Below are 58,607 nucleotides of genomic sequence, written 5' to 3' on the forward strand. Positions count from 1 at the left end.
AATGATATTTTACTCTACTTAAATGTAAAAACACCATAATCTGGTAATAAGCTATTTGAAATTCTTGACATTTAATTCACCTCCACTTTAGCTAGACTAGGTCAACCTCCAAAAGCCTGGAGAGTGAGTATGTAAACAGATTAATACTTAAAATGATATATACCTCACTAATACTTCTGAGGATTCTTTATATCCTTTTTTCTCTACAATGCCTCTCACAAACACGTAATATGATCTGTTTGCTCCTCTACTGCTGGATGCCTCTGACTCAGGGAAATCTGCTTCCATGACATTTGCTCAGAACTAACCGCATTTCTTTATCCATAGGCTGTGCAAATAAAAGTCAAGGATAACCCTTTGCCTTGGGGGCTAAAGAATTCATAGTGAAGGGATTTGTGTGAGTCAGGGTAAGATATTGAGGGCCAGAGCAAAGGGTGGGACAGATTTCATATCCTCTTCTGTAGGGTTTTGTGGGTATGAGGGGGTGGGGGGACCATGCCTAGGGATTTGGTGATTTGAATTTGGTTTCTTCAGTTCTGAGTAAAAGAAAGCCACTACAAGGTATCTACCTAACCCTCTTCCTCACCCACCATCACACTTTTTTATATAAAAAAAAATAACATGGTACAGTAGACAAGTATTCCAAACTCTAAGCCAGAAAATAGGGGGTTTAGATCTAATCTCTGAAGCTCATGCTACCCTCTCCACTTCCTCTACTCCTCACAGAATGGCAGAGTGGGCACACATTCCAAATGCAGAGCCGGAAGATCTGGGTTCAAATCCCATTTCTGATATTTCCCAGTTGTTTAACTATAGGTCAATTACTCAAACTATCTAAGTCTAGGCTTCCTGATCAGTGAAATGTCCGAATTTATATTACCTGTTTCCTTGGGAGTAGTTTAAAGAAAAGCACTTGACCACTAGTTATTCCTTTTTCTCCTTGCTCCTCTTCCTTTTCCCAATCAAGGGAAAATGTGCAAAAAAGGCATGATTCTAACTTGAGGAGTATCATTCATCCTCCTTTATTCCCTGTCCCTTCAGCTCTCAGATGCTCCAAATAACCTAATCTCTTAGCACCACAATTTTCCCATTTGTACTTGATTTGCCTGCTTAATTATTATTACATTCTCTAGAAAATGTTAAGGGTTCCTTTGGGATGTCTAGTCCTTTCATTCATTCACTCAACATTTATTAAACACAAATGAATTCTTTTTTCACTATAAAATATAAATGAGACATAGTCTCTTATCATTAGGGAGCTTAAAATACCAATTGTGCATTCCATTTTTCATTAATTAAAGCCTCTTATTTTGCTAGCTCAGTAGGTTACACCATCCCATCTGGTATAGAATACTACTTTGTTGCAATGATCCAGGACAATTCTGAGGGACTTGGGAGAAAGAGCACTATCCACATCCAGAGGAAGAACTGTGGGAGTGGAAACACAGAAGAAAAACATATGATTGGTCACATGGCACAATGGAGCTATGACAGGGGATTGTGACTTTAATTGATCACTCTATTGCAAATATTAAAAATATGGAAATGAGTTTTGAACAATGATGCAGGTATAACCCAGTGGAATTGCTCATCAGCTCAGGGAGGGGGGAGGGAAAGAATACAAATCATGTAACCATGGAAAAATATTCTAAATTAATTAATTTTTTTTAAAAAAAGAATACTACTTTGCTGATGTGGTATCCTGGATGTGGAATAATCATAAATGGAATCTCTGTAGCTCATTGCAGTTATAAAGTACTTTCCTCACAACAGCACTCTGAGGTAGCTTTAGTACACTTCTCTGACAGATAAGGAAATTAAGAGTCAAAAAATGCCAAGATCTCTACAAAGAGGCAAGAACTGGACTCACCCCTTTATCTTCAGACTCCAGGTCATAATCTGCTGAACTATTTACTTCTTTCCTCATTGTTCTGATCAACCAGACACTAATATTTCCTTCTGCCTTCCATCACTGCCCCCAACCCCAATCCTCTCATACATAACATACATTCTAGTGAATCATGGATTCTCGCCACTATTTAGATTCAATATGGGAGCCAAGCCAATAGTTTACTGAGGAGGTCCTTATCCAATGTGTGAGGATCTAACCTCCATCTCCAAGCCTCCCCCTCCCAAGACTGAGCTGACACAAACTAGGTTCAATCCTGGAAGCTAAAAACTCTCCTTCCACACTCACCCCTTCAATGTTAGTTTTCCAGGTCAGCTCATTATCCCTGCCTGGAATTAATCCTGACAAATACCCCAAATAAAACCTCATTCTACCTTCTATCTAGGTTTCCCCATATGTTGGTAACAAGGTCTTCAGCTCCTCAATAGACACTCAAGGTAATGGGTATGATCCAGCCTTTATTTCACCCCACAGTAAATAAGGACTGGAAAGGACTCTATGATTTAATGCAAAAACTGGAAGCATGCAGCCTGCCAGTGGCTGTTAGGACAACCATGGGCCTTCTTCTCACAGTCCAAAACAATCTCCAAGATTGGCTATACCATCTTGGGCAGGGAAAGACTCCCCTGTCTGATTTCCCTCTCCTGCCCCCTGGCAGCACTTTGGAAGAAGGCAAGAAGGGAGTCATTGGCATCTAGAGTGCAGGAGAATGTAAACAATTTGCTTTTCTTAACTATTATTATTTAATAGGTCTCAGAGGTAGCAAGCTAATTCTTTCTAAGCTATTTATTATAGGCTTTCTGTGTCCTAATCCCATTGGGTTAATTTGTTGTTGTTCAGTTTTCAATGCTGTCTGACTCTTTGTTACCCCATTTGCTGTTTCACTGGCAAAGAAACTGAAGTAGTTTGCCATTTCCTTCCCAAGCTCATTTTACAGATGAGGAAACTAAGGCAATCAGGATTATGTGACTTGCTCAGGGTCACATAGCCAGTAAGTGTCCGAGGCTGAATTTGAACTCAGGTTTTCCTGACTCTACTCCACTGTGCCACCTAGCTGCTTTATTAATTTGAGAAATCCTTAAATTTATTAGTGCCTTTCCAGATCCACTACCTTCCCATTCAAGAACTCAGAAACAAACCCTAAAGTATTTAATTGGTAGAGAAGGACAGAATAAATAACAGAATAAAAAATAATGGGAAAATCATGTACTTAAATTATTATTAATTCCTCACATATTATATGCACAAATAGGTACAAGTTTCCATAGATATATATTCCATTGTATTCAACAGTCTTGGCCCAACCACCACCACAAAAATGTACATTGAAAACTATCTCCCTTTTATAGGAAACTCCTTCTACCTTAAACTGAATAGCTCTTACAGCCAAAGCAGCACTTAGCAGAAAATTGATCTCTGAATGCTTACATCAATAAAACGGAGAAAAAACAGATCCATGAATTGGGCATGCAACTAAAAAACTAGAAAAACAACAAATTTTAAATCCCAGTTGAAGACTAAACTAGAAATCCCAAAAATCAAAGGCGAAATTCACAAAATCCAAGTAATACAACTCTTGAACAAATAAATAATGCTGGGAGTTGGCTTTATGAAAGTGCATAGTTCTGCCTCTCACTGATCTTTGCCATGGTTCATGTCCTCCGCTGTGTCTCTGTTCTTATTTAGACTAGAAACTGAAACTGCATTCTGGCCTCTTCTACCCCCACACTGACAGATATGGGGTTTCTTAAGCTTTGTTATTGCTCACTCATATCAATGTTGTCTGAATCTTCATAATTCCACTTGGGTTTCCTTGACAAAGATACTGGAACGGCTCGCCATTTCTTTCTCCAGCTCATTTTACAGAGGATGAAACGGAAGCAAACAGGGTTAAGTGACTTACTCAGGGTAACACAGTAAGTGTCTAAGAATAAACTTGAAATTCGATCTCCCTGATTCCAGGCCCATGATCCAGCCACTGTACCTCCTAAGTGTAGTGTCCCCAACCTATACTCTTTTTTTTTTTAAAGCCTTTATTTTCCATCTTGGAATCAATACTGTGTATTGGTTCCAAGGCAGAAGAGCAGTAAGGACCAGGCAATGGGAGTCAAGTGACTTGCCCAGGGTCACACAGCTGGGAAGTGTCTGATGCCAGATTTGAACCCAGGTTTTCCTATCTCTGGGCCTGATTCTTCATCCACTGAGCCACCCCCAATCCATACTCTTGGTTAAATTAGGGAAACTAAATTCAACTTGCTTATCTCTTCCCTGTTCGAGTATGTAGGTATCTTTTACCCTTTCCCTGACCCTATATATCTCCTTCTGAGTCTCTCTGAAGTTGAGGATAAACAACTGTACTCTTTTCATTTTCTCACTCAAGTATCATCCTGTGTTCTATCATTTAAATGGCTCTGAAGCACCAATCAACCAACAGAAAATACAAAAAATGTGGAAGAAGAGTGGAGCTCATCTCTTGAGAGGCTAGCATTTAAAAAAAAAGAAAAGAGATTATCTAATTAGACCTAATGGGCATGGGCAAGGTAAAAAATCCCCAAACCTGAAAGTAAAGAAGCCTTTAGCTTCCATATAATTTGATACAGAAAAATGCTCAGAAAAGCTGAAAAATGAACAGAGGTCATAGCTTTTAAATTACAGTAAGAGAGATACTAGGTGCCTCAGGGGATAGAGAGCCAGGCTTGGAGATAGCAAGGTCCTTGGTTCAAATCTGTCCTCAGATAGCTCTGTCTCAGGGCAAATCACTTAACCTTCTTTGTCCTAGCCTTACCATTTTTCTGCCTTAGAAATAAGGTTGGTTTTTTTTTTTAGTTATAATGAGATGGTTAGGTTGCCACAACTAATGGTAGATTGTCCAGGAGGGTAGAAGCTGAGAAATACCAAAGAATGGGATGCAAACAAGCAAAGCATTATTGGAAGTGCCGTGTTAAATTTAAAATATATAGTTTTTAAAACCATATTGAATGGATTCACAATTTCATATGAGATATTTATTCTATTCTTTGAATGTGGAAATATTTGTGTTTGTTAATGCTTATCAAGTTCATAGTAATAAAAGAAAAAAATTGTTTAAAAATAATTAAATTTAAATGTTTTTTAAAAGAAAAGTTCCTAAAACTGGAGAGATAAATGTAGAGTTAGATTTTGAGAACAGTTCTGAATTCAAGAAAGAGAATTCAATGTCCAAACTAAATAGATGATCATTTTTAATTGAGAAACAATTTTGATATCCCCTTTTAAAAAATTAAATAAAAAAATCAAGGGAAATGATTATATAAGAATTATTTGTGTTTCTTCTTTACAAATATCTAATATAAAATATCTATATATCTAATATAAAATATATATATCTAATATAAAATAATCTAAAATATCTAATATAAAATATTAAAAAAATTACAAAATATCATTAATCATAATCATGTGATATATTAAAACAAAACCAACCAACCAACTCTTGGTTTTCTTTACGGTCAAAGTATTGCTTTATCCATCTCTTGTTTTAAAAAGGCCATTATTGTTTACTTATCTTTTTGTGGACTTCTTGGGAAGAATAACAGTGAACTTCTGATGTCAGGATATATTCTCTACCCAGCTGCCTAGCTGCTATTTACATTTTCAGCTCTTGGCAAAGCAAAGTGGTTCATATTTCTTCTTCTCCATCCACATAGGGGGATGAGCAATGGAATGGATTCACCTCTGATATTTGCAGTTCAAGCCTGTCAGCTGCACCCACTTTATTCAATCCTTTAAACATATTTTTGTTCCTTAGGATCACTAGAAAGGCCAAGACTGGAGTGTTGCAATAATGATAACTGATGTCAAGTTTAGCCAGGGTCTGTGAACTGCTTTCCAAGCACAACCAGGCACAGTGAATCAACCTGTCTAGGGCACTAATGCAAGCCTAATAAATAACCTTGGATTTCTGTAGCTCCTTAATATTTGATAAGTATTATTATCCCTATTTTTCTAGATCAAGATACTGAAGCTCAAAAAGGTGAAATAGGTGGTCAGTCTCTTTCCTGCCTAGTTAAGTTCAGGTGGGAGAGACACAATGATGTATGGGAAGAGATCTTGCCCTGTCCCCACTCTTACGTCAATGTCGCCTGGAAATATGGGCTTCTGTTCTTTGCCTCCAAATGTATTCTTCCTTGCTTTAAGTGAAGGAGATTGGAAGTGGATATGACTCTGAGCTCAAAAAGACCAAGGAGCAGTCCACCAGAACGTCTGGGAGTAGAATCTGTGCCTCGTTTTACAATATTGGACTCAGCCTAATGGAAGCTGAGACTTAGACTCATTCTATGGTTATGTTGAATTTGTAAGTGAACTTGGTGATACCAATGCAATATGGAAACTGCATTACCTCTGAGTTTACTCACCCCAGAAAAGGGGTACAATACTACACAGGGCCTTGAATATAAAAGGTACTTTACACATTTGTTGAATTTGTTGGATTGAATTAAGTGATGCTCTGATATCTTCTTTTGTCAGATAAAAATGCAGAGAATCATCTGTGAACATTATAGAATTATATAAAAGTACCTTATACTAGATATGACTATATGGGAAAAGAGGGAGATATCTTTTCCAAATCTATTTGTATATCAAAATGATCTAGATAATCAAAGTTCATAGATTTTAGAGCTGGAAGGAAACTTAGGAGCAAGGTATGCTGGAATCAGCTTGTAAGAAACAATTATTACATTTTCATTGTGAGCATTAATACCTCAGAAATCTGAAAACATTCAAATAAGAGTTTAATTTTTTTCCTGAATCATCGTGATGTATGAAAGTGGTGGAGAAAATTTAATCTTCCAGATTAAATTAAATTTATTCTGCTTCAAGTCTCCCTGATATTCAATCAATGCTCCTCTCCAGCTCATTTTTCAGATAACTGAGGCAAATAGGCTTAAATGACTTGTCCAGAGTCACATACCCAACAAATATCTGAGGCCAGATTTGAACTGAGGTCTTCCTGTCTTCATGCCTAACATCCTCTTCACTATACCACCCCAGTACCCTACCTAAAAAACAGCAGATCTGGGCTTCAAAACAGACTTTTCTGATGCAAAATCTAGTGCTCTTTCCATTATACCCTTGCACCTTCCACATGTAAAGTCCATCCTATAGATGACCATTTTGGCTGCTGTTATCACAGGCTGGTGTTCTTTAGGATCAAAATGAGTTTGTAGTCTTTACCTAAATATTCAGTACTACTTTCTGAATCTTCAGAAGTCAGCCTGGGCAATTGTGGTTGCCCAGGTTTCTTTCAGCCATCTGACAGGTTGACAACTTATATCAACTGTCGGGATATTACACTGTCCTTTATATTTGAAAGGACTTTACATTAACTATAATTGTATATATGTTATATATACACAATGATATATATAACTATATATATATTATATGTGTAAGAATTAAATTTTAATGGTTTTACTAAAATATATGAAATTTATAAATAATATGGTGGTTGCCAATTCAAAGTATTATTGCTTCAAAGTCAAAATTACTTTAATAGCTTTTATTTATAAAAGAGGTGGAAAGAGTGAAAGCAGAGAAATACAAAAGGGGTAGAGAAGACATTAGCTTATCTAACTAAATATTGCTCCAGTGCTCAACTCAGCCAGGACTTGTTGATCTTCAATGGGGATTTAATTCTCTCCAGAAGACAGGAAGGGAAAGCCAGGTATCCACTCACACAAGTTCCCTTTAAGAGGCAAGCCAAGATAATGACTGGAGCTGAAGGTGACTCCTAAGGCTGACTTTCTTCCTTGAGCCAACCTTCTTGAAGCCAACTTCCTTCTTGGAGTCAACCTCCCTAGCCCAGAAATTTAGGGCCTTTTATAGTGGCCTCTTGTCCCTTCCCCTTTACACAAGGGCCAATCATAGCTTCTAAATTGCCCAGCATTGCCCACATGGCAGTGTCTGTGGGAACCGCTTCTCACATTCTGGAGAGGTGAATGCTCATCAAAAGAGTTCACAGATTCCTGGCTGACTGAGTTTCTGAGGGTGTGAATTCTCTAAGTGGTTTGCTAGCTTCTTACCTAGTACTAAGTAGGGTATTTAATCTTTAGTTGATTCAATTCAAAAGTAGACAAAGGAGAGCTAATCCTGTCTTCACAATCTAGTGAGGTACTAAGTAGAGGTACTTAAGTTATTGTTATCCAAAGTGTTAACTCAAAATAAACAAAGAGAATAAAGGATTCCCTTTCCAAAGAATTCCCTTTTACATATGTTATGTGTATATGTTAACTATAACGTGACAAGGAAATCACTTTAAAAGACTGATATATATTAATTTAAGGTCGCCAAGGAATTCAGCTATGTAATTCCTAAATGAAAACTCAAGTCAGCAGTCAACCTTTTATAAAGTTTAATTACAAACAGGAGGAAGAAAGGAATTAGAGGTAGAGAGAGGGAGGGAGAGAGAAAGGGGAGAGAAGGGAATAGGGCTTAAATACCCCCTCTGTTTAGGCTGGGCCAAAAGGCCCAAGCCCTTAGATAGCTGAGGCAAAGAAAGAGATCAGTCCCTATCACTCACGTGACCAAAATGGAGAAACAGTCTCAGGGGCCTCTACCTCCAGCTTCCTTCAGAGCCAACTCTCAAAGCACCACCTCTCAGACCAAAAACCTCTCCAACCACTCCCCTCAGTCCTCAGACCCCTCTAACTTTAAGGAAACCATCCAAGTTCCCTCCCCTCAGTTCTCACATCTACCAATCACTGTCCATGTCTTCCCTGTGCCAATGGTGGCTCTAGCTTAACCCAGGACCGCCCAGAGGTCTCTGGCTTTGCACATGTCTGTTGAAGGTCATATTCTCAATAATTAAATCTTGATCCTTTGCTGCAGCCCTTCCTACATCCTGTTAGGACTGAGTGGGGTGGAAATTGTATTTTCCAAGACCTAGTTCTGTCATTCCAAGTATCTCTATTGTATCAATTCTAAAATCAATCATGACTCAAAGAAATTCCTGTTCTATGCTTAAGCATAGGTCAAAGCCCTTTCCATTGTTCAGCAAAAGGTTTCTGCCCTAAAGTAATCTTAAGAAGGGAGGAGGAGGAACCTCCCATGCCAATGGGGTTCACATTCCAATAGAGTTCCCACTATCAATAGGGAATTTTTCAAGTATGAAATTTCCCAATGGTGAAATTTTCAACATTTATAAGTCTAAGAAATTTTAAGGTTTACAAACATTAACTATAATTCTCAAAACATCACACTAGGATAAGTGATATCTTTGATTCCAATCCAACAAACTCTTAATAAGTACCTCTTATGGGCAAAATACTGTACTAAGCCTTTAAAATCATAAAGAAATTTGGTTCCTCTTTAAGAATTAGGACTGTCATAAAGCAAAAGTTCTTTTAAATTTTTTAATTTAATTTGTGTACATGTCAATACAATTTTTAATATTTATTTTCTGATATTTTGTAATCTATGTTTCCCCTCCCTTTTACCTCCTCCCCCTCCTCAAGAAGACAAGCAATATGAGATAGGTTGTATATATATTATTATATAATACTTATTCCTGTTCATCAAGTTGTGAAACAAAACCCATATTACTTTCACTAGAGAAAAATTCATGGAGGAAATAAAGTGAAGAATGGCATGTTTCAATCTGCATTTGGACTGTCTGCTCCTTCTGTGGTGGCAGATATTCTTTTTCATCATGAGTCCCTTGGAGGTTTCCTGAATCCTTGCTTTGTTGTTAGTAGTTAAGATATTCACAGTAGATCATCATACATTATTATTGTCATTATGTACAAAGTTCTCTAGGTTCTATTCATTTCACTTCATATAAGTCTTTCCAGGATTTGGGTTTTTTTTTTTTGGGGGGGGGGGGGGTAACCATCGTAGTTGTCATTTCTTATGGCATTGTGGTATTCCATCATAACCATATACCAGAATTTGTTCAGCCATTCCCCAATTGCTGGATATCCCTTCAGTTTCCAGTTGTTTGACATCATAAAAAGAACTGCTATAAATATTTTTGTACAGATTCTTTTCTCCTATCTTTAATCTCTTTGGGAAACAGACCAAATAGTGGCATTGCTGGGTCAAAGGGTATGTACAATTTTATGGTCTTTTGAGCATGGTTCCAGATTGCTTACCAGAATAGATGTATCAGTTCACAGCTCCACCAATAGTATATTTGTGTACCAATTTCTCCACATCTCCTCCAATACTTACATTTTCCTTTTTTTGCCATGTCAGTCAGTCTAATGGGTGTGAGGGTAGAGCAGAGGTTCTTAACCCAGTGTCTATGAATTGATTTATTTTTTTAAATTATGTAATTTTAATGTAATTGACTCACTTTTTAATCCTATTTTTATGTGTTTTAAATCTTTGTAAATTATTCCTCCCACAGCCTCCTCAAATTAAACAAAAAAAATGTTAATGAAAAAAAGAAAATCTTCATTACAAACATGAAACAAAACAAACCCCCACATTGATCATGTCTGAAAATATGTCTTTCTGTATTTCAAATTCATCATCTTTGCTAGAATTGCTTGGTATTATTTCAATTGAACCAACTATTTCAATTGAATTTTTTTTTAAAAGGGAAAACCGAGGTAGCAACATAACATTTATTAGTAGGGGCATGCTACTTGTCAGGAAATGGGTCAGTGGCTTGCCTCCATTTATGCCAAAGACCTCAAGCAAAAATATAGTTAGTTGCTCACAACACCGAGGAAAGGCAGCTGCTTGACTACAGGGGGAAAAAAAGAAAAAAAATATATATTTATATAGTTGCTCTTTTATAGATCTTGAGAAGTACAAAACAAAGAACAGAACAGAGTAGATGGCATCATGAGATTGAGTACAAAATGGTTGGTTACAAAGCTGAGGTGCAGGGGACAGCATGATTGGTTGGAAATTTGGTAATGGGGGCTAGCAACAACTTCCCTTCTTCTCTCATGAGACTAAGAAGTACCTATGGTTGCAGTACAGGTGCAAGCTAATAGCCCAGATTTTTGGATAGCAAGCAAGACATCTTTGAAGGATATGAAAGCATTGTAAAGATATCAGGCCCAAACTCCCTTTCTTCCTCATGTAGTCCCCAATGTTAGCAAAATTTCTTGAGTCAAGAATAGATTGGGTTTAGCAAGGTTGATTTTCATTTTGTCAGTGGTTTAGAACAGCTTTTTATATAGTTTTCGAAAGCTTGGATAGCTTCCTTTAAAGGAAGTTTTTTAAAACTTCCTGATAATTTCCTTTGACTTTTTATCTGTTGGAAAATAGCTCTTACTCTTATAAATTTGAATGATTTCCTTAGATATTTTGGATATAAGAACTTTATCCAAAAAAGTTGCTGGAAAAATTTTCCCACTTACTTATTTCCTTCTAATTTTAACCACTATGTTTGTTTGCATAAACCCTTTTAAATAGACTATTTTAACTTGTAATTCTTTCTATTGCTTGTGCAGACATGAACTCATCCCCTTTCTACAGTCCTAAAAGGTAATTTCTTTCTTGCTCCTCTAATTCATGTTACCCTTTATAGGTGGGTCACATTTCTATTTGGAACCTATCTTCTTTTGGGGAGGTATTGAAGTGTGATATAACCTTTCATTTCTTATAGACTGCTAACCAGTTTTCTCAGCAGTTTCTGGCAAATACTATGTTTAAAAAGATTATTCAGAAAATGGAACCAAGAACTTCACCAGAAATGTCCAGGATACCAAAAAGGTTAATAACTATTACTGATTTCGGATGGCTTTAGAAAAACCTGATGCAAAATGAAGTGAGCAGAAATAAAACATAACACTCAGGAAGAGTAATATTGTAAAGATCAATTGTGAAAGGTAACTGTTTTGCACAATACATTGATTCAAGACAATTCCAAAAGCCTCTTAATGAAAATGCTATCTGAACAGACAAGAGAAGGAAAAGACAAACCCTTCCAGTTATCTGTAGCAAAAAACTCCAAATGGTGTCATGAAGAGTTGGACGTGACTCAACAACATATATAAATCCATAGCATATTGCTTACTTCTCAAGGGGTCCAGGAGGGCAAGAAGGAATGAACGGATTTGGAACTCAAAGTTTTAAGAAATATTTAAAAATTTTTAATGTAAGTAAGATTTATTTAACAAGATAACAAGGAATGTATATGTGTGTGTGCATGTGAGTGAAATGTGTATAGCATACATATATACCTAGCTATCTACAGTAAAACAAACAAAACCCCTTCTAAAGACCTTATATTTGGCATCAATGCCTGTCATTGTTCAGAGGCAGTCGGAGAACTTTTTATTTCTTTCTTGAGGTATTGAGGAAAAAGGCACCAAGAGGCTGAAAATGAAAGGAGCATAAAAGTCGTGGAGAGATGAAAAGACTACATTTCCCAGGGAGTAGCGGAGCCGCGCCAAAGAGCGGAAGGAAGGGTGGGGCAATTTCCGGAAGAGCGGTCCCTCCCTCCCCGGAAGCGCTCTGTAGTGTCCGGCTCGGCGAATCCCGCAGTGACAGGTTAGCGATGCCGCCGTTGGCCGCGGACGAACTGGGAACATGAGAGGTGCAACGGAGCCTACTCGGGCGCGGCCCCTTTACGTGTCCCCACGGCGGGGCCCGGAGCCGTCTCAGTGATTGGCCGCAAGCGGTGGCGGCGACGACTACGAAGGCAGCCTAGGTAGCCCAAGCTCCCAGACGCTCCCTCTCAGGCCCGGGGCGGGGGAGGCGGCGCCTTGGAGCTGGGGGAGGGGACGCCCCTCCATTCCCCCCCAGCCCCCCCCCGTGCGTGTGCGCGTGAGGGACTCGGGAGGGCACGCGCCCCCACCCTGCTGCCCCGGGCTCGCCCCGCGGCCCAAGTGCAGGGTGTCGGGGTGTCCTCTCCCCTGGAGGCAGCCCCGGCGACATGTGGAGCAGCCGGAGCTCCTTCACCAGTCTCATCATCGGGGTATTCGTGGTGTACGTGGTGCACACCTGTTGGGTGATGTACGGGATCGTTTACACTAAGCCGTGTGGCGGGGACAGCAACTGCATCCAACCGTACCTGGCCCGGAGGCCCAAGCTGCAGGTGAGTGCCCCTCCCCTGACCCTCCGAAATGTGTGCCCGTAATGCTCACCTTGCCCCCTTTGAGTCTGTGTAATCCCTTTACCTATTGGGTTCCTCTGACTTCATGCTTAGCCCTTCAGGGAGTGTTGTGTTATGTATGTGTGTACATATATAGCATAGGTACACAAGCACTTATATGTGTGTATGCACACAACAGAAAACGTATGGATCCGTTGTATATATATGCACATAGAACAGATAGAACGTGTATTTATACCCATAATCGCATGTAACAACAATAACGTGCATATGCACACATGGCATGTGTGCTATAGGTGTCCTGTGCTTGTGCACAATCACATCTAACATTCACATGCACACATAACAGAAATAACATGGGTGTCTTGTGTGAGTATATCAACACATGTTCGTGTTATGTGTATATTTAACAGGCACAACACATTGCACTGTATTACATATGAACACACAACCTGCATGTTTACATGTTTATACCACTACAACTTGTGTGCACGTGTAAAACATGCCATGTGTATCTGTACCTATGCACTCCTGTGAAACTGGCCTCCCAATTAGAGGATGTCTCCTGCACTTCTCCTAGGTTCATGTTTGTTTTGTCCTTTCTCTGTGACCAGGCAAAGTGAGGGCTTCAGTTGTGAGAATGACTACTGTTCCTACCCCTCCTTCTTTGTTTGAGAAGAGAAATTTCTACTCTGGGAGTTTGCTCATTATTCTTCAAATAAACATCTATAGGAGGGCAAAGATCTTTGATAAACTTTCCTCCATTCTCAAGTGCTTTTTATTAGTAGCTTTTGTAAATTTGCAGATACAAATATGTTATCAGATTATCCCCAGGTGTTATGTACATTTTTTTCTTTGTATTTATAACATAGTTTATGATGTCTTATAAACTTCAAACTTTTTGCCAGTTCCTTTAGTTGATAAAAGTATTATAAAAGGTACAAGTACTGTGTTTGAAATGGTGGAACTTTTTTGGATATTTTTACATTTTCTAACAAGGTTCCTTTATGCACTAATTTTCCTTTATCATTGCTTGCCAGCTGAGTGTGTACACCACCACAAGATCAAATCTTGGTGCTGAGAATAATATAGATCTGGTTTTGAATGTGGAAGATTTTGATATTGAAACTAAATTTGAAAGGTAAGGTATTAGTGTTATAAATTTTTAAATGAAACTGATGTTTTTCTTATTGAAGTACATTATTTAAAAGCTAAGATCATAAATGTAGCGTTCTATTCTCTTATAAACAAAACTTTTTGATTTTATGAGGTTTAAAAAACAAAATAATCCTAAATTCTGAAATCAGTATCAGAGCAACATTCCAGAGTACATTAGTTAGAATTAAACGTTAGAATCAGCCACATTCCAACCTAAAAGTTCAGGAATCACAATGGAGTGAAAAAACATATAAAACATTGTTTCCAGATCTGAAAATAACTAATTTATTTGGCAGAAATAAATGACAGTGTTTACAATGAATATATTTATATTGTCATAGTCCATATAGATGGTGATATTTTGTATTTTTTTGGCTTAGTTTTTTGCTTTGCTATGTAAAAGCTGTTCTTGAAATTTAAAAAATAGATTGAATGTGTAGACTAAATAAAAGTCCAAATGTGTGAAGTTAAATTATTTTTTAAATGAATTCTATCTCAAGTCATCAAATTTTAAAGGCAAAAGATACTTTCAGGATTCTCATTTATTCATAGCTCTTAAACTGGAAAGCATCACTGGCAACTAGGGCCAGAAAGTGCCCATTTGTATTATGATAAAATTCTAATCAAATTTTTTTTTTTAGTCTGGAATTCTGATTTCTTGGTGTTAAGAACCCCAAGTGAGAAAACACTCCCCTACCCATTCAAATTAACAACTGACAATCTTCCAGAGTTAGGGGGAGCATTGTAAGTTTATAACTCAACCTATCTTAACACAGTGTCAGTTGCAGGAATGCTTGCTTTTGTAACAAGAATTCAAATTCTGAAGATAGAACCCTATTTTTTTTTCAATGTACTATTACTATGTGCATATTTTTTATTGCTTGTAGAGTGATTCTATCAAGAAAGTTCCTGAGTAGCATTTGAGCAATTTATGAGAAAAACACTTCTAATTCATTGTTTCTTTGAAGCTTGTAGCAAAGTTCTACACACGGGGGATTTAATTTTTTATAGTAATAATGAGGTATTTTTCATTGTATCTCTTACTATAATAGAAATTATTTGGAGATAAAAAAATGCTTAGTGTTGAAAGTCATTAAAATGTTTGGATTTTTTAAAGTCATAAAAATGTATGCATGTAGAAATTTAACAGTTCGCAGCATTGAGATAAAACAAAATTATGTAGTTCTTTTAAAAAGACTTTTAGAGAACAATGATTTAATCAGCCTCCAATTTAAACCTATAATAGTTACATAGACATAACTTGACTGATTCAAAGATAAAATGACCTGCCACATATATACATATTTTTCTTTTGTTTCTAATAAACTGTTGTCACTGATAAACAAAGGTGAAATTACATTGGTTATATTGGTACATAAAAGTTTTCCACTTCGATTGAAGAGAAAGTAGATCTAGAAAATGGTTTTAAAACTAAAATTTGTGTTTCCTTAGATTTTGGTTGCTTTAAAATTTTGACCTCTGTGAAACATCACTTATTGCTTGAATTACTTAAATTACTTGATTTTAGAGTTCGGAGATCTAATTAAGCTCTGTGATCATGTACACATTACTTCCTCCCATATAGTGGAAAGAACTATGAACTTGGAGGTAGTGTTTAAATTTGAATCCAGCCTCTGTCATCACTTTTATGACCTTAGATCGCTTTAACCTATTTAGATCTGTTTTCTCATTTCTACAGTGAGATGGTTGGACTAGATGGCCCTCCAATGTCCCAGTTATTTATTTGTGGTTCTGTTCTCAATGCTTTTATAACTTCATTTTATTAAATGTTGGTAGTAATAGTTGCAGTAAGTACAGCACAGAATTATAATTGAAATTTTAAGTAAAATTTTAAGTAAAAAAAGTAAAGTAAGTAAAAAAATTTTAAGTAAAAAATATGGTATTGTTATGAAAATAGTTACAAAACTATTGCTTTTAGTGAAGTTATATGCAGGTGCCTTTTTGGGTAATTCTAAACTATAATTAGTTGATTTGAAACTGCTGTTATTATCCATAGACATAGTTAAGTATTCTCCATGATTGAAAACTATCCTACTATGCTAGTGATTTTTATCTATATTTTATTTTTATTTTAGGACAGTCAATGTATCTGTGCCAAAGAAAACAAGAAATAATGGCACATTGTATGCTTACATATTTCTTCATCATGCTGGGATCTTGCCTTGGCATGATGGTAAGCAAGTTCATATGGTCAGTCCTCTCACTACATACATGGTTCCCAAACCAGAAGAAATCAATCTTCTCACAGGAGAATCCGCTACCCAGGTAAGCTTAGTAGTTAGTTTACTAATCAGAATGAAATCTATTCTGTTATATTAATCCTGGTGTTTAGTTGTGGCAAATCTTTTAAGGATCACATAGATTTTTATTGTAAAATCATGCTGTAATTTTGCAAATAAGGTTAATGTTTTTAATTTAGTCACATATAATGAAATTGTAGCAAAATATAGCATATAAGTCGCCAGTCTTGGAGTTTGAAATTTCTAGAATTCAATCCTGTGTCAGTCACTTACTCTAGCTATGTGATCTGCACAAGTCCCTTAGCCTCTCTGAGTCTTGATTTTCTCAGCTGCAAAAAGAGGATGTGTAAAAATGGAGATTTGAACCCCGGACTTCAATCCCCAGAAGTCCTTGGCCACTTCCAGAATGCTTTGTAACCTCACCTGAATTCCCACCTGGGCCAAGAACAGAAATTGTATTTAAGCTGACTCTCCACCTATTTCGGCCTCTCAGCTTCCGCTTCTAGGGACACACGTCTCCCAAGATGTAGTTAGTGAAATTGCATTTTACACACCCTGAACTGCTACATAAGCAAAAAAACTTTTTTTTTTTTAAATTCAGTAAGGTTCATGACATATTTGATGAAGAAAATACCAAAAAATTTTGAGAAATAACTTTTTAAATAGTTTGCCCAAACTACTTCCCAAATCCATGGCACCTCCAGATTTCATGAAATTATTTTTAAAGAAACCTCTGTAGTCTGCTTTTTATGTTAGAAATGATTTTGAAATATTATTTGTATACTTCCCAAAAGAGATTCATTCTTACCCCCACAGCTAGTAATTTTACAATTTAATAGGACAGTAGAGCTAAAAGGATATGGTTCTTTGTTTACTATTAAGGTCATATGCAATTGTTTATTGATTAAGATTTTCTACAGACTTAAGGAATGAAAGTAAAGAAAAAATAAGATAAGCTTTAGAACAAAATCACTTGCTTTGCGGGGGGGGAGGGGGGGACATTTTAGATGAGTGACCTGTACAAAATGTTCTATTGAATGAAATCAGTAAGATGATGAGCTGATTAGAGAAAAAATTTAAACTGACCAGTTAACCTCTATTTCACTTGATCTGTGATCTCATCAGTGTAGTTTTCTCTACCAATGTAGAAAACAAACCATGAACTATTTTATCATAAAGAATTCTTGTCCTTTTTCTCCCATAATCCTCCATAAAGGATATATCTAATGACCAGGAAGCCTTCTCTTAGTGTCTTAATTTTTCATGGATGCCAGTGTAAAATTTGAACTCTTGCTCGCCTTGCTCAGCTCAACTCTTGCTGTCTTGATTAGCCCACTTCCCTTTCTGGCCATATATGTGTTCAGTGATATAATAGGATCCTAAATTTGGAGCTGGAGAAAATCTTGGAAGACATGATCCAGTCCCCTCATTTTACGATTTAGGAGACTGAGCTCCAAGGTCACACAGGTAGGAAGTAGAAAAGAACAAAATTTGGTCCTCTGATTCCAAAGATTCTCACATGAAAATCATTGAGGGTCCCTTCTTTTAGAAAGTAAATAAAATAATACAGAAAACTAATATATCTAAGTCTTACATTTACATTACATTTTATATTTTTTTTAATCTTTCTTTTTTAGTCTTTAAACTATTTTGCAGCATTTCTTTTCCGGTTTATATTTGATCAAGATTTATTGTCAGTAACTACCCTCTTCTTGCTAAATAATGTCCACATTTGGTTTTGGAAGGATCTTTTTTGTTTAGTTGCTGGTTGCTTTCACTGTCTTTTATGCATCTCAGAGGACTTAAGAAGAATGACTGGGAGACCTTTCTGAAAGCAGTCAAGACTAAACTTCAGTAACTCAAAACCAGAAAGATTGTGCACAAAGCATGACATTCTTGCAACTTCCTTTTCAGCTGGGAAGCAGGAAGTGAGAGGAAATATATTAGGATCCAAGGCAAGTTAGGTGGTGATGGGCTAGAATGGAATGTTCAGACTGAGCCATTGGCAGGTAGTATGAACTTGTTATCAAAATGAAAGGTCTCATATACAACTATTTCTTCTTGCCAATGTATAAGAATATAGACATTGATGTACTAATTTTCCTTTAATTCAGCAAATAAATTTATTAAGTATCTGCCAATCACTTATTCAGGGAGAGATTCTTACATTCAGAGAACAAGGAGGCTGCCAAGTGGAGTAGCAGAGCAGAGTCCTGTACTAGGAGCCAGTTTGTGTCCTGCCTTATCACTTAGTAAGCCCCAACAAGTAACCTTTCTCAATTCCATCTGCAAAATGGGGACAAGTGATAGCATCTATTTTATAGAGTTGTTAAGATCAAATTAATATATGTAAAGCATTTTATGAATGTCAGTAATAATAGGGATGAAAGCACAAATTCATTAGTTCCTACAATACAAATTAGAGTAAGAACATATAAAAAAGGAACAATGTTCTGTGAACTCCAATAAGACATTACAAGTTTCAAACTGGAACCAGAATAGGTGAGATTTTAACAGGCAAGAATAGCAAAGGGGACAACAAGAGTGAAGGCAGAGAGGCTGAAAAGTCTTGATTGTGAATTGTTGATTTTAATTAATACGTGGTTCTTTTTATTTACAAGCAAATTGAAGCAGAAAAGAAACCAACAAATGCCCTAGATGAACCAGTTTCTCACTGGAGATCAAGATTAACACTCAATGTGATGGTGGATGACTTTGTCTTTGATGGGTCCTCTCTCCCTGCTGATGTTCATAGATACATGAAGATGTAAGTGATGATTCGGTTAGTAATGAATATTAATAGTGCAGTTAGCTCTGGATTCTCCATTTAATAGAGACTCCACTGACACGGGAATAATTCAGAATGCTGGGGATCATAAACTTACTTGGAATTCATAGCTTCAAGTAATTGAAGTGAATTTGAATTCTTTGAACTGGTACAAACTGGCAATGGAGGGAATGAGTTAGACAAAAGTGTTTTGGATGACTAGCTAGGATTAAAAATGGTTAACAATTCTTGAGTGGTTGAGCTTATTGTTAAACATTCTAAAGGCTGCCATCTAGATCTTTATCAGCCTTCTTCCTACTGTATTCCTTTTGATTATTTCCATTATTAGCATAGTTACTGGGATAGGGAAAGGGAAACAAACTCCATTTGCTTAGATTTGCTATATGACAAGTTATTGTGAAGGAAAATGTTTACATTATTTGTTAGAGTATGAGTTTCATTTTTCTGTGCTTTCTCAAATCATTACTGTAGTGAGACTACTATTTCTACTTTTAATACTTAGAAATTGTCTTCTCTTTTCCTGTCTTAAGATTACCCACTTTTGTCCTTTTAATACGTGAGTAATTATAAAAGCTGGCACTAGCTGGACTTGCCCTTTATATTAGCTGTAACAGAATCAAGAAGTTTAAAAAGATGCATTTATCTTGAGAAGTTGTATGATAGTATGTCTGAATTTAAATTTAGACATAAATTTCAAGTTAGACCAATAAGAGTTCTCCAAACTCATTTTCTAAAGGCAAGAATAATCATGCCCTAGAATATGACTTAATAGTTTATTATATAGATTCAGATTGTCAAGCTATATTTTTTCTTAGATAAATTAATATTCCAAATAGAATCTTTTTTTTTAATGTTTTTTTAATCTCACAGGGTTCAATTAGGAAAAACAGTACATTATTTGCCCATACTATTTATTGATCAACTTAGCAACCGAGTGAAAGATCTAATGGTAAGTTCATTCACTATTTTATTAAAGTACCATGAAGTTAAATATTTTAATAACGATTCATTCTTTTGCTATTCAAGACATAATTAGTAATTTCAAAAGTTTTCTTTCTAAGAAAAGGAACATGCAAGCTAACCCTTTCAGAATATATAGATATTTAGAATACTAGAAGAGGCAGCTTATCAACTGATGCTGAGTGAGAAGAAAGCATGTGTTATTCATACATCGATGTATAGATGTGCATCTGTACACATGTCTGTGTTAACATAATTTCTTGTAGCTATAACAGAATTAGATAATCCAAAGAGATGTCTTAGGGTATTTTTCCTTTGTGTGGGCCCAGCAAACTAATGTAGTAATGCATACACAGGCTTACTATGAATAGAAACCATAACCTATAATTATTGTGATTTCTGTCTAGGCCTTATAATAATTAATAATAGCAATAATATTGACTATAACAGAATAACATCAAAATGGCAGCTTGACCAATGACAACTTCTATCTGAACCCCATTAAAAAATGAGAATGGGATAATTTTTTAAAAAACTCTGGGACCCTAAAACACTGGCCAGTTAGGCTTTAGTAGTGCTACTGATTAGCATTGCACCCCAGCCAGTATGAATATATGAAATAAACTGGGCAGCATAGGGTTGCAGTTGGGCTCTATTGGAACCATTGAAATAATCATTTTGACTAAGAGGATGGTAGAGAGAATGGTGCTCCTTTCTGTTCTGGTACAAGAAGAATGTCAAATGTATCAGGAACAAATTAAAAGTGTCAATATTCTACATGTTGAAAAGGCTTTGATACAAGTAGTCCTGACCACTAAAACAAATACATCAAAATTAGAAAGTGATCTTATCAGTTCTAGACAGGAGCTTCATATTTCTTTTTGTCAGTGACATTTTCAGTTCCAGCTTGCACAACACCTTATTGCCATCAGAAATTACAGAATGGGGGCAGCTGGGTAGCTCAGTGGATTGAGAGTCAGGCCTAGAGATGGGAAGTCCTAGGTTCAAATGTGGCCTCAGACACGTCCCAGCTGTGTGACCCTGGGCAAGTCACTTAACCCCCATTGTCTAGCCCTTACCACTCTTCTGCCTTGGAACCAATTGGTTCCAAGAAAGAAGGTAAGGGTTTAAAAAATTAAAAAAGGAAATTACAGAAGAATTAATATTAAGGAGCCTAGATTAATGTATATTACATTGAAATAGTCAGGTCTACAACATATCATTACAACTCGCAAAAATTTAATATCTTCCAAATACCTAGAAAAATAAGCCCTTTAAAAACAGATTTCAAATCTTCATTCTATAAATGCAAACCCCAAAATGTCCTTGAGAATTAAATAAACCATAAGGAACTGGAACATTATTATAAACAAATTTATGGCCCACATCCACCTAGATATAATGATAATCCACAAAAATTTAAGGACATTTTTAATAGAAATTGCCATATTAAATACTTATAATATCCAAACTACCTGGAATGAAAAGTTTTCAAATTGAAGATAGTTGTTCATTATCATGTTATTCCATAGGAAGGTATTCATGTAATGATTTCTAATAACCAGTTTCTACATTTAATCAAAATACTTATTAAGTGACTAATTTGTGCAAAGCACTATATTAAGTCATTTGAAGGATATAAAGGCATTGGTCAGACTCTCAAGGAGATTTTACTATATTCAAGAAGATCAAGCATACATATATAATTTAACAAGACAGAAAATATATATTATGAACAATGGGTATTTTGAAAATTCAGAGGTAGGACACGAGGACCAATTCATAGTATAGTGATTGTAGAGCTTCATGGAAGAGTTGGGATTTAATCTGGACCTTGAAAAGTGAGTAAAATTTGGATAAGGTAAGAAAAGAAAGCATTCCAGTCTGGTAGGGGGTTCAAGGAAAGTAGTCCAGACATGGAGTAAAGACCAGAACTGCCATGCTGACAAAATGATCAATAAATATTGTTTTGATTACTTTAAAAAAAACTTCAGCACTTTATACAACTTTTCAATCTTGAATTTTTCTTTATTTGGGGGGGGGGGGCACATGCAGGTAATAAATCGTTCAACAACTGAACTACCTCTGACTGTGTCATATGACAAGATATCATTAGGAAAGCTCCGTTTTTGGATTCACATGCAAGATGCAGTATATTCCCTACAGCAGTTTGGTATGTTGTGACATGTGTGATCATGATTTTATGTTGTGAGACTTGCATATGTTTTTTTAAATTCCACTGACCATGGTACTACAGTTAAAACCCTAATTGTATTGGTCTTTGGCAAGCAATTCCTAATATTTTAAATTATTTTTCAAAAAATATTTGGCTAATAATTGAACATTGTAATTTATTTGTTGACTCTACTAGGCATATAGGTTTTCTGTATATCTAAAAGCTTTTTTTCAGCAGAAATTAATCACCTATTTTTCTTCTTTCAAGTACTTATTAGAGATTATTTAATTCCCATTTTAATCATTGTAATCAATTATTTGTTTCCTCTATAATTCTTTGAAAGTGTATTGTTTGTAATCTTATTATTTTCTTAAACCAAAAATGTAAAATAACCAAAATGCTTATAATTATTGTTTATAACTATTATCACAAACGTTTATAACAATTCCCAATTGAACTTCCATTTTTGGTAGATTAATAAAATCTATGGAGTATCATAAACTACATACTTATAATGCTGGTTTTGTTTTGTTTTTCTACAGGATTCTCAGAAAAGGATGCAGATGAAGTAAAAGGAATTTTTGTAGATACCAACTTGTATTTCTTAGCTTTGACTTTCTTTGTAGCAGCATTTCATGTAAGTGATTTCTTGGTACTTTGCTATAAAGAATGAGAAATTTTTCAGTAATAGAGCTTAAATATGAGTGTTAAACTAAGAATTTTTCCTTTATAACATTTCCTACTGTAGCTCAGTATGGCAGTGTTCACAAAACTACAGAGCTTTAATAACCTTTTCTGTAGCAATTCTTGACTTAGAACTGCTCAAATGAAATCATTCGCTTGTGTCCTATTTTACTCAACTGCAGCCAATTATACTACTTCTATTATTTTTGTGGTAGTTAACAATAGATAGTAGCAAACCAGTGAATGTTAATGAGTTCTGTGCCCTAATGTTCTCTGTATGAGGATTCCTTTGACTACTATTCACAGTTCAGTCCCTGTTAATTTCAGCCAGCACAGACAGATCTCCTTTTTGTGTCTAGAAAATAACAAGACTGATTTTATTGTACAAACAAACTGATTCTGAAGGCATTCCCCCCCCCCAAAAAAAAAATTCATAAATGTTTTGAGCAATAACAGCAACATTGGATAATAAGTCAGTCACCAAGAATTTATTAAATGCCTATGTGCCAAACATTATGTTATGGCCTTGGGGATACAAAAAAAAATTGAATTTATTTCTCTCCTCAAGTGGCTTATATCCTATTGTGTATGGCTTCCTAAAGTGACACTGTCTCATTTCACCTTATTATTCCAGGTACCTAACCATGCACTTAAACCAATATTAAATGCAACGTGAAAGGAACTATACTGTGTCCTTGCATGTTGTAGCAAAGTAATGAATGGTGATATGAATATAGTCACCATATCCATGTATTTCATTCCTCTTAACTTAGTATTAACAGACAGAAGACTGATGTATGCATCATAATTGACATTTCTTTGTGAGGTTGATCAAGCTATTTGGACTCTCTGAACCTCAATTCCTCATTTAGAAAATATGATGGTTGGAGTAGATAATATCTAAGATCCCACCCAATTCCCAAATCCTCTGAGTGCTTGAAAAGGGGGCCATAAATAGAGATGGTGTAGCTAATAGAGATTACTTCCAACCCTCTGATTTTGGCTTCAACCTATTCATTCTGTCAACAAGTATTTATTAAGCACCTACTATTTACTAGGCACTACTCTAGGCATTGGGGTGTGGATAAAAAGAACAAAGCAGTTTCTTCTGTGAGGGAACTTATTTTCTGATGAAGAAGACATCTACTAGCCCACTCCCCTCTTCCACGTGCACACACAAACTTTATGTTGTATATACATAAACAGTATGAATATAAAGTTAATAAAAATATATGGACAAAAAGTTAAGTACCAGTAGTTTGAGAAGGAGGACACCAGCAGGTGTAGGAATCAGGAAAGACTTAATGCAAAAGTGATGCTTGAGCTGTGTCTTAAAGAGAGAGGGACTCTTCACAGTGGAGATAAAGGAGTACATGTCAGGCTTATGGGATGACCTGTACAATGAGTCCATAATAACCAATCAAAGTTGTTTTTAATAGAAAAGTCATACCATCAGCCTGGTGTTTAAGGAAAATTACTTTGTGGTATAAAACTAAAGCATAGGAAAAACAAAGTAAACCAATTCGCATATTAAATTAAAAACTGTATTGCTGATGCCATTATTCATTCCTCAAGGTTTCATCAAATGACTTTACTGCCATCCTTTTGGGATCATAGATCTAGAGCTGGAAATGGCCTTAAAAGCCATCTAGTTCAGTCTCTAATAAAGATGAGGAAAATTAGGCCTCAGAAAAGTCAAATGAATTTTCCCAAAGTCACACAGGTAGTAGTAGCCATTAGAGAGGAGATTCCAGCCCAGGTCCTTTGATTCTAGATAGTAGTATATATTCTACTCCATCACACTGTTTTCATTTGTAATCATTTTACCTTATCAACATCCCTGCTTGAATTCTCCAGATCTCTCTTCTCTCCTCTTTTTAAACTGTCCTTTCTTTTGCCAACAAAAGAATATTTATGAAACCCTTCTTTTATCATGCTCATCCCCATCTCTACCTTTATAGTTAAAATTCAGCCCTTGTATTCTAACACTGAAAGACTTCTACCATTTGACTGCATTCTGGCTATTGTTTACCATTTCTGTTTTGTTACTCTCCACCACAGATATATCTCCTCTGTGTCACTTAGACATGCTATGCTCTTCAATTGTTTTCTCTCATGATTTTATTGTTACATTTCTGATATTTTCTGACACCCTAATCTTTTTTCCCATCCCTCAAGGCCTGGCTGAAATCCTATCTCCAAAAAAAAATCTTTTCTAATTAATGCAGCCTATATTGAATTCTCCTAGCTATAAATATCCAAGCATTTACTGTCCACTGCTATATTTTGCACTTAATCTTAAAATGGCTGTTGATTTTTTTTTCCATGTGACTTAGTTAATAGATTTTATTTTCCATCTGTAACTGTGATAGAGATTTGAATCCAGGTATGTCTTAAAATAGGAAGTTCAACTTGTACATGTATTTTTAAATTTAAGTTTTATATCATGTCTTGCTATTTTCAGCTTCTTTTTGATTTTCTGGCTTTTAAAAATGATATCAGCTTCTGGAAGAAAAAGAAGAATATGATTGGAATGTCTACTAAAGCAGGTAATTATACATTATATTGAAGGTGGATGGTAGTAGGATGTGTTTTTTAACAGCCTTTTCCTACTATATCATTTAGAACAATGATAAATGAGTTGTGATTTGATTTCAAGGAAAGAATAAGCAATCCAAGGTCCTGGAAATATAAATGCAAAATGTGAGATTTAGCAATGAAATTACTCTGTAATTTTCACCATTCTTATAGAAAATTAATGTGCGGTTGTTTCTACAGTGCTCTGGCGATGCTTCAGTACTGTGGTGATATTTCTTTTCCTTTTGGATGAGCAGACAAGTTTATTGGTGCTGATCCCAGCAGGCATTGGAGCAGTTATAGAAGTGAGTTTCTCTCGGCAGTTGCTAGAGGATAGTTTCTGGATCATTTTAATTGTGAGATTAAATTGTACCAATTTATTTTTATTGTGTGCATGAAGGCATTTAGTAAATGTTTTTCTGAACTCTGTAAAATTTTTAATACATGTGTTTGGGTAATACTGTTTTTTAACCATGAATGATAATGTAGAAATTGGGTATATAGTAACAGTTTTTCCAACACCTTGAAGAAAAAGAGAAAGTAGTCTTCAAATTTTTACTGTTGAATTAATCTGGAGGTTTCTGAAGGACCTCTGTTTTGTCAACATAAACAATAGTTGACTCCTGTTAACCAAGCATTGTATTTAGACTTCATACAAAAGAAGTATAATATTGATCTGAATATAAAACCCCATACAAAATGAAATCTCTGAAGAAATACATATATTGCTGGAAAATTAAAGAATCATATAAAGAACCAACTCTTGTGTATATAATCATATTCATAAACAGGAAACAGAACTCAAGTTGCTATGTCTGGACAATGAACTGGGCGGCCCAACTTGTGGTGTAAAAATTCTGTTGAAATACAATGGGGAAACACAGTTGAATTAGAAGTAAAGAAGAGAAATTAGTGTAAGACTTTGAAAGTCTGGCCAAAGAGTTTAGAATTTTAATGCCATAGGCACACAAGGAATCATCATAAATTCTTTAGCAAGAACCAGTATTATAAAAGGAGTGTTTTGGCAAAGTTAGTCCAGTAATAGTATAAGTAGAGTTATAAGGAACAGATTAGAGTTAGGCTATTTTGAAGACAGTTGTAATAAGTGGAGGTGAGGAAAGTCTTCCTAGGGTAGAGGCAGTGGGGATAGAGAGTAAGGGGGTGAATCTAATTGACAGTTGCATAAAACAAATAACAGAACCTCTTGTCTAATTCAATAAGAAGGGTGACAGAGAGGAGTGAAAGACAACTCCAAGGGTCACTAACTTATATAACAGTCTAGGATGAATGATGCTTCCACTGAAAATCAAGATTTAGGATGTCCATGCTTCATAAACATTAAAGTACTACAAATCTGAGTTGTTATTTTTAAATACATAAATAAATTTTAGTGAGAACTTTGGAGAATATATGGATTTAGGAAGGCTATGCTCAGAATAAGTGGCAAATCCAGAACTCATTTGAAATGGTAATAGAAATAAAGATGTTGAACTTGAATTATTAGTAGCATGGCCAATCATAAATAGGGAATTGGCATATAAGAGAGGTTACATCTAAAGACAGATATTTAGGAATCATCATCAAAGAAGGGGGACTATTGAAGTAATAAGAAAGAATGAGCTGTTAAGGAGAGTGTCTACAGAAAGAAAGAAAAAAGAGGCCTGAGAAGAGATAGCTATAGTTAGGAGGTGAGAAGATAAAAAGAAACAGTTGAGGAAATGAATCAGAAAAGTATAATCACATGGAGACCAAGGGAAGATAGTCTCAAGGTGAGGTGGGGTGGGGTGAGGTATTGCCTTTCAGCAGTGTCAAATGCCACAAAGACTATATGTTGATATCTGTTTGTTTAAATGTTGCTTAGTCTTGGTATTATTTTTGTTATTTATGTATTTATTTGTGTATATTATGTATATTATTTATGTATTTAAATGTTGACGTTTTCCCTCAGCTCTGGAAAGTGAAAAAGGCATTGAAAATGACCATTCAGTGGAAAGGCCTAAGACCCATATTCCAGGTAAAGTTGAACATTTTGACAAAATAAATGCGGCAGAACATGTTTATAGGCTATGTGTATATTTTTGATTATACGTATATATATATACAGCCTTAAAATGAACCATTTACTTCTGTAGAGCAAGTGCTAATTTATTCAGTTCCTACTAGGTAATGAGTATTGATTTATTTTACTTTTCCATGACCTTTAATGAAGATGGGGAAATAAGAGGGAATTTTTTTGTTTCTTTTTTTTTTAAACCCTTACCTTCTGTCTTGGTTATAATAATTTACCAAGCATTTTGCTATTTTTATTGGTCACTATATATAATTAGCAAAAATAATTCTTAAATTTGAACTATTGCACCTATGGATTAAATTTAACACATAGAAAAATATAATTTATATGTTATCTTTACCTTTCAACTTAGAAAAGCCACATCTAGTTTAATATATATATGTGTATGTTATAATGCTTAAATTTTAGAGCAGTGACTGGGGTAATATTCCATAAACTCTGAAATAATGATTCACAATTATTCTCTAGTTGTCTTTTGATAATCTCTCAGTGAGTGATATAACTATATACAATATGAAATTTCATATGTTACAGTTTTGTAAAAATTGTGGGTTTTCCTACCATTAAATATCACTGAGTCTAAAGATATGTAACTAAATAGACTAATTATATATTTTTTCATTTAAAATAGTTTGGAGCTTATAATGAATCTGAAAGGAAAACTGAGGAATATGATACTCAGGTAAGATAGTATCTTGAATGAGAGTATTAGTGTACATTTAATCAAGGCATTGTATCAACATGATACAGATTTGAGAGGCTTTTTTAGGGAGAAGGTTAGGGAAGAAGAATAATTTAGCAAATAATGCTATAATTTAAAAATATAATTTTAACATTCATGTTAAAAATGTTAACCAGTATACTCTGGAAAATTTTTCTATTTAAATGGCTACACATATCACAGATGAGGACCATTTTTTTTATAACCATTACCTTCTGTATTGTGTATTGGCTCCAAGGCAGAAGAGTGGTAAAGGCTAGGCAATGGGGGTCAAGTGACTTGCCCAGGGTCACACAGCTAGGAAGTGGCTGAGGCCAGATTTGAACCTAGGACCTCCCATCTTTAGACCTGGTTCTCAGTCCACTGAGCTACCCAGCTGCCCCCTTGATGAGGACCATTTTAAAAAGTGGCACCACACTATTATTCCTATAACAAATTACTTACATTTTGGATTGGAACTTTAGCAGATCACCTAGATCTTCCCAGTGCTTTAAACTCTGAGGGAGATTCCAAAACCTCTCTTACCCATTCCAGTCTTTTTTGTTAAAATTATAACCACAAGTCAATCTAGACCTATGTTGGTGAACCTATGGCACACATGCCATGTTGGGGGCGGGGGGACTGCTCCCCTTCCCCTCTCTATGTGTGGCTGAGAACAACTCCCCTCTGTCCAGCAGCCCAATGGGAGTGCTTTTTCCCCCTTTCTAGGGTAAGGGGGCAGCTCACATGCAGTGTGAGGGTTGTGGTTTGGGCACTCAGTCTCTAAGGTCTCCAAAAGGTTTGTCATCACTGGTGTAGGCCATAGGTTTATATTTTTTCTAATTCAACACTGAAATGAAAATAATGATTACTATAGTGTGTTGGCAGAGTAATCTGTAGAAAACTGGTCCCATATTTGTGGGACTATTGTATCTTTTAACAGCTGCTTTTAAGTAGCTCTGATTATGAATTTTGAGCTATAAATAGCACTTTTTGCCAAATAGAAATATTTTAGTTGTTTTTTTCCTTCGTGTATAGCAAATCTCACTTTTCATTTCAGTTTTACCTGGAATTACAATAATTTAACCTGGAATATAAATAGTTATAGCTAGTGATAAAACTAAATTATGTATCCTCTTTTTTCTTCGGTAAATATGATTCTAGACATTTCCTCATTCTATTTTTCTATATTTCTAATTTGCCATAGATTTGGTTCTTTCCTCCTTAGCCATAATTGTTTAAAATAGTTTCATATTTTGAACATTTCACTGATAGTTAATCCAATGTTTTTTATTCCTTTCCAGGCTATGAAATATTTGTCTTACTTACTTTACCCTCTATGTATTGGAGGTGCAGCTTATTCACTCCTAAATGTCAAATATAAAAGGTAAGATTCCTTAAAATATCATGTTTAATACTGGTGACAGATTCAGTGGAAAATTCATTTTGAGTCACTGACAAGGTGGTGTGATGACTGTTGACCTTGTTTAGCAGTAGCAATAGTAATGGCCTGTAGAAATAGCTAATGAATTTAAAATACATTCATCAGTAATAATATTTTTCCTTCCCAGTTGACTTGGGAATATCCACAGATTAAATGGACATAGTTAACAAGGAAATGTTATTCAAATATTTATCCATATGATTTTACCCTGTATAGGTCATGGTAAAACCGTGTTCTTGCTCTTAAGTAGTCTTCTCTACCAATAATTCATTGATGCATATAACTAAATTTAGGTTACTTTATCTAAACTATTGGATTGAATCATAGAATTTTAGAACTGGAAGAGCTCTTAAAGATAATCTGATCATTTTTGTTGTTCAATCATGTCTGACTCTGTGGCTACTTGAACTGAATGGCTCATGGGGTTTTCTTGGCAAAGATACTAGAATTACTTGTCATTTCCTTCTCTAGTGTATTAAATCAAACAGGTTAGTTGACTTGCCCAGGATCACACAGCTTTTTAAGAATATGGATTTGAACTTGGGTTTTCCTGATTCCATGCCTAACTGCTCCCATATGGTCATATCTCTTCATTTTACACATGAGAAAAATCTTAAATCTTAACAGAACTAGTTTTTCTTCATAGTAAGTAAAGAGGTCTAAGAGATTGTCTTATCTGTCCCTATGCAAGAGCTTAAATGAAGGATGGTATATATATCACTGTCTCACACACACAGAGAATTGCCATATGATTTTTGTGGGGTTTAATTTTAAGAATTTCAAATTGATTTGAAGTGTTGTCCTTTGAAGTCTACACTGTAGGTAAATTGGTAGAGAGTGTCAGTGACTAAGTATAAAGTGTGACTATCTTAAAACCATATTCTCAGATATGTTATAACATCACTGTGGTAAATAGAATTGCTCCTAACCAAATATGTGATGTAATTGGGAGCAATCAAGCATGAACACAATTGGCAGAACTACTTGTGGTGTGAAAATAATTCAAACATTTCATTTTAGCTAATTTAATATCTTTCTCCCATCAGACTTTTTAGCCAGTCCTATTTCACAGGTGGTGAAATTACTTGATTTTAGACATTTTTTATTAGTTCCTTGCACATTTTCTGATGGGGATGTTCATGATAAGAGCAAGAACAGAGGGTGCCAGGATAATTCTAGGTGACTAATCTGGATAATAAAACCAACAGATAGTGTCTTGAGGAGTAATTATTAAGTAATCTTGAAAACTAGTAGTTAAGGTTTAGGGCAGTGATGGCAAACCTTTTAGAAACCCCATGCCCCTCCCCCTGCCTTTGAGGAGTGGGGCTGGAGATAGAGACAGGCATGGGTGCCCACAGAGAAGTCTCTGTGTACTGTCTTTGGCACACATGCCATAGGTTCACCATCACAAATCTAGGGTTTGTGTTCTAAAGATCTTGGTTTACAGCACACCTAAGCCAAGATTAGAGAACCTTTAAGCCTTTATACAAGACCTAACTAGTCTTTAAGAAAATTAATTTAGAGAGCAATGAAGTAATGCTTAAAGAAACTATCATTTCTTTAATGATGGAGAGCACTCTAAGATCCAAGCCAGTTCCAAGAATTAATAAGAGGAGTTCAGGGACAAAAAATAGAAATTTAGGTGATTATATTACGTAGAAAGGAAACAGTCAATCCAGTTTCTGACTCCTGTCCCCTCAAATGTAAGTGGACATAAGTAATAACAGCTAACATTTACATAGCACTCTAAAGTTTACAAACCACTTTGGAAATATCTTATTTTGTCCTTACAACAATTCTGAGAAGTAGATGCTATTATTTAACTCCATTTTACAGAGGAGAAAACTAAGGCACAATGAAATTATTTGTCCCAGGTCACACATCTTAAAAGTATCTGAGGCTAGATTTGAACACAGGTCTTCTTGACTCCATGTCCAACACTATCCACTACACCACCTTGCTGCTTAATTAGTGTTAAGTGGGTGACCAGTGGGTGAAGGGGAACCAGATGGATTCAATGAAATCAGAAATTTGAAAAAATATTGAGAAGAAAAGCCATTTTCATTCTTTGCCCAATTAGTATTCACAACACAAACCACTAGAAAATGTAAAGGAAGGAAGTTGGTTATGTTTTCATCAGTAAACTAGGTAGGTTATAGCACCACATTGACACTTCAGTAAGAGAAGTTAGCCCTTGATACGTGAGGTTTTTACAGAATAGATTTTTTCCCCCATGAAGTTCATTGTATTATCTATGCAATGTTTGTCCTGCTTCCTAGAGTTTTTATTGCATATTGAATTTATTCCAAGTCATCTTCATATACCATGACCTCTACTAACAAGGATAACCTCTGCTACATTATTTATGGTTCCATTCCCTGAATTTGAAAAGAATATTAAAATGTTAAATACAAAAATAAATAATAACTAATTTTTCCTTTTTTTTTTTAGCTGGTATTCTTGGTTAATCAACAGCTTTGTCAATGGTGAGTCTTTCAACATTTTTATTTTATGTTCTTTATTGAGTGACCTTATTTTATTTGGCTAGATTTTTGATGATCAGATATGCAAGATCTGTCACTTCATTTTAATTTTATAAATTCAATTTCCAAAAGGACCCAACTCTTTTAGTTACCCCTAACAGCCACTAGATGGAGGTACAACCAGATGTGAGTATACGGTTAGCAGGAGACAGTGTTTCATGGGTAGTCAGTCCAGTTCCAAGGACATGAGCCTTTCCTATAACTGGTCATAATGGACCATACTTGAAGGCCTCTCAAAATTGTTGTACAGTTCTGTTTCCTATGTATATCAAACATATATAGTTTATAAAAGCAGACATTGAACATCATATTTAAAGAAAATATTTTATGACAGACTTGGAAAAGAAGAAATCTTGGGGCCACTAGACAGCACAGTAGGCCTAGAGGCAGGAGGGCCTAGGTACTCCTTTCCAAGCTTTTAAAAGAATTTTCCAGTGTGGGAGGATGTAATCTCCCTATATTTTATCTACGACTGTCTATTCTGAGATAGTTTCTCAGTAACTAAGAGTTATAGAAAGTTACAGAAAATCCTGGTACTACTGTACTCTCTAAAGGAGAAGTAGAATAGCTCTTTATTATCTGATTTCTTTTGCTAGAGCTTATTTCATTATATCAAATTACTCTTTACATAAATAAGATACTTGAGATGTATCATATAGTATTACTAGAATAGTAACTTTGCAAAATAATTAGATGTATAGGTAAAGGTTTAAATATTTGGTCTTAGATTTTTTTTTTCCTCCTGGCTACTTTAGAAGAGAAATCCATTAAAATGTATAATTACATAAAATTGTAGCTCATGTTGCATAATCACAGTTACCTTATACGAGTTTTTTATTGTAAAAAAATTCTTTTCCAGAAAGTTATTTTTACCTTGCTGAAATCTACTAGTCAATATACTTTTTTAAAACCAGAAGTATAAGTTGTAAACCTTCTGTAGTATTACACTGGTAATAAATAAATATCCAGTAGATACTACATACAAGTATATTACCTTTCATTTAAAGAAGTACATTTTTTCTATAATTTCTTTTCATAAGACCTTTGATTTCATTAGTGCAAGAATCTTTGCAGTTCTGCCTTAGAAAGCTGACTAGAATACTAAAAGGCTAAGGATCCAAATTTGGCTTGTCACACATTCATGCCTAAAGCCAAGCTCAGCTTTCTCTGCCCTGTGCCACCATACCCCCACATGGAATGTTGACTACTTCATAGACTTCATCAAGTGTCTGTATTTTCTCCTTAGGAGTATATGCTTTTGGCTTTCTCTTTATGTTGCCCCAGCTGTTTGTGAATTACAAGGTAAGACACGAGCATGTTTTTATTTAAGTCATCTCTAGGTTGTTTTCTGGTTTTATCTCCCCTCCTCCCCCCATTTCACAATTCTCCTTTTTCCATATGCCATCCAGTAGTAATCTCTGACTTTTTATTCTAGATGAAATCTGTTGCACATTTACCTTGGAAGGCATTTACATACAAAGTAAGTAAAGGCATTTCTTTTTTAATGTATTAATAGTTTTTGTTTCTACATCCCCTTTATTTCCAAACTTATTCTTTCCTCTTCCCTAAATAGAAGGTCTTACTGTTGGAAGCAAATTTCTCTCTCTCTAATGTCACGTTTATTTTTTTAATGTCATCTTCCAGTGGAGGTCAAATACCACTGAGTAAATTCAAGTATAGACAAGCCTCAGAAGAGGAAGTTAAAGAACCAAGGAATCAATAAGACAGGAAACTGATTCCACGGGCACTGCCATCTGGGTGGCCCAGGCAAATTAAAAAACTATGATTGGCACCTGATATGTGATGTGTGAGAGTTAGTGGGTGGAGAAAAAAACTTATAAGTTCAGAACAGAAGCTTGTCTTAGTCTTTTGGCATGCACGTGGAGGAACAGAGTGGACCCTTATTGGATTGTAGCTATAGGCCCATTATGGCATCTGCAGATTAGAAAAGTTAAGTACCTCTCTACCTCTCTCTTACTTTTTCCTCTCTTTACTAGTACTAAAGTTGTTGAGCTAAAAGCAGCCTCATAGCTTTAAATATTGCACTTCTAGAATAAAAATTGCTTTCTGTAGCTCATTAAAATTAAATGAAGACATAATAGATTCTAAGGCAGTGTTGTGTATCCAAAGTCACCCATATTTGCAAAAAAAGGGACAGAGGGTTGTGACAAGGAAATCACTTTAAAAGACTGATATATATTAATTTAAGGTCGCCAAGGAATTCAGCTATGTAATTCCTAAATGAAAACTCAAGTCAGCAGTCAACCTTTTATGGAGTTTAATTACAAACAGGAGGAAGAAAGGTATTAGAGAGAGAGAGAGTGAGAGAGAGAGAGAGAGAGAGAGAGAGAGAGAGAGAGAGAGAGAGAGAGAGAGAGAGAGAGAGAGAGAGAGAGAGAAAGGGGAGAGAAGGGAATAGGGCTTAAATACCCCCTCTGTTTAGGCTGGGCCAAAAGGCCCAAGCCCTTAGATAGCTGAGGCAAAGAAAGAGATCAGTCCCTATCACTCACGTGACCAAAATGGAGAAACCGTCTCAGGGACCTCCACCTCCAGCTTCCTTCAGGGCAACCTTCTCAGAGCACCACCTCTCAGAGCAAAACCTCTCCAACCAACCACCTCCCTCAGTCCTCAGACCCCTCTATCTTTAAGGAAACCATCCAAGTTCCCTCCCCTCAGTTCTCACATCTACCAATCACTGTCCATGTCTTCCCTGTGCCAATGGTGGCTCTAACTTAACCCAGGACCGCCCAGAGGTCTGTGGCTTTGCACATGTCTGTTGAAGGTCATATTCTCAAATAATTAAATCTTGATCCTTTGCTACAGCCCTTCCTAAATCCTGTTAGGACTGAATAGGGTGTAGATTGTAATTTCCAAGACCTGGTTCTGTCATTCCAAGTCTCTCTATTGTATCAATTCTAAAATCAATCATGACTCAAAGAACTTCCTGTTCTATGCTTAAGCATAGGTCCAAGCCCTTTCCATTGTTCAGCAAAAGGTTTCTGTCCTAAAGTAATCTCAGGTAGGGAGGAGAAGGACCCTCCCTACCTAATGTTGGAAATGGGGAAATTTCCAACATTCATAAGTCTTAAGAAATTTTGAGGTTTACAGGGTGAAAGCTATTTATTTCTAAAAGTTGGTATATCATGCTGGTATATCAGCCATGACTGTCTTTTGATGTTAAGCAAGATTAAGTATAATATACGTGTGTGTAATGCTCAAGGATGTTCCAAAGCCAGTGGATCACCTTGATCTATAACTTCAGATTTTTAAATACAATTTTTAAAAGAAATCCCCTATGATAACTTAGAAATCACCCTACAATGCTGATGGTTTGTAGAGCATTAACCTTTAATACCAAATACACATGAAAAGTTTTTAAACCAAAAATAATTTTACAATATTGACATTTTATAAATTCTTCTAAATGTTAGGTATATTCCCAATTTTTTAGGAAAATATTTTTAAAGTCTTTTTTTCCCCATTAAAACACACAAATCAGAAATCTAAGTAAACAAGTCATATGCCCAGTTTAAACTTATAAGTGCCAAGCATAATTCTGAAAATTGACTACCCTTATGTGAAATCAAGAAAGATTTTACTATCAAAAAGAGATAGTTAAGGGGGCAGCTGGGTGGCTCAGTGGATTGAGAGCCAGGCCTAGAGATGGGAGGTCCTGGGTTCAAATCTGGCCTCAGACACTTCCCAGCTATGTGACCCTGGGCAAATCACTTGACCCCCATTGCCTAGCCCTCACCACTCTTCTGCCTTGGAGCCAATACACTATATTGACTCCAAGACGGAAGGTAAGGGTTTAATAAAAAAAAGATAGTTAAGACTGAGTTTTTATTTAAAGTACAACCTTGCCCAGATTTAGAATTAGAAGTACTTTTAAGTTATTTTTGTGTGTGGTGGGAGGGAGGGGAGCTCATTTATTTGAGTACTATAGCATCAATCTTTGGGATTTAAGTCCTGTTAATGACCTGTTTTTATAAGAATACACAGTATTACCCAGATCTGTTTTCATTCATTCTGTTCAGTGGTGAGCACAGTAGTTCCTTGTGTTCTGGAGAGTGATTTCTTCTCTTAGAAAAGCTAGCAAAGTAACTATATTGTACACTGATATGTTAACTTATTTCTTTGAAGTGGGACAGTGTTTTCTGTACTTTGACAGTAATTTGTCAAGATGCAGAAGTTTGAACCTTGAGGCCTAGAAAGCTGTCTGAGAGGAACAATGAAACAACTTCGTTGTTATCTATGACAAAAACCTTTAAAATGATCACCTCTAACCTTTTGTTTTCGTTAAACTAGCTTTTGCACACACCCCTGCAAGCTGATTCAGATTGCTTCAGTCTTCTTGTGGGATAAGTAGGATTGGTTGTAGAAAACAAGAGCATATCATACCAGTTTGCTGGTTGGTCACTTTGGAATGTAGTCTAACAGAATGAGGGAAACATCCAGTATTGTTAAGCTTAATCTTTTTGTATGATGTAAGAACTAAATTAACTAGAAAATTACTGCTGATATGCCAAAGGTAGAGATACCATTTAGAATTTAGTTGAATAAAACTTGAGCTGGGCTTTATTAATATTTTAGACTGGCGCACATTTTTCTTTCTTAACTTTTAGTGACAAAAAGATTTTGTGTTCTTGCCTTCAATTAATTTTTACTCTCAAACTAAAACAAGTGAGAATATCATACACTAAAAGATGACAGGTGATCATATAAAGGGAAGAAGATACAGTTGTCAATGCTCATATTCTGCTATATGAAGTATTTCTATTTCTACTCCAGCCTCTTAATATTCACCTTAGTTATTATTCAGTCTTATTCACTCAAATTACCATAATGGATGTGATATCAAATATTTAACATATATTTCCTCTTGTTTTTGCAGGCTTTTAATACATTCATTGATGATATCTTTGCTTTTATCATCACTATGCCAACATCACATAGGCTGGCATGTTTTAGGGATGATGTGGTATTTCTTGTTTACCTTTACCAAAGATGGTGAGTTTTTCCCCATTTACTTCCATGTTTTCCCTCCTGTGCTTTTAATGTACTGTTGTATGTTTCTATGTGGGACCTTGAGCATATGTTCACTTTACCCTTGAAAAATGAGCATTTACATGCAATGGTTCCATACATAGTTACATTAGTTTGTTTCCTAAGCACTGGTGATTTGACTCAAAAATAATTCTTCCTAATTTAGAAATGTTGCTCCCTCCTATCTTTATTTATATAGCAGAAAGTTTCCATTAAAACTGTGGTAAAACTCTTTGTGCACATTAGGACTCATGAGATATTTGTACCTTTGTGAAAGGTACCACTGGCTCAGGTGCTACTTTCAGTACTGCAAGTTTAGAAATTTTATTTCATTGGTTCACTTAGGATCCCACTCTAGGTAAACCATCTATATACTAAGCAAGCTAATAATTAAAAAAAAAAACCACAAAACTAGTAGAAATTAGAATCTTAAATTATCACCTTATAGTGGGAGTTGTCAGGGTAAGTATTTGCCATTTGTATAGGGCACTACCTCCTGGAGGTCCACTCAAGAGACCAAACCACAAATTAGATAGTTGTCTCAGTAGCATAAAATTAGAAAAAAGGTTTTTGAATATTTTTAAATAAAACTGTGGTAATAAAAGTGACTCACATATTTGTAGCATGATAGAATGCCCTTCATTCTAGGGTTATTTCTGTCTACACAATAGGACTGATTATAAAAACCAAAATGCTCTGTTATACTACAAGCAGGATATCTTCATATGTTCTACAAGGAAAGATTTGTCACCAATTTACACCATCTACTCCTTGCTTCCTTTAGTATAACTTCAATGACACAGTCCAAGAGAATCTTTTCCAGCTAACTAGAAGGCTATATATTCCTAATAATAATAATCAATTAGCAAGCACTTATTGAGTATCTATCATTTGCCAGTTTTTGAGAATACAAAAATATATGTCTGCCTTCCAGGAGCTTACATTCATTTGGGGGTAGGGGAGATTGTACATATATAAATATTTACAAAATAAATACAAGGCAATTTAGAGCAGAGTACTAACACATTGGAAAGATCAGAAAAGGCTTTTTGTCAAAGATGATTCTTGAGCTAAGGTTTCCAAGAAGCAGCATTGAAGAAAGAGCACAGTGCAGATATGGGAGACAAAGGCACAGAAATAAGGGTGACAGAATCCAGAATTTGATAGTTGTGATGGACCTAACTGACCATGCAGGTTGTAAGCCAGCGTGACTAGAAGAAAAGACTTGGGTTTGTGAGAAAGAGAATGAGTTCCATGTTGGACATGTTGGCTTTGAGTTGTTTATGGAATATCCAGCTTGAAATATACAGTCCATAGTTGGAGATCTTCAGTTCAAGAGCGAGAATAAGACTGGATGTGGGATACTCAGGTCTTGGAATTATGAACATAGAAACAATCATTAAACCTGTTGGAAATAACAAGGTTACCTAGTAAGTTTAACGGTACAGAAAGAGAAGTGAGTTCAGAATAGAACCTTGTAGGTCTGAGATGGATGATAAATTTTTTTAAAGGATCCTGAGGTGGTTCATATAGGAAGGAAAATCAAGAGAAAGCATTCACTCAAACATCCAGAGAAGAAAGAGTATATATCCTGGAGAGGAAGGTGGGTAGCAGAATCAAATATGACAGAGGTCAAACAATGAAGACAAAGAAAAGACCATCAGCTTTGGCAATTAATAGATCACTGGCCCCTTTGAAGAGATCAGTTTCAGTAGTGATGAGGTCAGAAGCCAGCCTGTAGGGTAGAGAAGAGAGTGAGAGGACTTGAAATGGAGGCAAAAAAACCCAACCATCATCTCTTCCTTACAGATTGGATTAAAAGAGAAATGAGAGTGAGTAGGGTGGGGATGTCTTAAGAATTTTGAGATGGAGAGAAGGGGAAAAGAGGTAGCTCCCAGAAAAAATAGTCTCTTTTCTCAGTACAGGATGGATTGAGGTTAGGGGGAGAGGTTGATATAGGAGACATCAGAAGAGAGAAGAGAGGTTTTATAAGGAGCCTGAACTTTTTCTGCTCTGCATTGTTAATGGGTAGTAGGGACTGGATTTGATTCTCCTACTGATCGTCATGTTTGAATCTGCTGTTTGCATTCAGTTTCTTTTTGTTTTATAGTTTCCTGCTGCCTTGTGCCTTTCTTCTAATTGTTGTATTCTAGTTTCTAAAGACTGAATTTCATCCCTGGCTTTTTGGTCATCCTTCTTCTTGTCTGATTTCCTTCGGAGGTCATCTTTCATTTTGTTTACCTCATTTTCAGGCTGGTCAATTCTGGCTTTCAAGACACCATTTTCTCGTTTTAGTTCAAGTGCCTCTGTTTCCAAATGACTTATCTTGCTTTTTAAGCTCTTTTCCCAGTTGTCTTCAGCCTCTCTTAATTATGTTTTGAATTGTATTTTCAGAGCCTGTGTCCAACTTGTTGGAGTTTCTGTGTTTTTGCTGTGTTCCTTGATCCTCCTCTGTTACATTTGCTCTTTGTTCATTGCCTGGATAGAAGCTGTCAATTGTAATTTCTTTTTTCTTTTTCTGTTTGCTCATATTTGCCCTTTCTTTTTCCCCTGTAGTTGCCTGTAGTCTTGTTCCTCTCATTATGTGCTGGATCTGTGGGTTTGGGCTTTTCTATCAGCCTTCACTCTTGGAGCTTGATCAGCAAGGATCTCAGAGCAGTCTGTGGGGGGAGAGGTATTGGAGCTTGAGCTTCCCTGCCCTCTGAAGGCTTGATAAAATTAAGCCCCGCCTAAACCTCAGGAATGGGTGGAGGGAAATATGGAGTGTCTCAGCTGCAATTGGGCTGTCTTCTCTGAAGTTCTCTTCCAGCTGCCTCCCCGCGACCTGTGTTCAAAGCTCACAGTTTTGCCCGCAAGGTACTCCCTCCAGACTAGTGAGTGCCCTTGCCCACCCAGAGATCCCAGCCACTGATGGGGGCTCAGTACTGTAGGTGTGGGAGGGGCCTTGGGACCTTCCTTATTCCTTCCCCTTAAACCTGAGTGTTCTCAAATAAAGGCTTTTGGTGGGTACCTTTTAAGTTGAGTCTAGCAGGAGGGTTCCTTAGCTCTGTCCTGTTGTTAGATTTGGCTTTCAGTCTCCTTGAAGCATGAGAAAGGGTTTTCAAAGGTCTGAACTTTCGCTGCCTCTATGTCACCATCTTGACTCCGCCCCTCTTGCATTCAATTTTCTAACGACTGATGAGTCTGAGTTAACAAAAGTTAGGGAATTTTTTGTTTTTTCCCAACTACTGAAAAGTGAATGCAAAATTTAGACTGAAAACAGTTTTCTCTCTCCTGACCATATTTGGCTTCCTTTCTTTTCCAACCTTTTCCTATTTTCACCCCTCAGCTTCCTTTTTTAGAGTGGTTTTTTGGTTTGTTTATGGGTTTGTTGGTACAAGATTAATAACTTTAACTTTGCTCATTAAAAAGAAAATAGACTTAAACAAAAGCAATCATGTCTCTTCAGGTTCCTGAGAAATTTCACATTTTTAATGTGTTTGAAACTGGTTAGCTTAGACCATTTCACAATAGATGAATTACATAGTTTCTTAGAAGATACAGGGAAATGAATCAAGTAAAACTTTCTGCTGTCCCTCCAAGACAATGATAATTATAATTTAAATGTCATATGGAAAAGAATAATTCTGTTTAAATTATCTCATTGCAGGCTTTATCCTGTGGATAAGAGCAGAGTTAATGAGTATGGAGAGTCTTATGAAGAAAAACCCAAAAGAAAACCCCACAAAGATTAATCATTGAAATAACTCTATAAAAGGCCACTTTTGGGATTGCCACTGGCTATGTGTGTTGAATTTTGATCTTTCTTCTTTAAGCAAAAGAGTAAAGTTTGGATTGTCAAGTAACTGAGTATTTTTGGAAGCGTCTCATGGATTTTCATGGACATTTACATCTTCTGCATTGCCAAAATATTTGAATATTTCTCATAGATCTCTTGATTTACTTATTTATCTTTGGAAAGAAGGCTGCCAATATTTATACCAGCTATCAGTCACTGCTAAGCATTTACAACTTTATTTTCCAGAAAAGTTTAAATATCAGTCTCGGTCACAGAGTTTTTTTTTTGTGTTTCTCTTGTCACACTTGATGGTGCATGACAGATTCTGGCTATGGAATACCAACTGGTGAAACAGCACCCTGTGCCAGTGACTTAACAAATAACAACATCAAATAGGCCAGATACTGTGAAACTCTAGCAGGGATAAGTAGCATTTCTGTAGGTTAAATTATGTCAGAACTTCCATTATAATCAGGGATATTTTTTATTATTTTTATTTTAGGATTTAAATCTGCACCTTACATAAATTCCAAATATCTATATGAAATCATTCCATATTGACACTTAAGGATCAAATAGCTTGTTTCCCCCATTTGGATTATATCTTTGTTGTGTTAAAGCTGAATGTATGTGTGCATTTTAAAATTAATTTTATTGGCTATTTTACTTTTCTTGACCTGTTGTAAGAAAAGAATCATTCCAATACTTAAAGTTTTCCCCCAAAAAATTAAATTAATAAATAATACTGATTTACTATCCTTTTCTTGATATTTTTTAAGAGACTAATGTTTAAAAAAAACCAAAACTAATAATTCATATATATGTAACACAAAATTCCCATTCAGCTTTTTGATAATCTGTGTCCTCAGGCTATTTATATAAAGTTTTCTGTCCCAAATATATGTTTATTTAAAGTCAAAGTGTCATATGCATGCATTATTTATCACTTGCCTAAGATTTGTCAGGAGATCTGGGTTCTAGCCCTGCTTTTGCCACAAACTAGTTATGTGACTTAGGACAAGTCACTTAACTTCTCTGAGCCTCAGTTTCCACATCTGTAAAGTGGAAGTATTGAACAAGATGAATCTCTAAGGTCCCTCCCAGCTCTAATACACAGTTACTGACTGGTATTTTCATCGTTTTTCTAAAACATGAAAAATCCTCAATGTTTAAAAAATACCCTTCAACACAATGTTTTTTTAAAGAGAGCAAAAATCAATGAAATAAGTTCACTCTGATCTCAGTAAAATTATGTCCTTGGGAAGTTCTCTTTAAAATGTGCCTTTATCAATATCTGTGTGTGTGTGAATAAATGAGGTTCCTGGCACATGCTTTCAGTAATCTCAATGCAGAGCGTGGAAGGGTCAGCCTTAAATTCTCTTTTCATTGTTCTTCAATCTGGTCCTTTAATGCTGGGTTAAAGTGGACAATTTTAAACTCTTGACTTGTACAGATGTGCATCATGAAGAATCACTGACTAGTCTCCTATTTCCATTAATTTTGATGGGAAAAGAGCACCGTTTAAAAGTCATTCCTTCGAAGCAAATCACAGAATTTTGTCACTATGCAAAATCCACTCTCCAAATGGGAACTTGCAACATTCTTAATTTCCCCACACCCATGCTTTATAGATTGGGAATGCTGTATGAATATTTCATTTAAAACTTGATAGCAAATTCAATTAATAGTCCAAAGTATCAGCAGATTTCCAGTAAGAAGATGTGAATTTCACCTAGATGATTTAAAAGGGGAAAAAATTGATTATAAGTTGATATTTTCAAATTCCATGTTTAAGAATAAATGCTCAGACAGGTTGTTGGTTTGTAAGTGATTATTTCAAATAATCAACTTACATTTATATAGTGCCTTTCTATTTTATGTGCTCAAGGTGATTTACATGCTTCAGATTACCCAGTGGGTATTTACCTTTCCCACAGTCCACAATTTCCACAGTTTGCTTTTTGTTTTACTGTAATTAATGGATTCTGTCCTATAGACAGAATCCTTCACTGCACTTTGATATGCCAGTAATTGAGATTTTTCAGTCAGGAGAAATACCATTTTAATGTTTACAAAAAGTTTTTAAGTAGATGCATTATCTGAACATATTTGACTTATTAAGGAATTTTTTTTTTAAATCGTGCCAACACTGGAAGTTTGCACTCTTATCTTTTAATTTACCATTATGTCTTTGAAGAGATGGGTGTTTTGTTATTGTCTGGTAAGAGACATTCTCAAGGAATTTTAACTTTATGCACTTGTTCTGACAAATAAAATAGGAAAGAAAATCACATTACTTTGTGGCAATGTCATTTAGGGTTAGAAACCAGTAGAGTGATATTTTTAGAAAGTCTACATAAGAAATTGAGATTTCATGTTGCTGATGTACCTATTTTTACATATTTATAATTCCACGCTAGACAAGACTCACTGGATTTTTGTTTTTTTTCATTTGAGAGATTGATGTAATTGCTATTAACAGGTGCTGTGTGTCTGCCATCAAACCTACTGCCCTTTTTTTTTTCAAAACTGACATGCTCTAGACAAATAATCACAAAGGTATTACTATAGTTAGACAGTGACCTAACTTTACTGCAGAATATGAAATAATTCTGTTTTTTGAAGTCCTGGAAATTGTATCTAAGCTACAAAAATTAATCCCCCAATGAATTCAAATTGGCTGTTTGAGGACAGAATTCTCTGGTTGTTTTATTTCTGAATTTAGAAGGTTTTGCAGCATTGTTGTTTGATGTTCAGTCAACTAGTCTCCAGTACCCCCCATTTTTTTTATCAGGTTGTAAATGAAATGTGACGATTCAGCATGTGGAACTTTTTTCTGTGATTAAGATTACATTATATTTTAAAGAAATGTGGAATCAGTAAGTTACAGGCTGTTTGTTAAAGTAATTAGCCATTGTAAGGCTTTGAATAAAATATGCTTTCTGTGTTCCATGTGCTAATAAATTATTTATGTAAGGTAGCTTGTGCATCTCTCTTCGGCGAAGAACAGAAGTTAAACTTAAATGAGGGGTTCAGTACAGAAGATCTGTAAAATCCCTGCTACCTCTAAGACTACTAGCTTTCCATATACTTTCATCAGTCAATACTGATTCCTCACTCCCTTTGGTTTTTTTAATGTTAATAAGCATTATTGTATTAACAGTAAGATATAATGGCGTTCTTGATAGCTCACATTTCTGTACCCTAATTCACTATGCTATTAAGCATTCATTTCTAGTTCAGTTTAAGATTTTTGGTATCTGCGTCCTAATGAAAGTTACTTATCAGCAGAGACTACATTCTTTCTAAACCTCCTATTTTACCTAGTATCTCACACTGTACTTTGCACACTGAGAAAACTTTATAAGTGTTATTGAAACTAAAATAATTCTTAAGTAAATTATCCCTGTCCATTTCTTTTCAAAGAATCTTATTGTGCATGTGCAGGAACGGTAATAGATCTAATTTCCTCCAGCTTTTAACATTTCTTGCTAATGTCAGAAGTTTTCATCTTCTAGTACGTTTATAATCAGCTAACTAAATTCCTCTGGTGCTTCATCACATGGAAGTGACTCTGAGGCCTTGAGGAATATACCAGTCAAACTTTGACAGATTTCACCACAGTGAAAATCAAAGCTATGGACCCCGCAGCAGTCCTTGGGCCAACCACCAGAAATCAGAGAGGCTCCAGGATGAGAAACGTTTTGGCTTGTGTTGGCTTATAAAGACAGTGTTCTAAGATGTGGAGAAGAAACCTGTCTCAGTAGAGGGAATTATACAAAATTGTGGCTCTTTGAAATATTAAAGGTTATGAAACAGAATTTTGAGGATAATTATTCTAAGTGTAGCTGTTGCTAGAGAACTTAAAAACGTGTCAATGTTAAATTACTCAACCCTGGGAAATAGGTTTGCAAAGGGGAAAACTTTAAACTTTAAAAAATCTTCATTCCAATTAGGAAAAATTATGTGATAATTGTAATATTTGAATAACAGATGGAAGATTAAATGTTGAAAGGCTAATTTTTTATTTTTGAGACTGAATTTTTAAAAAGAACAGTAGGTTGGCAATCATTCAAATTTTTAAAAATTGAATATTATATATATGTATATATATACACAAGGTATTAGGAACAACAAACCCTTGACAAGATCTTTCATTCAGTTGGGTGGGAGGAAAGGATTCCAATTCATACACTAAGGAAGGAAAGAGTAATACAAATGGAGACGACCCCTGAGTTGAAGTAAGTTAAGGATCTAGGATGGCAGTAAGGAGGGAATGCAGCTGTAGCATGCTCAGCAGGCATATGCTGGTATAACTACATTGGCAGATGTGTTAAGTCATCAGACTTCAAAACTATTGGTGGGCTAGAGGGATGTCTCCCCCAAGTATGTGAAGATTTCCCTTCCCCTGGCAGAATGGGCAAAGGGAACAGTTTGTTCCAGTGGCCAGGAAGGCAGCTTCATCAGAGGCATGGAACATTTAGAGCTTGGTCAGACACTGAAGATACCAAGGTCTTCCACATCATCCTGAGCCATCGCCAGTTGCAACTTTTGTCTTGCCCCAGAAGTTGTTGACAACTATGCAACTCTGCCTTGCTTAAATCGAATTTTCTTGCAAATCAATACATCTCTCCATGATATCATTAGTCTGAAAATGAAGACCAAACAACAAAAAGGGAATGCTTTCCTGATGTTGGGAGGAGGGGGCAGTGGCTTGTGGCAAATCCACAAAGGCTGAAAATGTCATTAGAGTGGACTTATTATTTTAGAGCACCTTGAAATTCAATGACAGTGGACAGGAAAGGACAATATTGGTTTTGCTTGTCTACACTTAACAAAAGGGAGAAAGAAAAAAATTGTCTTATGTAAGTAACAAATGGGTTGGCGTTTGGTGAGATGGTGAGATGATTGGAACTAGCATCCAGATAATTCTAGACATTTGCCTCACCCTTTATTGGAAAAAAGTAAACTAGCATAATGGAATTTGCCACCCATGTGTTTCTTTTTTCACAAACTGCTGGAATCAGAAGAAAGGTACATCCTCACCCTAATCAGAGTAAGTTTTCCAGGTACTTGAGAAAAACTGGGATAAAAACATGGCATTGACAATCGGTAAAATAAACTAAAAAGCTATGCAAAGGGAATGGGTTAGAGAAGAAATATGCAAGTGATAAATTTAAATGAATGTGAGATCAAGAGACTACAGAAGGGGAAGCTAAGTAGCACAAGGAATAGAATACCAGACTTGCAATCTGGAGACTTAGGTTCAAATCTGACCTCAGACACGCCTAAGTTGTGTGACCCTGGGCAAGTCACTTAACCCCAATTGCCTAGTTCTCACCTTTCTTCTGCCTTAGAATCAATACTTAGTATCAATTCTAAGACAGGTGAGGGGTTAAAAAAACAACAATAGAACTTGATGCTAATGGGACTCCTCTTGGATGTCCTTTTACATATTGTTGGAATGGTGAAACTGGCTCCTTTAACCTGGGCAAAAGTGTGGCTGCAGACTGTAACCAACAACTCATTCACAGTTCTCCCTTTGAATAAAGGAGTATAGATTAATAAAAAGTTTATGTAGTGTTTCAGGGTTTGCAAAGCACTCTACAAACATCTCATTTAATCATCACAACAACCCTATGAAATAGTTACTAAGGAGCCACACAGCCAGTTGGTGCCTGAGGCTGGACTTGAACTTGGGTCTTTCTGATTGGGAGCCCAGCACTCTATCCATTTCCCCACATAATTGCAAAGGTGCTCTGAAAGTATTAAGCAAATATTGCCCAGAATCATTGTTCATCAGAATTATAGCCGAGTCAAAGAACTTTTACATTAGGAATTTTAACTAACGAATTAGATCACACAATTCAGTTAAGACTAGAAGATAGATGCATGGAAGGGAAGTGAGCAGAATCTCAAGAGAACATAGAAAGTCATCTTTCCCAAATCAAACAGCAAGAAGAAATGTACATCTAGGTATATATTCTTATCAATACTTACACATATGTGGTAGATCTGCAGACTCCAATGGACTGTGATTCATCAGTTCAAAGGAGCCCTCCAGGGATGCAGCTCATAACTTGTTTTGAGCAAGCAGTCAGTCCCAGGATTCAGCCAATATGGTGGACACCTTCCTCAATTTCTCTTACATCATGGATAGCCATGGATCCCCAGCTGTCCACCCATCATCCCTCCTTCCTACCATGTGACAGCCCATCTTCTCTGCCCATCACATACTTTTTTGATGTCACTTTTAATCCTTTCCTTCTGAGTTCCTCATTGGGTCTATGTTGCAGGGTTCTCATGCCCATCATGTACCTCTCTATTGCACTCTATGTAATATTAATTTAAAAAATTCTTTTAGATAATGATTGTATTCCAGCACAATATGAGTAACTGTATGGCATAACCAGGCTTGGTGTCAGAAGTCTCTGGACAAGTCACTCACCTCTCTTTGCCTCAATTTCTTCATCTGTAAAATGAGTGTAATAAATAACTGCCTACAATCCAGGGTTGTTACGAGGATCAAATGAGATAGCTATAAAGTGCTTAGCACAGTGCCTAGCACATAGTGGATACTATATAAATGTTAGTTATTATTATTAATTATTCTATGTCTCACTGCCATAGATCAACATAGATGAAATGTTGGCATTACAAAAGATAGGTCTTTACTTTCACGGGAATTTGGGGGTTGGAAATAGAGCTTTGCAATTTCCCTAAAGCAATCCATCCTCCTTTTCCCATCCCACCTAACTTGTCCAAATGTGCCCTCTGCCCCTGCCATAAGTACTAATGAAGGGTGCATCCTTCCAAATGCATGTTGTATAATTGAAAATCTGTTACCCTAAAAAAGAACTACATATCTGGAGATCCCACTGACTTCCTGTCATTATATACTCCCTGTAGACAGGAGATAAAGGGAGCGGGTGTTGAGGCTCTTCCTTTCTCTTTGGGCATGATATAGCAATCAGCAATGATGATGGTGAGTAGGGATTTTGAAAATGGCTAACCAGCCATGGGCACGTGGTTTTTATTTTGTATCTTCTTTATTCCTTGATTTCTAATGATCATTTAATAAACCTCCTAAACTATAATATTTTTATCATTGAGATTTAATTTTAACTTTTACATTGATGGCAACCACTAGTAGGAGAAGAACCTATCAATTTTTTAAGATAGCCTAGATAAAATTTTTTTAAGCCACGTTTCTCCTACCAAGGCTTTTCACCCACCCACCCTCTCTTTGGAGCTTCTGCCTCTTTCTTTCCCTGCTTTTTTCCCAGTCGCCCTCCCTAGGGTCCTGGCTGTTTTCAGTTTGAAAACTCTTGCCCAACTGGTTGAGTCCATGTTTCTCAATTCCTTGCTGCTGACTCTAGCATTGCTGATACTGCTTCCTCCAGCCCCCAACCCCAATTGCTCACTCCACCCCAACCCAACCCTGACTGCTGATTCTGTCCCTGCTGGGCTGATTGCTGCCTCAGAGAAGCCAGGAGTCCTTGGAGCCACTCCTCAGGGTAGATGGTAAAAACAAAACAAAACAAACAAACAAAAACAAACCAGGGTGTCTTTTTCCTTAGTTTTCCCTCTGGGGAAACTAGCGTTTTACCTCAGGGGGGATGGGGAGAAGAAAGTGACTCTTCAAAACAGGAAGTTGATTACAAGCATGACATATTCTATGAAAGAACAGTACATTGCCTATTTCAAACAGCTCCTATCATTCATGAGTGCACTGATCCTTTTACTTATCTTACCTGAGATTCAGAGGAAAAATGCATCTCCCTGCAACTCTTTGCCATTTGGGCCTGCCTAGTTTGAGATTGCTAAAACCCATGTTCTCCCTCCCTATGGGAGATTCCACAGTACTGACAAAAGGAATCTCAGTGGATTAAAAAAAAAAGGAACTTTAAAGACACTGGAGGTGAAATTTTTTAGCCTTTTCAGACTCCGATGTTTTATAAAAGCCTCTGTATCTTATTGTATTTTTCTGATTGTTTTGTTTAAGATTTAATTTTGTTGTTTTAAGTTCATATAGTAATGTATTCAATACTGTTCTGTTACACTGAATTATTTTAATCTACTGTGTTTTAACTATTAGATATATTCTGTTACCTTTCCCCTATGACTACTGAACAAAATATTGTAAAATATTGTAAAAACCTTTAAATAGTTTTCCCCCCATTTTTCGTTTAATTGTCACATAGATGATGGATGGACTCAACCTGGCTAAAAACCTTTAGAGAATTTAATAAGTTAAGAATTTAATGGTGATTCTAAGAGATCTTTAGAAATAATTTTAATTAACTAGTGGTTTCTGAATGGATCAGTTTTTTCATATTTGTATTTTAAAGAATGCTGTATTAAAGGTAGAGAACAAAGAAATGTTCCTAACAAGGTGTTTCTATAAATCAGGAAGTTGAAAAAAAGAGCTCCTGAAAAACCTCTTCAGGTTAATTTACTTCCACCAGAACAATCTAGATTTCTTGGTCCTGTTCTAGACCCAAATAAGTTTTACTTTGTTTAAAAAATATATTTGCCAGGGTCGAAAAATTTGCTATGTCTGTAATAATTGTGACAAATATCCATCAGTTCATAGGGGGGTTTTTTTGGTCATACAACAACATATGAAATATGATAGTGGGCTTGTTTGCTATTGTAATTAACTGGGATATTGTGAATTTTGGGGACTTTGGTACTTCTTTGAATGTGCATTATCTACTGTATTACTGTTTTATTCTGAAAATCGTTTATACTCACACAGTGGTTAAGTTAAAAAGGAAATGGACCTCATTTTTGGTGAGAAACCTTTGTATTCTACCTTTCCTTAGATGAAGTGTGTCAATGATTATAAGCTACATTTTCATCTTTAAAACTCTTTTATTGTTGTTTTTGCTTGCATGTGCAATATACTATTTCATTTTTTAATTTATTCTCTTCTTTTTGTATTTGAAACACATGTCATCAGTATTGAGAAGATTTTAGTTAACTTTTTTGAATTTGCAATAATATAAGTTTAAAACATATTTGCTATAATATTAATGCATACCCAAAAGCTTTAGACTATGGAAACCTGCCATTTATTGATAAATGTTATGAGACTTTGCTTAATGATTCTGTCTGATTCCAGGAACAGGGAATATAAAAAAAACCATTGAACAGTGCCAAAAAAGCACAAAGCTACTTACATAGTTCCAAAGAACACAAGGTCAAAGATACCAAACCTATCCTACGTAGATTGATGATGACATTCTGCCCAAAGAGCGCAAGGACTTGAACCTAGTGTGAGACGAGGTTGAGGCACTTTGTATGTTAAGACACAGGAATCCTTGAACCACTCCCCTTGTGAAAAATATGAAAGTACCTAACAATTGACCATTCTGGCTCCCCTATCCCTGAGAGTGAAGGTAAAATCAGACCAGGGAATGACACTTCCCTATCAGTCCCTTTTTCTCTCTTATAGTATGGCAACTTCTTGTAGTCTTAGCTGAAAATGGGTAAGTAAAATATTACTACATTTTGTCTAGGCTTGTGGGATAGACATTACTTTAATTGGGCCCTGATTCAAGGACCTGTTATAAATTTGTTTCTCTTTTACTTAGAATTTTTACACATAAGACTTTGATATTCTATATTTCACCCAGAAATTATCCTTTTTATTTGGATTTTTTTGATGTTTTGATTTCTCTGCCAATTGATTCATATAACTAATAACTCAGCCATGCATCCCTAAGTGATCCCTGTGTTTTTCAATCACCCTCTTCAGAGGGATATGTATAATTATTATTATTTTAAATTGCAAAGTTTAAATTCTTTTTGACAGTAATTTTAGGTTAAGAAACATGCTACCTCTCCGAATCCAGAAAATGAACTCTTTGGAGAAGGCACCATGAAGATGTCTCCACAGACCATAAGCTGCACCAGAAGATCCAGAGTGAACTTTGGGATATGGTGATTTGAACTGTGTAGGGTTGAATGCATTTGTTTTGTATGTATACTCTTGTGCCAAAAGGGACTGCCCCCTAACTGGCTTTTTGTTAATGTGCCTATCAATTATTGGTTTTGCTCTCTTTTCCTCTTATCCTCAAATTATTGTAATTTCAAAGTTGGTATGTTTACAAGACCCACTGGAGAGACTAGTCTTCCTTGGCTATCAGGGGGAAATGTATAATAGAAAATCTGTTACCCTAAAAAAAGAACTACATATCCCAAGAGCCCACTGACTTCTTGTCATTACATACTTCCTGTAGACAGAGGATAAAGGGAGTGGGCATTGAGGCTCTTCCTCTCTTTTTGGACATGATATAGTAATCAGCAGTGATGGTGGTGAGTGGGGATTTTGAAAATGGCTAACCAGCCATGGGCACATGGTTTTATTTTGTATCCTCTTTATTCCTTGATTTCTAATTATTATTTAATAAACCTCCTAAACTATAATATTTTTATTATTGAGATTTAATTTTAACTTTTACAATGTAATCTAGAATTAGATACTGTCCATGTCCAGGATTATTCCCATGTGGCTGGTCCCATGAGTTCCTTTGAGTTATTATAGATCTCTGTTCCAGGGGAGTATCTATAGTATTTTAGGACTTGACTCAATCATCACAATGTCATTCACAAATAGAAAGAACTTCAGGATCCCACCATCCACAAGGAATCTCTATTTAATTTGGCTTTCCTATATCCCTATGACAAAATATTTTGGTAAGCATAATCCTCGGGTTTCATGGCTTGCCTGTTTATAATAAGGCCATTGAACAGGATTATTTCCTTGTTATTCTTCCAATAAACCTTGGATAAATGTTTTTGAACAGGTGACACATTGCGGTAAGAGGTTCTACTGAATCAAATACTTTTTCATAATCAAGAAACCACAGGTTCAGGGAGGTCTTATGTTGTCTATGTCATTCATTTCATTGTGAAATGTTAAAAATATGGTCGATTCTTGACTACTCTGTGAATACTTGCTTATTCCTGACTCATGCCCTCAATGGCAATGACCTTCTCATTAAACTACTGGGATTTTGTAGTGACAGAAGAGTAGGTACATAGGTTGACAATTAATTTACATTTGTTTAACTTCTGGATAAAGTTCTTATAGTCAATGTTTATGTCATTTGGTTGTCCATTTCCTGTTTTTGATGTTTTTTATTTTAATTATCTACTACTTGTTTTAATTCAGTGTTAAAGTTAGGGTTAGGATAAGTTCAAAGCTTTTTTGTTTTTGTTTTTCCTAAATTTGATCTCAGTTTTGATAAATTAATGATCAGATAGTGTCTGAACTAAGTCATTCACAGTAAGAACAAATCTTTTTTCTATTAAAATGGAATATATTTTGTTCTTTCTGATGTTCTTTCTCCTCATGACATCTAGCACCTTTTAGTTCTTTTCTGAGAGAATTCAGGATTTGAAGAAATGATGTTTCTTTTAGTCTTTGGCTTCTCATTCCTTATTTCTGTCCCTTGTTTTTTCATATATTTCTAACTACTTTTATATGAAATATATTTTTCATATTTCTAACTACTTTTACCTTCTATTTTTTCTTTTGACTTTTAAAAAATATTTATTGATGCCTTATGAATTTGTTAGTTTCCAGTAGTTCAATTCTAATTTTCATTTCTTTTTAAACATTTTTCTTCTCTTTAAGCATTTATGCACTTGTGTATGAGCTGCATTTTTATTTGAAGTTTTGCTTTTGCTTGTAGATATTTTGGAGTCATTCCCATCTCTTGGTTTTGTGTTGCAACAGTTAAAAGAATTGTTGAGGATTGAAGAAGAATAGGGAATAAGGAAGGTTTTGTAACAGGGAATGGAGGAGTTGAATGGATAGAGGGAATATGGTTGCTGGTGAGGTAAAAGGAGAGAGATATCCCCCACTGAGAGGCTGTCTTTGAAAAATGAGGTTCCATAGAAATGGGCCAACTATGATAGCCTGAGGGGATGTCTTCTCTATTGATTGATGTTGAAGATACCCCAGGGCAGGTAAGAACAGACCCTCCTGAGGGACAAGCCTCCCCTGACCAAGGTCACCCAGTAGGGGTCTGATAAGGACTGTTTATGGTTGAATGGCTATCCTTGGGTTCTGTTCCCTCTATGTTCCCCTGAAATGATAGTTCTTCTCTTATCTGACTGTGAGTTATTTAAATAAAGATGAATTTAATAACAAGTTTGGATTGGAGAGGTATCAGGGTAAAGGGAAGAGGGGTTTCCTATACTTTTCCCCAGAAAAGTTTCTCTCAGCTTTTGAGCTGAGACCAGGCCTCACTGGCTGGTGGAGGGTTTCTTTTATACCTGTCTATTCTAATCTATGCTAGCTTTCTTAAGTTCAAAGTCTTTAACAGTATATAACTAGAGAAAGAAAAGGTTCTGACCTTCAGAGCTGGTGGGCCTGTCTCTTTGGGCTGACACCCTTAAAGACCAGCCTTACAGTTCAAACTACTCTCCTTAAATCCTTTTGTTCAATGATGCAATCACAGGAATCCAGGTAGAGCACACAGTTGGTAAAGATCAGGAATACAGGTACTTCTATCCAGAGACACAGGGAGAGAGTGCTCCTTCCAGTCTGAGGGCCAGGAAAGAGAGACCACTTGAGAGCAACTATCACTTTCCCAGTCCCCTCCCCACACCAACTGTCATTGTTGTCAATATCTTCACTCTAACATTCCAGCTGCTGTCTGTTCCACCTGAGTGGCAGAAAGGCCTAAAGTTTGATTCAGTTTTCCTTTCCACAGTGTCTTGAGCTTTTCTGTCATCAGAATAGCTCTTTGTGGAAGGATTCTTTTTTTTTTTTAATTGGCTTTAAATTTGAGGTTCAAGTCAGTTCTTTGACCTTTGTACATATTTCCTTTTTTCTTAGAAACTCCAAGGAATAGGAAGTTTCCTCCCCATAAAGCCTGGTTTTAATAGCTAAGGGAGATGATGAATCTCATCCTTCATCACTGCCATCATCTAGAGGATATGGGGAGGAGTTGAGAGTCTTGATGGACCACATCCACATTGGCTATTCACTAATTAGAGACATCTTGGGATGTCCAAGGGAGGGGATGAATAATGAACTCCCAAATTATTTATGGACCTGCTGAGGGGGAATTGGATCTTTGATCACTGAGAGAAATCACTGACCATTAATCATTGGTAGATGTTAGCCTAATCAATGTATTGGTATTTTTACCCAGAAGCCAGTCTCTTGTCACAGGACTCCTAAGCAAACCTGGGTCTGGATGTGACTACCTCCTGTTTGCCTGATTGAGCTGTACTCAATGGAAGTGCTAGACAAATTCCCATATGTTCATGCCTCTGATGTTTTCCCTTCTCATCTCTTCCTCTGTTTTCTTGGTTTCCTTCAAGTCTCAGCTAAAGTCTCACCTTTAAAAAGCAACCTGGTCCACTCATTAATCTTAGTGCCTTCCCTCTTTTATCTTCCACATATCTTTCTTGGGCCTTAATTGTGTGCATGTTGTCTCCCTTATCAGACTGTAAATGACTCTGAGAACATGAACACTTTTTTGTCTGTCTCTATATCCCTAGCACATCGCACATAGTAAGTACATGCTTTACAAATTTGAGTTGTCTGATTAATTGGATTAATTGGAGCAGATTCAATAGTCAGGATAAACAAAGTGATTATCATAGTTTGTATGTCTTTCAGGAGCATTCAATTCAGCAGTTTATTACAGTTAGGTCATCTTGGGTTTCGATATGTTTTATCCACTACTCTGAAGATCAGTTGAAGGCACCAGGAATATTTAACCTAAAGAAAACTCTTGGGTGACAAGACTAGCTGTCTTCAGGTTTATGAAAGGCCTTCATGTAGAGGAGGAGTTGGATTTGTTCTTTCCCTAGAAGGCAGGACAAGGAACAAGTTGCGAAAACATAAATTTAGGATTGATGTCAGGAGAAAACGTCTAATAATTAGAACTATCCAAAAGGGGCATAGATTCTCTCCAGAGGTGATAGGTTCCCCTTCTCTTGGAAGTCTTCAGGTACAGACTGAATTGTAGAGATTCCTTTGGTGTATAGGCTAGACTATGTAGTTGCTATGGTCCATATCAACTCTTGAATTTTGTGATTCTGTGAAGAGGGAGTAAGAAAAAGAGCAGGCTCTGGGTATAACCAATTATTCATTGATTTATCTTTCATATCTTATTTTTATTAACTTTAAAAATATTTTAATATTTTATTTTTATCACATATAAAATTATACATCAATTATATAAATATTAAGTTAAATTTAAAATTTAAATATATAAACATTAATTACATACATATGTTTATGTTTTAACTTGTATTAACTTTGTTTTTATTAATCTTTAAATATTTTATTATTTATATCAATTAAAATATAAATTATATAAATAATATTACAAATGTATAAATATATTAAAATAAAGCTATATAAATAATACTTATTTTATTCATATGTTAATAACTTCTTCAATTTAATTTTAATTTCTTAATTTTATTATATATTTTATAAAATATCCCATTATTTGCATAATAATTATTTTTCTATTTTATTACCTTATTAGTTTTTTATTTTGTCTTAACTTTTCTTTTTTTTTAATCACTCTTATTTCCGAATATATCTCTTCTTTCTCCCCTACTCAATGATCCATCCCTTGTAACAAAGATTTAAAAAGTAAGAGAAAATACCAATCAACCTATCAACTGCATCTAAGAGTTTATGCAATATTCTAGACTCATGGTTTCCCACCTCTACCCAAAAGGAAGGGAAATGTATTTTCTCATCTCTTCATTTGGAAAAAGAATGGTCATTATAATTACATAGCATCTGTCTTGGACTGCAAACCCAAAGGTTTTGTTTTTTTTTTCCTTTCCATTGGCACTGCCATAATCATTATGTATACTGGTTTCTTGGTTCTGTTTACTTTACTTTGCATCAGTTTATGTCTTCCCATGCTCTGAATTTTTCATATTCAGAAGATGATTTTTTAAATGACAACTTCTGTTCCACTGAAACTTCTGGGTCTTTTTGTCTTCTTTTCTCTTCTCTATTACCCTGCTCCAGCAATCATACTCTCTCTTTCATACATCTGTCTCTCCGTCTCTTCCTATCTGTGCACAGACTTGGGCAGGCTTTCCCAGTCCTTGAAAAGAACCCTTCTTCCTCATCAAGCCATTATCTCTTATCCTTTCTCCCTTGAATGGCAGACCTCATGAAGTTGTCTACCAGGTGTGCCCTGCTTCTCCACCCATTCTCACTTCAATTCCTTGCAGTCTGGTTTCAAGCAATATGTTTACAGTAGGGAAAACTCTTATGTTGAGAGACCTGGGTTCAAATATGACTTCTGATAGGTATTACCGATGGCCTTGGACAATTCACTTAGCATCCCTGGGAGACATTTTGCTCATTAGTGTGTTGGACTATGTTGGGATCCAGGCATGAACAAATCATGTTCTAGATGTACTCAAAAGCTGACCCTTATGAGCGATATGCTCAGGTACCAGACTTATGAATGTATTCCTAATGATTAGTGCCTATACCCTGGAGTTGAATCAGGACTCCTAACCTCTCCCCAGTCTGCAGTCCAGAAAACTGGCTGAGATGTAATGCCAAGGCACTCATTTAGCATTTGCATCAGATAGGGCCAGTGTGGGGAAGATGAAATGAACTTCTGGGCTGGGTGTTGGCCACTCCATTGTATTAGGATCTGCCTCTGGTTGATGATTACTTCAGGATGCTAATTTTTCTGTTCTACCAGGGTTTAATTTCCAATCTCCCTTCTCCTGTTCTCTGGTATCCTCAATAAAAATCCAGTATTCCTGGCTAAGGGGAAGCTCCCTCTCCATCAGAGCTATTTCCTGTCAGACTTATGCTATGCTGAAATACCCTGTCTCTGTGTCTGTTTTCTCATCTTATGCCCTCCCTACCTCAGTCTTTAAACCCTTCCACCCATATTTCCTCAGTCCCCAGCCTCCCTTTCACGTGGTCACCCAAGAAGGAATATTGTGTAGCTGCTGGACAACCACAGACTAGATGGTGACAGAGGTGCCTTCTAGATCTAAATCCAGGATCCTTTCATTAGTAAATCTCCATCTCCAGTTCTGAGTTCTCACCTACCATTTAATTTTTCCAGCCTTCATATGAGACTATTTACCTGTGTTTTATGTTTTAGCTAAATTGGACTAATTACTATCTCTCTCAAGTATGTGCTGCTTTTCTCTTTGTGGATTTGTTTATATTTCCTTTCCCAGAAATGCATATTCTTGGCCATACACTTATCTCTAGTCTATAGCATATTTATTCATTAAAAAAAAAACAACAACTTTACTTTCTATCTTAGAATCCATACTGAGTATCCATTCCAAAGCCAAAAAAAAAAAAACCAGTAAGGGCTAGGCAATGGGAGTTAAGTGACTTGCCCAAGGTCACACAGGTAGGAAGTATCTGAGGCCAGATTTGAGCCCAGGATTTCCCAACTCCAGGCCTGGGGCTCTATCCATAGAGCTACCTACCTTCCCCCTACTTACCATTTTTTATCTAGTTCACAATTGATCTAACAAGTATATTGCATTTCTCCTTTGTACTCCTTGTGAGAAAATACGTCAAGTGTATTGCAAACCTTAAAGCAATTTATAAATGCTATTACATAATTATAATCATTCATATGTTGTATATTACATTGTTGGAGTGTATGGAGTATTCAGGAAGGACTAACCCCTTGGTGTGAGGCTAGTCAAGCTTTTTTCAGGGCTGTTCATCCACCTTTGGTGTCCATTTTTCACCCAACTCTTCCCTGTGGCTCCAAGAAGCTGCAGCATGCTCAGTGTAGCAGATGACCTAACCAGGTGGTGGGTAACTGATGGGTTACCAACCTGTTGGTGGGCATGTGAAGACTTTCCCCTGCAGAATGGGTGGATGAGAACAATTGGTTCCAACAGCCACAAAGGTGGCTGAAGCAAGTGCCCTGGAGCCTTTTGTGTTTAGCTGAGATGCCGAGGCTATCACCACGTTCCAGGACATCGCCAGCCATCCTGACTTTTGTCGTGCTACCAGAATTTCATGACTCTGGACAAGAGAGTTTGATAACTTTGGGCAACTTGGCCTCACTTAAATCCAATTCACAAGCAAGTCAAGATATTCCCCAGGGATGTCATTGGTCCTTTTCAAAGAACAAACATTATACTTACTAACTGTGAATGCCTTGAGTGCTAGAACTGCCTTTCTTCTTTCTTTTTATCCCCAGTGCTTAGTACAATGCATGGCACATAGTAGGTGCTTAATAAATATTTAATGTTTATGGACTGGCACTGATTTTTTGTGTATGTGTCATGGCCCCATTAGACTTTAACTAAAGCCAGGACCTGTGGCTAATCTAGATCTTGCATTCATATTCTCTCTTTAGCACAGTGCTTTGTACACAGTAGACACTTAATACATGTTTGTCAAATTGAACCAACTTGACAGCCACTCTTGTTTTTCTGATAGCTCTTCTTCC

The 58,607-nt window shown here is 36.0% G+C and overlaps 1 protein-coding gene across 1 annotated transcript; it reads left to right on the forward strand.

Annotated features, from left to right (window-relative positions):
* The first annotated feature begins 12,317 nt into the window (after window positions 1-12,317).
* Window positions 12,318-44,128, forward strand: CLPTM1L (CLPTM1 like). The gene is made up of 17 exons (XM_001363342.5): window positions 12,318-12,944; window positions 14,003-14,103; window positions 16,217-16,406; window positions 19,003-19,148; window positions 20,040-20,118; window positions 22,185-22,302; window positions 22,848-22,942; window positions 25,454-25,538; window positions 25,768-25,871; window positions 27,515-27,580; window positions 28,269-28,319; window positions 29,642-29,724; window positions 32,233-32,267; window positions 33,571-33,626; window positions 33,760-33,804; window positions 37,219-37,334; window positions 41,020-44,128. The coding sequence occupies exons 1-17, from the start codon at window positions 12,783-12,785 to the stop codon at window positions 41,102-41,104; spliced, it is 1,617 nt and encodes a 538-aa protein (XP_001363379.1). The 5' UTR covers window positions 12,318-12,782; the 3' UTR covers window positions 41,105-44,128.
* The last annotated feature ends 14,479 nt before the right edge of the window (window positions 44,129-58,607 follow it).

Source organism: Monodelphis domestica, chromosome 3 (assembly GCF_027887165.1).
Source record: "Monodelphis domestica isolate mMonDom1 chromosome 3, mMonDom1.pri, whole genome shotgun sequence".
NCBI classification, from domain to species: Eukaryota; Metazoa; Chordata; class Mammalia; order Didelphimorphia; family Didelphidae; genus Monodelphis; species Monodelphis domestica.

Bases quoted from the DNA above. Each gene is read 5' to 3' on its own strand.
- CLPTM1L (XM_001363342.5), top strand. From the start codon at position 12,783: ATGTGGAGCAGCCGGAGCTCCTTCACCAGTCTCATCATCGGGGTATTC. The intron at 22,303-22,847 runs GTATGTTGTGAC...GTTTTTCTACAG, and splicing joins ATATTCCCTACAGCAGTTTG to GATTCTCAGAAAAGGATGCA. The intron at 37,335-41,019 runs GTGAGTTTTTCC...ATCTCATTGCAG, and splicing joins GTTTACCTTTACCAAAGATG to GCTTTATCCTGTGGATAAGA.